We start from the raw sequence: 72,089 nt of genomic DNA, 5'->3' as shown, positions 1-72,089 counted from the left end.
GCACTAACCATGTTGACATATTCAATAACCCGGGAGTCCTTTATAGCATCTGTAGCATTTCTGACTATTGTCTGTAGATTTCAGCAACCATAAGAACACGCTCCAGAAAAAGAAGGATGTAACTAGGTAACTGCTAGAATCAAAACTTACCGTCTTGAAATTTTGCAGCGATACGTAACCGTTTTTGCTAGGAGACAGCATTTGGAATTGCTCTTTCAGATACGTTAGTTGTGGTACTGTTAAGGTCTTTGCAAGAGCCTGTCAATAACAAGTAGAGCCGCTCAATTTACACGTATACAGCTTATGAAAGTTGAGTACATGTCAATCTGGCAAACAACTTAGAGTCTTAGACCATTTCAGGTACGGATTGAGTGAGTTTGGGTCCAGTCATTTTAAGTGTTTTTTGCACTTTGTTTCGAGTTTGGTAATAACAGGTCGAGTCAGAGTCAGAGTCGGATATGCTCATGCTTATTTGAGAATTTGGTCAATGCTTAGGTCATTTCATATGTTGGGTCCTTTCAAGGGTGATTCTGTTTGAGTTTAATAAGATCTCGGGTTAAGTAATTTGGGTCGGGTCAATTTGCCTGGTCAAAATTGCCACAGAAAAGTATTTGCATACCCGCAGAGATGCTTTACGGAGGGATGATGAACAAATGTAAGCTCTTACAAGCCTGTAAACTATCATATCTTGGGGAATCTTGACATCCGGATAACCAGAAAACCACGGATGACCTACATAAAAACCAGGAAATCAAATTCTGCTAGTGGAAACTCAACTAGTTCATACCAGAAGTGTGGACTAAAGCTCGTAGATTTCATCATGTATCAACAGATATAATGCATCACTTACTGAGTGCCTGTGCAGCTGTTAATCTCTTGCGGTAATCCTTGTTCAACAATCTCTTGACAAAGTCTTTTGCTTCCAATGATAATGACGGCCAAGGGGATTCATCGAAACTGGGGTCCGCCTTTAGAACAGCCCGGAATATACCAGATTCTGTGCGGGCCCAGAAGGGTCTACTACCACATAGAAGAATGTAAGCGATTACACCGATACTCCACATGTCTGCCTCAGTTCCATAAGATCTGTGGAGTACTTCAGGGGCCACATAATATGCACTTCCTACAATGTCGTTTAATCTCTCATCTGCAACAACACGCAACCTCTATAAGCTCGTTCAACCCGTAAGAAAGTGAGATTCTGAGAATTATGCATTATGTAGTGAACTCCTTACCTGGCTTTACGTAGTCCGACAATCCAAAGTCGATGGCTTTTAAAGCAGAATTATCGTCTTTGGAAGTAAACAGAAAATTCTGCAGTGAAGCATTCGGGAACCCGGGATTAGGGAAGTAAAACATCTTCATACAAAGAAAGAAAATATATCCATCATAATTGCTTGAAGACTTTGCGTCGATCTAAAGTGCTTGACTAACACCATTAGCATTTCAGGTGGCAAATTCAATAACAGCAAAGAATTATGACCATTGACACCCTAGTAGATGCCGGGTAGCTTTAGCTGGTATATTCATTGAGGGTGCTACTCGTAATCTAGATTCAAATTCCGTTAGTATCAAGATACCCCTTGTGACTCGTTACACCCAAAAAAACATGATATCCAAAAGTCCCATAATTACCATTTAATCCACGAGATTCTTGAGAGTTGCGCACAAGGAATCGTATCAGAATTTTCATAGGGTTCACAAATGGATAACAGTCTTTCAAATAAGAAGTGTCACCGAAATTACATGCATTACACCAAAAAAAATTTCACTTCTAACAAGCTGGAGATTTTAACTTGTAAAAACAGTGAGTCAGTTACCTCTGGTTTGAGATCTCTGTGAACTACACCTTGAAGATGACAGTAGGCTGTAACACTCAAAATCTGGACCATGACGGCCTTTGCATCTTCTTCCGAGTACTTCCCACCTCTGAAGATCAAAAGGCAAAATAAGTTTGCTGTCAATAATGCATATCTCATACCTACTAAAAAGGGTTGATAGATAACTATTGATTAGTACCTTGAAAGGATGCGATCCAACAATTCACCACCTTGACATAGCCTGCGAGAACGAGACAAATAAAATGGTAAGCCTACAAGGCTAAAATAATAATATACACTATACAGTATCAAAATATATCGAGACATTATTTAATGCAAACAAACAACAGTTCAGACGTGACATAACAAACGTAAGAGAACAGGAAAATTAGAAAGGAGACTGTTATGGAAGAGATTTTTGAAACAAAGCTCGTGTCTTTAGAGTTTTATTCACCCACTTTCAGTGACTGCTGCGCGCTACTTGAAGCACAGCGTAATGTCAAACCAGCTAGCACAAGTAACGAGGAATGCGACTAGAAATCCACATTATATGTACCAACACATAGAGGCTGTCTCCGGAAGACAATTATGACCGTGAATTGTATCGCTTGACTCAACCATGTGCAAACAATTTAATGACAACGGGAACAAAATGTAGTTTATTGAGACATAAGGAACATTTCAGCTAATCAAACATAAGACAGTAGCTTACTCCATGACAACATAAACATTTTCGTCATCTTCATACGCCTCATAGAACTGCACCAGATTTTTATGGCCGGTCAGCGCCCGTAATATTTTGACTTCTCTTCTGACGTCCTCAATTGCAATCGCTGTTGTCATCTGTCAAAAGTTGCCATTTATCATAAGACTCAAAGGACAAACCTCACTTATGCCAAAAAAAAAAAAAAAGGTTAATTTTAACAGTCATGATTAACAAGCTGGGAACTAATCTTATAAACAGCAGCAGAGTAATCAAAGTTCTTTACTTTCCCTTTACACTAGTTGCCATCAAAGGGATTCTAAGCAACCAGATAATTATGGCGCCTCATTCTTTTCGATTAGGTAAAGCTCAAACATCTCCAACTCCATACATGCAACTATGGAAGTTTACAAATTCTTGTTTGAGACGGCAATATCCGTCTTAAACTTAAAACGGGGTCAAGTATGGTAGATGAGACTGGGGTAAGAGTCATCAAAAGATGTGTACAAGACTAGGGACATGCCACACATGTACAATTGTACTTGAATAAACAAAACATCAATGACCACAACAGTAGTAAATACCCCTTTATCAGATCATCAACAAACAAAGCATTCAATCTACACTCTGTCCATCACAAATAATTGGTGCTTCAATCAGCAAAGAATAAATGACTGGAACATTAGCTCAACAACAACTATAAGAACAACCATAATTCACTCACCCAACAAACTCCACTCCCCATTTAGGCAATTAGATCACCCATACACACAAATCAATAACTCGAATACACCCTCCTCGAAGAGTTCAAATGTACGCAACCTTACCCTCAAACTAGAAAAATCATAACACAAGCATCAAAGGAACAAGTCAATGGCAATAACAACCACTAATTTGAATACACCCTTCGGGGTTCAGATGTGCGCAACCTTACCCCTACCTCGAAAATCATAACATAAGCATCAAAGGAACAAATCAAATAACAAGAAGCATTAACAACAATCAATTTGAACACACCCTTCGAGGGTTCAGATGTACGCAACCTTACCCCTACCTCGAAAATCATAACATAAGCATCAAAGTAATAAATCAATCAATAAACACATGATCAATGTTAGACAATAACAACAATCAATTTGAACACACCATTTCTTCGAGGTTCAGATGTACGCAACCTTACCCTACCTCGAAAATCATAACATAAACATCAAAACAACAAAATTGAACAAAAAAATCATTCAAGTTAAAACCCACACCTTAGCTTTAGGGATAACTTTGATAGCAACATCAACACCCTTCAAGCTACCTTTCTTTCCTTTACCACAACAAGTATACCCAAAATGCCCTCTTCCAACTTCCTCACCAAGCTCATAACAACTCAAAAATTGCTTAGAATATCCAAAATTCTTATCCAACCCAATATCACATTCACTACCCTCAGGGATTGAGGCCTCATTGGGCTTTACCGACCCGTGTCGTCGGGCCAATAAAGCCCGAATATGTTTAGCCGGTGATGGTGGTGGAAATGGCCGCTTAAAAAACCTTAATGGTGTTGAATTTACACTAGAATTTGATGGTGAATTCTTGAACCAACTTGGTAATGGACTTGGACTATAAAATGGAAATTTTGGTGTTTTCCCACTTTCATTATTATTATTTAATACTAAATTTTGATTATTTTCTACACTAATTACTTGATTATTCGATTGATTTTCTGGGATTTCTATAGGTTTTGCATGACACAAACCCATTATTAAACACTAATTACACCACTAATTTACAAAAATCACAGCTTTTTATGAACTAATAACACACTAATTATAACATGAAAAAGATTTAATTTTTTTAATTGGGTTGCTTAAAAAGGAGGATTACAACACTAATTTATAAAAAAAAAAAATCACAGCTTTCTATGAAATAACAACACCCAAATTATTATAATTGAACAAAGACTGGATTTTTTTTGGTGGGTTGCCTAAAGAGTAACAAAAATTGAAATTGAAGTACCCAAAACATGTAAAAGATGAAAAAAGATGGGAAATTTTGATTAAGATAGTTTGAATTGTAGGAAAGTACGGAAATTTGAGGGTTACATATGGGGAGTTAAGAGCAAAAAGGTGTAATCTTTGTGATCAAAACAAGATAATAGTGATGAGAAAAGAACAAAATGAAGGATAGAATAAGGTAAGCTAAACTAAGTAGTTAAGGGAGAGGTAGGAGAAAATTTGGTAATATCAAAAAAAATGAAAGGAATATATAGTTGTAGTAATTGACAAGAAAAAAAAGGAGGAAAATAAATTGGAAGAGTGAGAATAAAAGTAGTGGAAGAGGTGAAGATGCTAAGTAGAGAGAATGAGGAAGCAAGGAATGGGGACAATGGTGGAGGGAACCACTAAATCTTACGGAGTAGTTAAGAGTGTTTTAAGTTAAGACGGTTTTAGATTTGATTAAGAAAAGGTAAAAAATAAAAGGAGGTTTTAAGAATTCTTTAGGTAAAACTTAAGTGTAAGATGTTCTTAAGCATTAAACAGTTTAAGACCTGTTATTTTTAACTGAAGAGTTGAACTGAATTGAATGATACTGAGCTGAATTGAATAAAGTTGAAGTGAGAGTTAATTAGAAATTTAGATTCGAGATGAGTTTGGCTAAATTGAATGGAATTGAAGTAAACTAAAATGGGTTGAAATGAAGTCAGAAAGAACATGGCCTAATTGGAAAAAAAAGACAATAAGAAATGAGAAAAAATATAGTAAAGGTAGTTTTTTTGAATTATTGCAGTTATTCATTTCATAGTAACTTAAATCTGAAATCTATAATTTATAATCTCGTTAATATTAATAACACCACATTTTATTGATCTAACTAAAATGTTCCCAAACAAATATATTATTTTCCATAATTAAATAAATTTAATCATAATCATCAAGCCGTATTATATACTCCGTACTTATATATTATTGTACAATATCACCCACAAAAGTTAATCCAAATGTGCTATTGAAATCTACATCAAAAGTTGTATTGAGACTTGTTTGCTAAGATACAAAGTGCTTAATGTAAATGATCACCTTGATTGTTTATTAAACTAATAGAGTTGTTATGGATTATAGACTTTAACCGAACTAATTAATTTCTTTTAACACAACAATATCTGTTTTAAGATGTGAACGAGTTTAATATGCTTCTACTTACATGTACTCTGTATATGACAAATCTTTTGGCAGTTTCTATACACTTTTATTTTATCTTATCTACTCGTATTATATTTAACCCATTTTAAAATTAATACGGATACTATCGTCTTAAATAAGAGCAGTAGATTAAAAAGGTGAAGAAGAGGACACTTTGTGTAAAGAGACAAACTAGAAATAACGGGGGTGATGGTGGGACAATGGTTGCTTGGATTCTTCCAGGCTGTCTTTTTGTGGGTTCAAATACTGTAGAATTATTATCATATTATCATTTCAATTGATGTAATTTGCAGGTTAAAGTTGTGATCTTAATACATTTGTCTCTGCTGTCTTTGACTGCCTTATATTTTCATTGGCTTCTCCTCCCTACAAATTCTGTTTGCAGTTTAGAATAACAATGTTATATTGTACGGAGTAGTTCTTCTTGTAGTAAGAAATGCTGACAAAACGTGCTCAATTCTTCGACTTCCTCTATTCCGATGAATAGTTTGCTTTATTTAATTAGGAGAAAATAAAGTAAATGTAAACTATTGACGATATAGAAGGAGTATTTAAGAGTTTAATAAGTTGTATGTAATTAATCTCTCTTAAACTTAAAACGAATAGTGCCCGTTTTAAACGAGAAATTAAAATTGTGTTAAGAGTTAGAGCACATGCTCTCTATTTGCAATTTTGAATGCATATTGGTCTAATTAAAAGGTCGTCTCACAATGTAAAACAATTTTACTTTATACTTCGTATTATGTTTATTTGAAAATAGCACGGATTTATTTATTTATTTATTTTGACAATCGGGTTAACGAGTTCTACAATTTAATAGCACGCTTAGCTAGCCTATGAGCGGCTTTATTACAAATTCTAGGAACATAAGCAAAAGAAACGCAGTGAAAGTTTGCCGCTACTTCAGTGATATCTTCAACGGTATTCCTAATCCAATGTTTGAGTTGAGAAAACTTCAGGACTTGAGCAAGAACCTGTAACAATCAGAGAAAATGGTAACATGAAGGATATTGCGAGAGAGCGCCCACTTCAAGGCCTCCCTAATTGTCAAAGCTTCCGCTTGCTCAGCATTCTCAGCACTTCCTTTGATGCAGAATTCAGACACAACCTCATTATCAAACATGATACACCCACCCAAACCAGTAACAAGCTCTTTAGACCACGCAACATCCACATAAATATGAGACTGAGAGCAATTCAGAGAACCCTGAATCAAAGGAAAGAGAACTCCATTCCTAAGGTTAGTCAAGTCTTCCTTCAAAGGTGTTTGGAAAGGTAAAGACCCCGATTTCCTATCCTCCGCAGAAAGAGTCAATTTAAGAGAATCTTGGTACAATAAGATAACACCAATAGGGGAACACTCTGAATTATCAAAGACCTTTCTGCACCTTACCACCCAGATAGTCCAGATAGTACACAAAAAGGAAAGACACGCCTCTTGTTTATTATCAGCCTTAAATAGAACAGAAAGCCAATTGCACACCCAAGACTGGATGTTCAAATTATCCCCTGATTAAGCCCGAATCCCCAGAACACCTCCAGCCCAAACTCTATTAGCAAAAGAACAATCACGGACGGATTATTAATGATTGCATGGTTATACTTAACAAAAGCTCATAATGTTAAAAAAGTAGTGAGTGGTAGTATTTTTTTTTTTTTTTTCTATTTTGTGTCAATTTAACATTTTATCCCTTCACAATTCACATGAACAGAAACTTATGAAAGTTTGTGTAATCAACCAAATAGCCATTTAGAGGAGCAATGTTAAATTAAATAGTTCTACCTCGAAGTGAAATGTTTTCAATTAAAAGGAAACCATAAGAAGGATTTTTTATGTGGTGTTGATGTCGACAATATCAAACATAGACCATGATACCTTTGCTGATCACTGAATTCCACCCCTTTATTGTAACTTACAACGATTATAACTTATAAGCAAGATTTACTATTATTTAATTTACATAGTTATAACATTCGTTTTCAATAGTTATTTGTATGTATGTGAATTAGAAATTTATGCCCGTATGATTTGCACAAAATGAAGGGAGTAATAAAGCAAATCTATAATTATACAGCTGGTCCCTCTAAATACGGTTATCCGTCTTAAGATTAAAACGACATATAACACCTCTCTTAGATAGATGAGATAAGTCTTTGTCTATTCCCTAAGCATTCTATGTTCTATTTAACCCGTTTTAAGTTAAGGTAAATATGTATGTTTTAAACAAAAACTAGTTTTATACCCGTACAAAAAAAATGCACGGGTCGTAATAACAGGCGCTGTCATTAGATACGAGCAAAGATCCTCTCCATTTCCTTCTCTCCATTTCTTCTCCATTTCCTCTCACATTACAATATAATATTACACCTCTTTTCTATTGCATTTTCCCTTTATTTATTGATTGAAAACATGGACCGTTACATCGCCGTGAGATGAAATCTTGACCCTTGATAGAAAATGGACCCTCCATTGAAATGGAGAGAATCCTAATTGATTAGATACATACGCATATAATTGAGCATGATTAATTAGTGTTCAATACCGTGACAATATAAATAGTCAAATTTGGAGATTCGAATATTTGATAAATATTAGATTTGAATATCAGATAATATACAACCGTATTTTATTAGAATTATTTTAAGTATTTGACATGTTAGACCCGTTGAATGTATGTAAATTGCATCACTTTATGTAAATTGTGACATTTTAACGTATGTTTTAACATAAGTAGTTAAAATAGAAATATGAGATAGAAATATGAGGAATTGGGTTGAGAAGAGAGGATAATTAAATATAATAGAAAACATGGGGGACCCACATGTTGAAATTCAACCACCAATAAAAACTTTTAAAAAACTCAACTTTTATACTCCCTCCCAGTCACTATAATGTTCCCTCTTTCCCGAAATGGATTATTCAACTAATGTTCCTCTTTCTATTTTTAGTAACTTTTACTCTTATTTTATTCATTCCTCTCTCCTATCATCAAACCCCACACAACTCTTTTACTCCTATTTTATTACTTTCCTTTATGTTTTGGCCTCACAATTCTTTATTTAACTACTAATTATTCATCCCTCTCATATCATCAACCTCACACAACTCTTTTACTCCTATTTTAATACTTTTCCTTAAGTATTGTGCTCATATCAAATGAGAACAATATAGTGACTGGGAGGGAGTATTATATAGATTTGCGATAATTAAATACATGCATTGTAAATTATTTGTTGGTTATAGTTAGCTTAAATCATTCAAGGATAATAATAGATGTTGTAATGCAGATTTCCTGGCTTTCCTCAATCATTGAATAGCATCATTGGAGAAAGATAAATAACAACAGTTTATTCGTCCTCACGAACATTTATTCGCCTCAATTGTGTGCTCATTTTTTTGTACAAAGATAAATAACAACAGTTTTAGTTTTAATGGGATTTAAATCCAAGTCGTAATCACTATTACGAGAACATTTTCTAATGTGTGCCTTAAAAATACTAATTTAGAAATCATATGATAAAAGATTATCAAGATTATTATTAATACTATATATTAAATCCAGAAACCAAGGGACTTTAATGTAATTAAAGAAAGTTATACAAATTAATTATACTATATAGTTTTAAATCAATAGCACCGTGTGATGGACCCGATTAAGGGATCTCAATGCAAATACTATATATTTTGGGTTAAAAGTATAATATAAAGATGCCTTGATTAAGAATACTTATGGAAACTAAATTAAATTAAAGTAATTAATTTTAAAAAACACAATAATATAGTAATTTTCCTTAAAATTAACATGCCCCGCTTATGGAATTAATTTGTAACATCATAAAATTATAAATTAAATTAAATGTAGTCAAAGTAATAGTAGCAGCAACGAGATTAATAAAATTTAACAGTATTAATGTGGGAGTAGTGACAGTTATAATAATGACAATGGGAGTAGCGAATGTAACAACGAATGTAGTGAAAGTAACAGTGATAGCAATGAGAAAACGTATGAACAATTAAATAACCAATCGACTCAAGGAAATATTTTATTTATTTAAATATAGGCCGGATAAAATTAACGGGAATAATGAATTTAATAGAAAAAAAATAGAGGAATTAGTAAAAGAAACAACAGTAACAACGGGAGTAGTGGACATAATGATATTAACAAAGAATGTCGTGAAAGTAATAATATTAATAACGGGGCAATGAATGTGTCTCATAATTTGAAAATAAATTTTACATTTCATCATAATTACCAGATATGCTATTGAAAAATATATTATTAATAGTAAACGTGTGAGTTAGACACCTCCAACATAGTTTATTTCATTAAAAATAAAATTTAACGGTAAAAAAAGGTAGCCCGGGCGAAGCCGGGCACCAAACCTAGTTTTATTAAATACTGTATAGTAACAATGAGTCTATCTTTTAATTTTTTTCTCATATGAATTTTTAATGTATACCCTTAAGGTATACCACGTTAGAAAAACCGAGGTTATATACCTAATAAGTAATATCACATTCTTTATAATTGTACTGTAGTAAGGCAAAAACTGAATTAATACGCATTACTCCATGCATGTTTATGGTGCATGCAATGGTTCTCGTACTCTCTCAAATTTAAAGATCAACGGTCGAATTAATTTAAAATTACAATGGATGATAAATACACTCTGTCCCGGTCATTTGTTGTCCTTTTCCATTTTTGGGTGTCTCAGTTATTTGTTGTCCTTTCTATTTTAAGAATGAACTTGATGAGTAATTTGATCATTCTCATTCAATTTGTTCCACATGTCATTTAGTTATTGGTTTATTCCTCTTTCCTTGGTCTTTGTGCCAAAACGAAAGGACAACAATTGACCGGGACGGAGGGAGTATTATTTAAGCAAAGTTGCTCAACTAAAAAGGAAGCAAGAAATTAAAGGTGGGTGACCTACAGATTAATGCTCCAAGTATGTATCTCTTTGAGAAAATAAGTGTAATTTATAAGTGTATTTAATTTAATAATCTATAATAAACTAAGGCTAACTTTTGCAACACATCTACTATATTTTTTTTATGTATATTATTCGATTTAGTCCGGATTTCAGCGGGGTAGGATCGCTAGGGTGATAAAGTTGTAAACACGTAGTTTTAACATTAATGTATTCACAAGATTCAAACACAAAACTTATAATTAAGTTATAACAACCACTTTACCAGTTGGTCTAAATATTCATCGCTACTAAATTACATGAAGTTTTATGTAAAATTTATGAGATCAGGTAGATGTTATCGATAATTAGTTGATCTGTCATTTTTATATTTTGAATTTGGCAAATATTATTACAATGACGTGAGATAGGTGAATTAAAAATTAACATACTTGAAAAGGGAAAATGAGACTTCTACTCATAGGTAAATATTCCCTTTTGCCATGTTTTGAGTGGAGCTTTGTGCAAAAGAAAAGAACCATAAAGAAAAATTCTTATTCTTTGATGCCTCTTCCCCTTATCTTTGCTCAACGGAATAAAGCTACAAAGAGCAAAAAGAATCCTAAAAGAACATCACCAATGTTTGTTTAATACGGTTTTACACAAGTTTACTTAATTACATGCTCTGTATAAGATTATTGTAAAATAGATTTTTTAGTAACTGATGTTAATGTCCGTCCATTAGCTATGCCTTGTACACTTTGAGCTGATAACGTTGCCCGTTATCAAGTACGTAATTGATATTTAACCAGTGTGCACTAAAAATAACGAGAACGGATTGTTTTAGCTTAAGAGTATGTTTATGAAGAATACTAATGTGGAGGCAAATAAGGAAATGATAGGTAGAAAAGGGTAACATGGAGGAACATGGTTGTACAGATGTTTTAAGGGAATGCTTGGAAAATGTTGACAAAAATGAGATTACCAACAATTTGGTGGTCAAACGTTGGTTAGACCCAAATCATTTTCATTATAATATCACGAGAATCCTATGGTTTTATGCCCAAATCACGATGCATGCCCACTTTCTTCCCTTCATTCTCTACCTTTCCCTATTCTTAATCATCAATTTCTGTTTAAGATAATCTTAACTATAAACGGCGTTTATATCCGATTAAAATAGAATTGAAAATAAAGAGAGATTATGAATTTTAAAAAAAAAATCAATTAATTCTTTATTACATGTAATTTCAGTATAAGACAGTTTTACACAAGAATTTGAGTAATCGGGTACAGTTAATAAGTTCTTTATTTCCATTCAAACTCGTTTGGTACGATTTCAACATTTGTTGATATATCAATTTTAAACAATACTTTTGTGAAACATAGTGTTAAGAACGATATAATAGAATGGTTCGGGAGAAGCTTTCGATTGTGTTTTATTCAATATCAAAGTCTTAATATATAGTACAACGTGAATCTCATATTTTCGAAAATACGTCATAATAATATTTTATCCTTAACTATCAATATTACCGTAATATATCGAATATTACTTCCTATTCATAGTTTTACAAAATACCTACTCGTATTATTTACTCCGTATATTGTTACTTGTAAGTCTTTTGTAAAACAGTTCTTACGCATAATATCATTTGTTATTACAATATGAGGTGCATTGTATAAACTACATAATTATAGTAAATTTTATGATAATCTTATTTGAGTAATTTGAGTATTTGTGTTTTCTAACATATTTTGACCTCTCTTTCAATGTCGTAGCTATATATCTTGTGGTGCAACTGTGCAAGTAAGGTAATACTCCGTATATTTTAGAGTACTCTATATTTTATGAATTAACAAAAAATTATCCACTTAAAATACTACCACGATTTATTATTATAATATTATTTAGTTATGCGTGTTCAAATTCAATTGACATTAGTCATTGTCGTATTGTAAATCGGTGATTTTTATAATAAAAAAAGTGCAAATCTATACTCATCTCTTTATAGTAATGTGATTCATGTGAATGCATAAGTGCAAACCAATTTCCCACAAAGCATTCATATTTTAGCGGGAATTTCATTTTCCCGTTAAAAAAATAACGTAGCGATAATGAATAATGTAACACTAATATTAATGATGTATATGACTGTTATATGACACAGAATAACATTTCATTATATTTGCTTGCAATAGCTAAATTAAAACTGTTCCGGGTATAATTCCAGAGCAGTGATTAGTTACCACCCGTGGCTTGTAGAATAATGTCTTGAGCTGAATCCTTCTTGCTCCTATCGTCCCACTCGGCCTCTCCTGCAACAATGAACGAGGCGAGGGCTTGGGTGTGTGCCAGCGTACTCACTCCGACGCTCAAGTCAGTAAACTTAAAGGATTAAGCTGTGTTACTTGGCTACATGCGTATTGTAGAGAGATAAGGGAGATATTACCAGATGAATAGTGTATTTAGGTTATAATTGTGTGATCCTTTCCTCAATGAAGGTTGAGGAGTATTTATAGACTTTCACCTTTTGTCACGTAGTGGCCAAGTGGCCAAGTGGCTAGCGGGTGGAAAGACTGATCTACCCCTCGGCCGAGGGACCTATGGCGGCCGGCGGACAATGTTGACTCGCCCGAGGGGTCTTGGATGTGAGTACGCGGATGTGTGTCCCATTTGGCGAGGTTGTGACGCCGAGACCCAGTGTGGCGAGCCGATGGGATGCATCGGCTAGGCTATCTAAGTCGTTGACTTCTTTGTGGATATCTTTGACCTTGCTCGGTGTGTTGACTTGGTGGCGGTGCGAATATGCCCCATCAATTTGCCCCCGGCGTAGTCTATGCCGTGGTATGGGCTCCGATGTACGTTGAGCATGTATTCTGCACAAGTAATTTTTAGAAATTTTCTCAGATCGGCTTCTTCTTGTGCATCGGCGTGGCTCTTGCTAGGCCGTGCCGTATACCATATCCTAGGCCGTGCCGTATACCATATCCCCCCTCCACATGGATGCGTAAAGGGCACTCGATGTGGAAAAGAATATGACGCTGGCCGTGACCAAGGCCGAGAGTCTTGGGTCGATTTTGATTGCCCCGGCCGGTGCTTCCTAGCTTGGTTGATCGGGTGGCGGCGGAGACCGGATACCTAGGAATTTGTTGAGGAAGATGAATAGTTGAAGGGATGTGAACGGGCGTGTTGAAGACGCCGGTCACCGTTGCATTGATTGACGTTTAAGCGTTGCGACGATTGACATTCCGTGGTTGCATGCTCGACACGTGTTTGCTCGTTGATTGGTTGTTGCTTCATGGGCCGTGCTCGATTGGCCCTTCATTGTGGGCTTTTTTCCTATAAATAGGGCAGTTTTTTCGTGATTTTGGTCACTAATTTCATTTTCTCAAATTTTCTTCAAAATTTCATCTTGCTAAACTCAAGGGCTTCCTCTTTCTTCCAATCTTCAGAATCTTTGATCCGGCTAGCACTTTTTCCTTTTAAGGTAAACAAACGAATTTTTCTTTTCTTTGCTAGTAATTTGTTGTGAACATGTCTTCTCGCCGATCTTTGGACCTAGTGGGCCCGTGTCGGAGGGTCCTAGGTCTCCTTCTCCGGAGGTTGATCCTCGATTACGGAGGAATGGGAGGATGAAGATTCTTGTGGTGATTTTGGTGATGATTTTGGTGAGGAGGAGGAAAGGCCTCGTCCTAATGAGAGGCGACGTCATGGATCACGGTGATGCCTGTAAGGTTCGCCTTGACCGTGTTTGGTCCCATAAGCTTGCCAGTTGTTCTGGTGAGAAACTTTTCGAGGGCCATTTTTTCTTCGGTAGTGGATACGAAATTGTCATCCCTGGGGAGGGTCAGTCCGTCTGTTGTCCTCCGCCAGGCCACACCGGTGTGTACATGCGGCATTTGGAGTATGGTCTCCGGTTTCCTCTGAATGGGTATGTTATGGCCATAATTAAGGCTATGAACGTTGCCGTTGCCCAACTGCACCCGTTGGCCATGAGAACCATAATCGGTTTCGTCTGGCTTTGTCTCTTCAAGGGAGAGGCTCCGACGGTGAATTTATTCCGTCGACTTCATTATCTGAAACCATCAATCTCTGGCCGTGTCGGATGGTACAGCGTGCAAACGGAGCAAGGTTACGTCTCTGTTGACAAGCTCTCTTCTTGCAAGGGCGGGGGTCGGTGGGTGTACGTTAAGGTACCGGACGACTATCCGCTGCCCCGCTCCTTCCAGCACCAGGTTAATTTGCGGTGTGAGACTAGGGCGGACCATGACAGATGGGTCACCCGGAAACATCTGAAAATGGATGCCAGCGGGGTCCATCGAAGGAGGATGAGAGGTTGGCGATGAGGCTCTTCGAGGTGGACAAGAGTGGGGTGCCGAAAAGATGGATTCCCCGACGAGATCATTCTTCGGGATGAGCCGCTTTGCTACGTCGGCCTCATACCGGCCCCGGCGCGGGGGTGAGTGGGGTCGGTGTGAGGCCCGTCACCGCTCTCAATGCTCCTGTTTTCTCGGACTTCGATTTATTTCCTCTTCTTGATTCTTTGTTTCTTTTGCAGACCACTTTGGACCGGACCTATCTGAGGATCTTCTTCGGAGAATGGGGCTGCATAAAGACAAAACCGTTGCTAACTTGCATCCCAAGGCTCGGCCCATGATCGCGGGACGTCGCCGAATGACCTTATGGAACAGCGGCTGAAGGGCTTGAGCAAGGAGGAGCGCGCAGCCGGGTGGTTAGCGGCGTAGTGCGTCGGACGCGGAAAACGGCGTCGAAACCGGTTTCAACTCCCGTCCTCTCCCCTAAGAAGGTGGAGATTGTTGATATTCACGATGAGGGGGACTCGATGCGAGGGATCTCCCCTTATCTGTAGGAGGAAAAGGACGGCTTCGCTGGGCAAGGAAGTGCCTTCTCCGGCCAAGAAGGCCGGACATGGTATCCGTCTATCCCGTGGCTTAAACTTAGCCGTGCCATTAGGTGTTCACGATAAGTCGGTTGATACCGATGCTTTAATTGAATTTTTGCGAGATCGGCCGCGATCGGCCATCGCTCACGTTGGGCGGCGGGCGGTGGGCTCTCTCGCGAGCTCGCGATCGGGCGCCACCGTCAATTCTTCATCCCAGAAGGTTTCCTTCTCCCGGCCCTTGGCTGGTGGCCAAAGTACCACCGCCGTTCCTCCCCCCGAAGGCTTCCGTCTCCCGCTTATAGAGGAAGGCACAAAGGCGATTAGGGAGGCGGCGAGGTGGAACGTGGCTACCGGGGCTCGCCTCATGGAGCGGGGAGAGGGTCATTGCTCGAATTTGTTTCGAGCGTAATGCCACTAAGCGGTGTGGCTGCGTCGGCGAAGCCGAGTCTCCTTAATGAGCGAAGCTCGGGGAGATCCGAGAAGGCGCTCTTGGCCGAGCGAAAGCTCGGAGGACGCGAAAAGGAGGTCCTTCGAGAGAGCTAAGGCCGAGGCGCGGCGACCGAAGGCGCGAAATTTCTTTGGAGGAATGTAGCCTTGCTCGAAGCGTGCGACCTCTGTCTCCAGCGAGAGGGATCAATACGAGGGGCATGTTTAAGGCCCAGTGCCGAGCCGATTCGTGGCAAAGAGGCCATCATCAAGCAAAAGGAGGCGGACGTCGATATGCTCCAAACCGTCATGCTTCCCAAACTGTGCGCCGAGTTCCGGGACTTGGCCGAAGATGCTTGCCGGGGAAGTTATCGGGGAGCTTTTCCCTCTTGATGGCTCCTTCCCGTGGGACGGGTTCGACGTCTTCGCTTGATGACGAGTCGAGGCTAAGGAGAAAACCGCGGTGGAGGCGGCAAAAGAGGCGGCGAAGGCGAAGATGGAGGGGGAGGCGGCCGCGGAGAAAGCGGCTCTTCTTGCCGAGAGGGCTAGAGTGGCTAAGGAAGAGGCCGAAAGGATGAGGGCGGTGAGGATGCCGAGGCCAAGGCCGAGGCCGCTAGAGAAGCCGCTCTTTGGGTTGCCCTCTTCGGGAAGATGCGGCCGCCGATATGCGATGGCGGCGGCGCGGGAGCCTAGGAGAGCAAGTTCTGACAGATCTGTTTGACTCCTCACTAACATGTCTTTGCTTGATGAGAACAAGTTTGGTGATCGATTTCATTTGTCCGTGGGCCAATTACTCAGCTCTTCCTTCCCGCTATCTCTTGGTATAACTGTAGCTTTTGCTTTTTGTACAACTTTTAGTAGGTTGTGTCTCGGATTATCCCCGTCCGTGGGCCGTCGTCTGTATTCTTCTCACTTGTAAATCTTGTAACTTATCTTCTAATAATAATTCGTTTCTTTCGCCTGCGGCCTGGCCGTGGTCTTTATCTCATCTCTGTCAGAGTTGTCTTCCTGTATTCTTAATTGAGCGCCCTTTTTGTTTTCGCCTCGGCTTGGCCGGGGCCGTTTTTGAGTGCGTATCTCAACTGTGTTTCAACGCTTCCAAGACACTTTGAATGTTTTTGCGAGTGTAATGTGCGATGGCTCTTGTTGGATTGACCGGGGAAGCCGGCGTTGGTTCTTAATAGCGTGTTACGTGGCGTCTACCACTTGGAGTGACTGCGACGGCGTCTACCTCTTGGGGTGACTGTCGTGGCGTCTACTACTTGGGGTGACTGCGACGGCGCTGTAGTTCTTCATAACGACCGCCGCTCTTGTCGGTATGATGTGTGTGGCGTACTGTTCTTTGATAGCGTGTTACGTGGCGTCTACCACTTGGAGTGACTGCAACGGCGTCTACCTCTTGGGGTGGCGTCGTGGCGTCTACTACTTGGGGTGGCTGACGGCGCTGTAGTTCTTCATAACGATTGCCGCTCTTGTCGGTATGACAGTGTGAGAGCTTCGGCGTCTGTTCTTTGATAGCGTGTTACGTGGCGTCTACCACTTGGAGTGACTGCGATGGCGTCTACCTCTTGGGGTGACTGTCGTGGCGTCTACTACTTGGGGTGACTGCGACGGCGCCTGTAGTTCTTCATAACGATTGCCGCTCTTGTCGGTATGACGCAGTGTGAGCGGCGTCTGTTCTTTGATAGCGTGTTACGTGGCGTCTACCACTTGGAGTGACTGCGACGGCGTCTACCTCTTGGGGTGACTGTCGTGGCGTCTACTACTTGGGGTGACTGCGCGGCGCTGTTGTAGTTCTTCATAACGACTGCCGCTCTTGTCGGTATGACAGTGTGAGCCGGCGTCTGTTCTTTGATAGCGTGTTACGTGGCGTCTACCACTTGGAGTGACTGCGACGGCGTCTACCTCTTGGGGTGATCTGCTAGTGGCGTCTACTACTTGGGGTGACTGCGACGCGCTGTAGTTCTTCATAACGGCTTGCCGCTCTTGTCGGTATGACGGTGTGAGCCGCGTACGTTCTTTGATAGCGTGTTACGTGGCGTCTACCACTTGGAGTGACTGCGACGGCGTCTACCTCTTGGGGTGACGGCCGTGGCGTCTACTACTTGGGGTGACTGCGACGGCATTGTAGTTCTTCATAACGACTGCCGCTCTTGTCGGTATGACAGTGTGAGCCGGCGTCTGTTCTTTGATAGCGTGTTACGTGGCGTCTACCACTTGGAGTGACTGCGACGGCGTCTACCTCTTGAGGTGACTGCCGTGGCGTCTACTACTTGGGGTGACTGCGACGGCGCTGTAGTTCTTCATAACGACTGCCGCTCTTGTCGGTATGACAGTGTGAGCCGGCGTCTATCTCTTGGTAGATAACTGATGGGAAAATTTTGCTTTGATCGAAGGCTTGATGGTTTCTCATTAGGTGAAAACATGCGTTGGGGTGTCCACAGATATTTTGGACACCTCCGCGGCTACATAAATTCTTACGAGATTACCGATGCCCTATCGGCTCATTACAGGCACACTTCCTCAGTCAGCCCCTAGTTGTATCCATTTGGTCGCCCTCCTGCTGCAAGGACGGGCTCTTCCCTTTTTCGGACTTTCTCGCCTCTTTGAGGGACTGCATGTTGCATCCTCGGGCAGCTATCTGGACGTTGATCACCTCATCCTTCTCGTCTTTGGAGACGAGCTTATGCGCTTCCCCCCGGTCCGAGACGTACATCAGTGTTAGGGCCCGGATGGACATCACTGCGTCGGCCTCGCTTAGGGTGACCCGGCCTATGAGGACGTTGTATGCGGACGAGCCGTCGATGACCACAAACTCGGCTAGGACGTTCTTGGCTGACGTCTTTTCGCCGAATCTCACCGGGAGCCTAATTGACCCCAGTGGTACCAGGCCGGCCCCAGAAAAGCTGTATAGCGGGTTGGTGCAGGGGCTTAAGTCTTTGATCTTCAGGCCGAGGCCGAGGAAGCATTCTCTAAACATGATGTTCGTGTATGCGCCTGTGTCAATCAGGCACCTCTTGACCAGGTGGTTGGATATGTCTAAATTGACTACGAGCGGGTCGCTGTGAGGGGCGATGACCCCTTCGTAGTCCTTTCTTCCAATAGTCATGTCGGGGATGCTTGCAGAGGGGATCCCTGAGTTGGGCACAAAGTTGATGGCCTGATATAGCTCGTTTAGGTGTCGTTTGTGCCCATGAGCGGACCCTCCGTTCTCGTTGCCCCCGATGACAACGTGAATCACTCCTATCCGTTCGAAAACGGACTTTTTATCTGAACTGCCGGCGTCGGTCTTTTGGCCTTTGCGACGTACTTGCCGAGGCTTCCTTCCGGATCGGTTCCTCTATGGCATTCTTCGGATGGCGGCGATCGTTGGTTAAATGGCCGGTGTGGCGTGGTACTCAAGATCTTGGCTCGTGTCACCGTCACTTTTTGGCTTGGGGGTCTCTCCCACTTCTGGCCCTCGTTTTTGCTCAGGGCGAAGACCTCGGCGGGCGATACGACGAGGGGGTTTTTTCACTATACCGCCTCGGTGGTACGTTCCCGAATTCCACCCGGCGCCCACCGAGTCTTGCCTCCGGTCGGATCTGTCCGACCGTGATCTATTATTCTCACGGCGTTTTCCATCGGACCGCGAACCGTTGTTGTCGGGCGTTCTTCGTCTGGTTTGTCTGCCGGTGACTCCTCTTTTCGAGTGCTCGGCTTGGCTGGGATCTACCCAGGTCTTGTGATAGTCTTCTACCTTGATGGCACGGTCGGCCGGCTTCCCGGGCGGCGTCCCGCCTAGGCCTCCGCTTTTGATGAGCTCGTTTTTAAGGCTCCCCTCGGGAGGCCCTTCATCGCGAAGGCCGCCGGCTCGGGATTAATTTCTCGAATCTCTTTGGACCTTTCCATCAAACCTCTTCACGTAGCTTCGGAGAGACTCGCCCCCTCCTGTCGATAGTTAGGAGGTCGGAGGTCTCTACGGCCCTTCTCTTATTGCAGAGTCTTTGGGTTAGGAAAGCGCCCTTCAGGTCGGCGTAGTAGTACACCGAGCCATCGGGAAGCCCTTTGTACCAGCTCTGAGCCATCCCATGTAAAGTTGTTGGGAAAATTCGGCACCAGACCTCGTCGGGCTGCTCCCATACCGACATGTAAGACTCGAAAGCCTCAGCGTGGTCGGCTGGATCGCTATCCCCCTTGTATGATAGGGGTGGCAGTTTTAGCTTGTTTGGCACCGGGACTTCTAGGACGTAGGCGTTGAGGGGTTGCCTGACCACGTGTTGAATGACACGTGGCGATCGGCTCCTCGCATCCCTATCTTGGCTTCTCCCCTCGTAGCGGGAGGGGCTCCTTCTTCGACTATGACTCCTTCTCCAACTCTGCTGAGTCGGACTCCTCTGGCTCCTTTGGGGTGTGCCTCGTTCGTGCGGCGGGGACGCTGTCCTCCCGCGAGTGTGGGAAGGACTTAGGTCTACCGCGCCCACTTTGGGCTCCCCCGGCGTCTTGACTGGGTCAACTTCTCCTAGTGCTCCGTTCAGATTTCTCGGAGTCACGTTTTGGGCCCTGTTATCCTGGACGGTTTCCGCCGCTCTTGTCGGTGTGACAGTGTGAGCGGGCGTGTTGCTGATTAGGTCCAGGAGCATTTTTAGCTTTGCTACGTCAACCACATGCCCCATGATGGTGACCTGGTTGGTTGGCACCGGCGCGTCGGGTATTATTGGCATCCCGAACTCCGGTTGGATTACTCCGCCGGTGGAGGGCTGCATGACTCCGGAGTTGTTGAAAGCGTCATCTTGGTAGAACGCGGTTTCGTCGGTCACGACTGCGTCTTGCTGTTTCGACATTTTCTCGGCTTTTTGGGTGGGTTTCTATTTTGAGTTTTGTTTTTGTTTGGGAATGAATGTGACTAGCTTCTAGTGTCTATCCCCACAGACGGCGCCAATTGTTCCGGGTATAATTCCAGAGCAGTGATTAGTTACCACCCGTGGCTTGTAGAATAATGTCTTGAGCTGAATCCTTCTTGCTCCTATCGTCCCACTCGGCCTCTCCTGCAACAATGAACGAACTGAGGGCTTGGTTGTGTGCCAAGCGTACTCACTCCGACGCTCAAGTCAGTAAACTTAAAGGATTAAGCTGTGTTACTTGGCTAGATGCGTATTGTAGAGAGATAAGGGAGATATTACCAGATGAATAGTGTATTTAGGTTATAATTGTGTGATCCTTTCCTCAATGAAGGTTGAGGAGTATTTATAGACTTTCACCTTTTGTCACGTAGTGGCCAAGTGGCCAAGTGGCTAGCGGGTGGAAAGACTGATCTACCCCTCGGCCGAGGGACCTATGGCAGGCCGGCGGACAATGTTGACTCGCCGCCGAGGGGTCTTGGATGTGAGTACGCGGATGTGTGTCCCGGCTGGCAGGTTGTGACGCCGAGACCCAGGTGGCAGGCCGATGGGATGCATCGGCTAGGCTATCTAAGTCGTTGACTTGCTGTGGATATCTTTGACCTTGCTCAGTGTGTTGACTTGGTCAGCGGTGCAGAATATGCCCCATCAAAAACTTTAAATAAAATTTTGAAATTTTCATTTTTATGTAGGGACGAGCGCTTTGTGCTAGCCCCCCGCTCTGCCATTTGCCACTCGATGTAGTTAATTATCTTCTTTATGCAATCAAAACCTTAGTACATAGTACACTGTTACTTTGCTTATGCGTTAACATAAATATGTCTTAAGTCATTGAGAAACTACTATATATGTATTTTTCAACAACCTTTCTATTAATTATATACTCGTTTCATGTCGTTTAACGTGACAACTTTTATAAGTAAATCATTTCATGTTGTTTAATGTGATAACTTTTATAAGTAAATCATTTTATATCATTAGTACCCATTTGATAATTATATTACTTCTCGTAACATTTTCACCTCGGATTATAAAATAGTCTCACCACAAATTTATTGTAAAACCGAAGCTTACATCACATCCTCAAGTTTACAAAGTTTAAGGTCTACGAGCCAATGACATAAGCGAATCGTAGGAATTTGACATCTTAACCTTACAACATGCATGGTACATTGTAGTATTTCATTTATTATCGGACTGCATGTCTCACATTAAGCTTAATTTAAGTTGTTATCAATTTAATTTTTTAGTTGAGCTGAGGGTAGTTGTTAGATACTCCGTACTTAATTATATATAACTTGGATGTTGTTTAACGTTATGGGCTTAATTAATCACATTGGTGACAAAAGTTATTAATTGAAAACAGCTACTCGTACAGTGAATAATTAATTACGGGGTTGTGTAACTTGTGTTATTGAAAATTCAGACCAAAATAGTCGGCAATAAGTTTAGAAAGTTAATATGATTCGTTAACCCTATAAATATTTAAGGTGCCAAAAAAGGAAGGAAAACCGTAAATCAAACATTAATGACATCAATTTACGCGTAATTGTGTCTTAAATTCCTAATTTAATTCCATTTTGGTAAGTAATTTAGTTCTTAAATACAACTCTAAGGGTTGTATTTATCATTACCGAAATATTAATGGTAGAGGAAAAAAAAAAGTCAACATTTTCGATTATTCTATATTTATTTCTAGTTCCTTATTTCTAAGTACTCCATATTATTTTATGCAAATATATTATTTTCTTAGTGTAAAGGAATTTACAAAGACGATTTTGATTTTGATGTTAATGAAATTTAAATCTAGGTTATGAAAGTATGAAACCAGCACCTATTATGACTTTAAAAACTAAGTTAATTGACATATGCATTTAACGCAAATATTAAAGTCAGGTTTTATATATGGCTTGCATTTGTATGTGTTGGTACGTGGCGTGCCATCAAGGACTGTTAGCAAGAGATCGATTACTTATCTATAATAATACGATGATTGATAATGGAATTTCTTGATGAAAATTTAAAGGTGTATTATGTCATCGTACACTTTATTTAATTAAAATTTTTTATATTATCATGTTCAAGTTATGCTTAATTTTATGACTAATACGGAGTATTATAAATTTCAATTTTCTTATTAAATAGGATGTACGGTGCTGTGATACATCCAATGAACATAATAAGGATTTTTAACCGTAGTGGTAAACATCAAGTGATCAAACTACTTAACCACACGATTAAACTTAGAGGATTATGGGACTCATTTTTATAAGCAGAGGAGTATTATTACTCATTTTTATTTTTATGGGACTCTATATATTTATATTATTATGGCCTCAATTTTTGTTATTATTAGGTATGAATACTCATTATGTATGATTGCAAATAATTACGAAGTATAATGATACACGACTTTGAATCAGCTTTAATTATTAGGACCTTTTTATCATTACTCTAATATATTGGTGTATGTGTATGTATGTGTGTCATAAGCTACTCATGCCATTGCCATTAAGTATTGGGTAATCATCTTAGCAAAGGTCTTTTTGTGGTACCAATACCATCCATGGTTAAAAATCTTATCTTTATTAATTCAGAAGACAATACTCAATCCAGAACGTGCCACCTCATTAATTCAGCCTTTTTAAAAAAAAAATATATTATGGTGGGACCCGTTAGTGTGCAAAGGATTATATTTCTTCAGAATTCCGCCAATACAAATATCCTACAAATTCCGTCGTAGAACAAATACTATGAAATAATTTTATACATTCCGAATAAATTAAATTAATGGCATATAAGTGGTATGATGAATTACAAATCGGAATAAATTAAAATAATACTATGAAATAATTTTACAAATTCCGAATAATTTGATAAAACTATATTTATACATATGCAATAAATTTACTGACAATGAGTCCAAAGCGATAATAGCCCAAGCTTTACACTTTGATTTTATTTGTATACGGATTATTAATTTTATTTTAACAATTCGAAATTTTATGATAAATACGACATCTTTGAATTTGTTAGTTAAAAATAGAAAATATTTAATTATCAAAACAAAATACGAAGTATTATTTATCGATCCATGTACTTCATTGTATATGCGCTTACTAGCACACACTAATTTCACTAATAAATCATATAACCTTTGACATTCTGATGTTACACTAACCTGTGTTAAAGTAGATTATTAAATTTTATTTCTTTATTCGGGGTGTTAAGTTTTTTATGTATGCAAATTTTATTTACAATAGTATATTACATTATTTACTCTTAAACCATTGCATTTGAACACGTATTTGAAACAAGTGTAAACATTAATTATGTAGATTGCTGATTTAGACCAACTAGATAATTACAATAGAAATGCAAAAAAAAAAAAAAAAAAAAATCATCCAAAATCATTAATATTGGCCCAAATACATACCCGTGCAATTTTGCACGGGTTTAAAACTAGTTCTCCTAATTATCACTCTTTTTAAAAAAAGAAAATCTCATATAACACCGTTTTATAAAACAAATCCTATATAAAACTGCTTATTATAAAAACCAAATGATATTGTACCTAAATATGAGTAATCCACTAAAATAACTTCCGCCAACCACTATACTTCGAGAGTTACTCAATGAGTCAAAGATAGTCAAGTCAATTAATTAGTTAGTGATTTTACACTAATACTTATATAAAACCGTCATACGCACGTATTAGTGATAACGAAATGGAATAACAAGTATTTAAACAAGCTTCAAGTTATTACTCCGTACTTATATTTAAGTTTTATGAAGAAAAAAAGGCCTTTTGATAATAACTGATTATAATGAAGAAAAGCGTCACATCATACATTGGTTGAATTCTTATACTATTTCTTCGTACGTAGTTAATATCCATAATGAAAGTCACTTTATAAAAGAAAATAATACGGAATAGATGATAGATGAGTATCGGATTCTATTGTACGTGCAACGATTTAATTCTTGAGTTCATCACCATCTAATTCCTTTTCCATTTTTTTTACAATTTTTTACAAGTCGTTTTCATATAATAGATTTAACTTACTAACTTAGGCAACCCATAAATCATACTTCTTCCATATATAACATTTTATGAGTGCAATTAGTGATAATGTACTCGTAAGTCGTAATTTAAGTTCGCACAAAAAGAGAGCGAAAATTTCAGTTAAAAACTTCGTATTTTCATTTCTCGTTATTTATGATGAATTTCAAAAAAGTAAGTTTCTCATATAATATCTATATTATTGATTTGTCGAGTTCTATAGTTATATGGTGGTGAGGTTATTTTGGGCTGAATAAAGCTAAACTAAACTGAATTGACCTGAACTTAACTGAAATGTTCTAACTTAAAGGTAGTTATTCAAAATAAGAAAAAGAGGTAGCTAGCCTTTGATATGAAACACAAAACGTACGGTTTTAAAAGGAAGATCGATAGAATCTCGATTTTTCTTTTTATGTGTATACTCCGTATATAGAAAGATAAAAAGGATAAAGTTACAAAGAAGTGGCAGAAATGTAAACTCATGGAATAAAATTGATTCGCATTTCGCAAGCGTACTGATCATACTCAAACAAAATAAGTTGGTAAATTTGACGTAATTTACTAGACTGATTCAGACTTGATCTCAAAAATAGTATTGAAAAAAAAGTGCTCATGCCGTAATTACACCAAAAATTACAGTATTTTAACATACGGTTGCAGTAATTTGTATGAAGACTTGATAATTATCGTACAAGACCGTGTAAGGTGCCGAAAATTTGTATGCGAGGGTGCCGAAAATTTGTATGAAGACTTGACAAGCCATATCATCTCAATTCATTTCAACATGAAACTGTCTAATAACCATTCAATAATATTATCGTACAAGACCGTGTAAGGCGTGAGACGGTCCTTATACATATAAAAAAACACAGTTATTGATAGCAAGTAACATATACTCACTCATATAGTAAAATTTTCGTCTCACACTATATAAGAATACGACGGTCTTATTCTATAATTTGTGTTCTAAAACGGATTCCACGAACATGTGTTTTCATATCAAATGTAATACTTGTGACATCATGACTTTCATCCTCTTCAGACGGAGAGAACAAGTCCATTGCAAACCTCTACATAAAACCTACTAACCAAGTCAACAAATATGGGATTTTTAAGGTTCCTCCAAGTCCTTCAATTTTCCGTCATCGACCATCATCTCGATCAAATCGTCCACAAAACTTTTACACGAATCCTCGAGATCATCGGGAGTTATTATCCTTCTTACTCTCGGTCTCGGTACTAGGCCTCACATTAGCCACATAGGCCGGTGTCGTGGGTGACGGTAATGGCTCCTTCCCGGTCCCTCCCTCGGATATGCCTACACATGTAACATCGGCCATATTGACTTGCTCGCTAGTATTCGTGTCCACCTCTTTAGGTAGCTTCCTTAGCGAGAAGAGAACTGTCAACAGCTCTGCAATGAGCCATTTTGATTACTATATATATTACTATATGATTCTATCTGTATACCAACCGGCAACCACCGCATTTTAAAACATCAGCAAACGCCTCCAAGGCAACTCCATGGTTGTCGTCTATAAATCTACGATAGAGTAAGAGGGGTTGGATGGATGCTACTTTAATCACGTACTGAAATAAAAAGAGAGGGTTTTTGGATAACCCAAAATATCTATATACCAACCATCACAATCTTAAACATCGGCAAATGCCTCCAAGGCTGTCGTCTATGAATCTACGATAATGTAAGAGGGGTTGGGCTGGGCGGACAATACTTTAATTACGTACTGAAAATTAAAAGAAGGTTGTTGGATAACCCAAAATAGTAAAATGAACAGATAAATGCATCAGTAAGCTGGTACTCCGCAATATAAAACGCACAAACAAAGAAGGTTCTATTCCATCGAATTTCAAATCCAAAAAAAGCGAGTATTTTTTTCCATAAGAATAAGAATGGTAAATATGTAAATAACCATTCTGCATTTCAAAGCAACGTTTTACAAAATTGCAAGATAAATCTAATTAACGGGGCACCTAAAACTCAAAGTTGACTTCGTCAAAAATTACCTGGGATAATACAGACTGTAAAACTGATGAGCAAGCGCAATAACGCAAACATTATATCCTCATCTCCCTTGAAAAAAAAAAAAAAAATCATATCTTCACGAGAAAAATGGTGTTCGCAAAAGCAGACCATCATGGACAATCCTTACACGCCGACTAAAGCTGTGTGCTCTTACTCATGTTATTGCATGTCATGTTTGACAATAATATATTAACTACTGATGCATCCAAAAAGATAACTTACCAGCCTATAGAAGCAATCGGAGGTAAAAAGATGGTAATGGCCCTACTCAAGCCGATGCAATTTGCACTATGCTCTTGTATATCTGCGACTGGAAGTGGACAAATCTAGTGGGGCTTTGGTTTATAGCCGTCCACAGCAAAATTTCTAGTAGCAACTGGGAGAGCTAAGCGAATTCCATCAATTTCAGGGGTTGCTTCAAATTGGCAACCCAGACGGGACCTACAAATGCAAGGATTTAAGCCTAGTACCCAGGATGAGTGGTGACGGTTTAGTGGAGAAGAAGAAAGTAGAGAAACTTACGTTTCTGTAAGCCCGAAGGCTAGGTCCAACATATCATTTTCTTCATCAGAGGGATCCGGTAGTCTGCTGTAGTACTCCATATCCTAAATAAAAGAACTTGTTTGTTACGTTTTAAAAAAAAAATAGGCACTGGAGTTGTAACAAGTAGCTGAGTACTAGAGACACGACAAAGATAACGACAAGCAATCTGCAATCGTTTGCAGTACTGACATATTGAGCACAGAAACTTATATGAGGAGATCTTACATGTGAGGCCGACCCATTAACCTTATAAAGTTATAATTATATAAGGAGTATATCAATATTTGGGTTGGTCTCACTGTGAGACTGTGTCTCATTCGAGACTCATCCCCTATATACAAAAAGATTAAGAAAAACTCCATTTTTTCCAGCCTAAAACAGATTACCTATTTTGGTATAATACCCTATATAGTATATACTTCCCTATTTTAATATATTTCCCTATCTAATTAAATCTCTTAATTAATTTTGTTACTTCAGTGTTTTTTTTCTCAAATCAATATACAATGATGAGAAACAGCTAAGTTAAATTAATGAATTGTCAATTTACAATCTATAAATAAATGATGCACTAAAAAGTAAAGCTCTAAATATACCGTACATGCAATGCACGGGTCTATACTAGTTGTATATTGAGTGGCTTACCATGACGATAACATGACATGTAGAGCATGCACAAGATCCCTCACATGCTCCTGAAATTGGGGAAAAAGAAACACTTTACTTTGGATGAACTTAGGGAAGTGTTTATAGGTATGCTAATTGATTATAATCAACAAGCCTTAGCCTCATTCCTAAAACGACTTGAGGCAGCTAATATGAACCATTACTAAAGAGAGTTAAGGCCAGAGAAGTGGGAGGACGATGATATTTAAGAAAATGGTTGACAGAGAAAATAGCAGGTAAACTTCCATACTGAAGTGCCTAACCTTTACCAAGAACAATCTCTAAATCGAAAAAACAACCTGCGGGTCAACCATATATTCATGCTAGATGATGTCGCTATCATTCACCAAACTAACTTAGACCTCATTATCCTACCATCCACTTCTAAACTTCAATATATTAAAAAAAAAACAATAAAATGTAGAATGTAACCTATAGGCTATATCGACCATTTACCCAGTGGCGGGAAGCAGAACCAGGGGATGTCATCGCCGCTGGAAAATGAAAATTTGAAATTTTTTATTAAAATTTTCTGATTTTTTCTAGTTTACCTTATTTCATTACTTGTACATCCCCCTAACTAAAAATCCTGGTTCCGCTTGTGCAGCTACACAAACTAAGCTTAAATCGCTCCCATAAACAAAACAAAACTTGATTACCAATTACGGGGAATTACATTACGATAAAGTGAAATGACTATAAATAATCAAGTAATATACTCCCTTCGTCTCAATCATTTGATTAAAATATCTCTCACAAAGAATAAAAAAATCTTAACAAATGATTGGGACGAACAAACAATGGGGATTTGAGCAAACAAAAACTACCTTAGTTAATTTCTTGATTGCCTGAGCTCCAAGACTATAAATTCTTGAAACCCACATAAATAATTTTGGAGAATAGTAAGTGATCCCAACAATCTAGAAACAAAATTAAACAAAAACTAATTGAAAACCTCTAATTCCAATCAATTCAATAGAAAAGATCAACAATTTAAGTGAGTTTTTGGCATAGAACAAAGTAATTGGCAAGAATTCTTAAATGGCAGCTAAAAATACACAAAAAGATTAAATCTTTGGCATAAAATTCAGGGAAAAGTTGCTATAACTTAATCAAAAATCAACAAAATAGAGAAGAGATGAAACGAAGTACCTTTGTAATGGGGTTAATGGGGTTAATGAATTGTTTAATGGAAATGTGGAAACATGTTAATAAATTGTTGAATCTTTGGCATTAAATTCAGGGAAATGATTGAGACGAATGGCATTAAATTGAGAAGAATGGGGTTATAACTTTCCTGAATTTAATTCCTGAATTCTTTGTGAGGGTCTGGGGGATATTTTAATCAAATGTAAACAAATGATTGACACGAATGGGGTATATTACTTGATTATTTATAGTCATTTCACATTATCGTAATGTAATACACGTAATTGGTAATTAAGTTTTGTTTTGTTTACCATGACGATAACATGACAATATGACATGTAGAGCATGCACAAGATCCCTCACATGCTCCTAAAACTGGGGAAAAAAATCACCTTACTTATGGATGAACTTAGGGAAGTGTATAGGTAAGCTAATTGATCACCAACAAGAAGAAGCCTCATTCCTAAAACGGCTTGGGGAAGCTAATATGAACCATTCCTAAAAAGAGTTAAGGCGAGAAAAGGGGGAGGACAATGATATTTAAGAAAATGGTTATCTTAGCAATGTCTTATTTAGATACCAAATAACATAATTCACTGAAAAGGCGAAATTATACTCCATAGAAGATATATGAAGTGCTTATGACATAATCGTCTATAAAAGAACTTTTTGTCCAAGGACAACACATACATCACATACATGAAGTTAAGCATGCCCAATGTATAATACTTGCCTTCAAGCTCAATATCATTTGAATGTGCAGCTTCTAAAATGCTTGTACCAACAGGCACCTTGACATGTTTCTCCGATCCATCTGTTTCGACAAATGTCACATTTATCCTGCAGAAATGCAAGCAGGATTAGAGGTATATTATCAACAAAAAAACATTGCATAATATTACAGCAAGTAGCTTCCTATCAAACAAGGGGAACAATAAGAGAATTTACACTTACGTTTTCTGGTCTTTATTTTCATCCTTGCGTGAATCAGTGGCAATAGCAGTACAAAGATATCGATGCATCTGTAACGAAAAGCACAAAAATACTTTATTAAAAAAACAAAAAAAAGATGAGTCCAAGTGAGTCCAACAACACATGAGCATGAGCACTAAGACGGCGACTAACTTTTTTAATCCACCCCTCAAAACTCAAGCCATAACACTAGCGCATTCCGCGTAGTCACTCACTAAATGCTACGCAGTAAATAGCAGGCCAATGAGTGAGGACTCCATCTCTAGAAATTGTAGTAGACCTTCAATACTAACAAAAACGAAACCAAATTGACCAACCCGCCTATGACCACCCCGAAACTTACCCATCTGACCTGATTGCCACCTTTGACCCTAGTGATACTATTCAAACTAAAGACAAATCAAAGAAGATTATGCAGACCTGTAAAGAGCGTAATGAGGATTGTACTCCCCTGCAAGCACGTGCATGAAAATATGAGTTTCTCGGAGTATATGCTCCTTGCCCTAGGACACCTAGGAGAAGGAAAAATTGGGTAACAAGAGTTCTGTTGATCGAGGTACGTTGATCCATAAAGCATACAATTCATAAAATAAGACTCACTAGTCATTTGAGATAGCATCCAATATTGGCCTAGAAGTTTACATTCGAAATTGCATTTAGCATTTGTAGAGCTTCACCTACTGCACCTAGCAGAATCATAAAAACTCTTGAAAATGAATCTATCACGAGCTAGACTCTAGCATGCATTGCACGAAACAGTAGCTACATTATACTCCTAATGATTAACATGTTCGCCACAAATTTGGCTGACCCATTTACGCAGCTAATTGGCATCTTGTAACACTACAGATTTAATCGTTAAATAGGCAACTACGAAATGAATACCTCCCCGTATAAGCCACAAAAAACATAGACATTTAGTTAACAAACATTTCCAGGGTGCATTCAGGTTCAACAAGTACCTCCTCCCAGACTCCCATTTCCACCTTAGCGAAAGAAACTAAACCGTAAAACGCCCACCAGGCCACCACCAAACTAACTTAAGACTTTATTATCCTACCACCCACTTCTAAACTGAACATTCATCAAGGGCCGCTTTTACTGAAACGGAATGATACACGTGTCAAAGAGCTTTGGCAACAAATTCTTCATATTGTAACTTCAAGATATTATTAAAAAAAATGTAAAATGTATCTACAAAAGGGTAGGCTGCTACCTATATCACTAGTGACAGAAGCGGAACTAGGGGGCTAGCAGGGGCGGTCGCTAAAACTGAAATGAGCATAAATGATTAAATAACGTTAAAAAATGGGGATTTGAGGAAAGAAAAACTAACCTTGAGTTAATTTCTTGATTGCCTGAGCTCCAAAACTAGAAATTCTTGAAACCCACATAATTTCGGAGAGTAACAATTGACCCCAACAATCTAGAAAAGCAAAATTGAACAAATTAATAACAAACCCTAATAAAAAAAACACTAATTTCAATCAAATGTAACAATAAAAGCGAATTCATCAAGTATAAATCAAAAAACAAAAGACAAATAACATTATATACACGAAAAAAGTAAACAATAAAGAGGGTATTTGATGAAGAAAGGATAAATATACCAATCTTAATTGATAAAAGCTTGAAATTTTATGAACAAATGGCGATTGAGTTTGATTTGAGAGAGTGGAAGAAAGAGAGGCAGAGAGAAATAGGGCTTTCTGATTGAAGGCAAATTACGATTTTAGTTTGACAGATTTCTAATTGTAAACTAGTTTTGTGACCCGTGAAATTCACGGGATGTTTTGTTTTGAGTTGATGTTTTTAGTATTTTTATTAATTGAAATTTTATAAAATATCAAAACATATAGTAAGCTCACCTTATGAATAATTCATCATTGGTTGCGTACTAAGATTACGGGCATTTACATGTTAACATAAAGATCAAAGTCGATAAATTAAATAAGTCAAAGTAGGTGAATATTGCTATTTTTTCGAAGGTAAAATGATGGAAAAAAAAAACAAACAAATACCAAAATAAAATATACATTTGAAAAAAAAAAAAAGGAAAAAAAACTATTAGTCATTCACGTTGATGTCGTCAATCTTGTAGTTAGTCTCCAATATATAGTTATTTAAGCTATCCTAGTATTTTACTTCTTCATATAGTCTTCTTTTTATAACGAATCGACCCTATAATAAAAAAAAAAGTAACTCAATAATTAGTCTGAATTAACCAACAAAATAGTGAAATTTGTTTTATACAATATTATCGTTGTTAACTTAAGTTTTTTATTAAATAGTGAAAGAAAAAGGGAATGAGAATGAAATCGTAGAGAAGTAAGTATATTACCTTTGAATAGCTCAACACCACAAATCTTGATATCCCCTAAATGAGAACAAAACAAACACAAACGATGAAATTGAAAATGTGATGAAACATTTCATAACCAATGGAACTTACATAAAATAAAAAGTAAATAAATTAGTTAATAGTTTTAAAACCTTAATACACTTGGCTTAATGTTAATAGAATAATAGGAAAGTTTAATGATACATTTAGTTCTACTGACGATAGAGATAAGAAAAAATTTGGGTTATAAATTTTGTCTTCCATCAAAAAAGATATAAAGAATTGAGGATGCGTTTTATGACTTTTGAGTATCCTTTTTTTCATTATTATCAAAATTAATATAGGTATAAATATCAATCAAGGTTCACGACTTTTGAGCATCATTTTTCATTATTATGAAATTTAATATAAACATTAATAAGGAATAAAGAGAAATGGAATGTATAAGTTTTGCTTGATTATTATTATTGTTATAATTTATTTTTTTACAAGATCCACTTTACATGAGAATTATTTAAGATGTTGTCTTATTATGTAATTAAAATATGACATGTAAATGATGATAGTTAGTTTGCTTGCCTTTTAATTAGATTTATATATTTTATATTTACATTATTGAGTTATAGATTTTTCTCATTATTATGAAATTTAAAATAGACATAAATATGGAGGAAAGGAGAAATGGAATGTAAAAGATTTGCTTTATTTAATATGGATGGATTTAATTTGTAAAGGAAATAAGTGAATTAAATTAATGCAATATAATAATAAATTGATAATCCAAATCATATTATTTTGCCAAGTCACATTGTTATTGCATACGTGGCTTTTTTTCATCCCATGTGGCATTGTCTACGTGGCTTTTTAGGCTAGCCTTTTAATAATGTTATATAGATATAGATAGAAGTAGGAGGAGGGCCAAACACTATCATTTAGGGAGATAAAAAACTAATTTTGAAAAGTTAGAAGTTAACGGGGAAGTGGCAAATAAGCCCCATACGTTTAGTCATATGTGCAAATCACCCCCACAACTTTCAACACGTGCAAATTAACCCCGTGTGTTTAGCATTTGGTGCAAATTACTCTTCATTTAATTAATTTAGTTGATATTCAATATTTTATCCCTTCTCTTATTTATTCCCCAATTAATTTCCTCATTTTTAAAAGAAATTTGGGCAAGGGACCAATCTACCCCTACCCTACAACACTTTGTTTACTGTTAAAAACCCAAATTCATATTCTTCTCATACACTCCGTTTGCTCCACAGCTCTATTACCTCGTGACCTCCTCCCACAGTTCACTGGCGCACCACCCTAACCCGCACTACGCCGACCTAACACACATGTCATCCGACACCGTCGATATTATTCGCTGACAGGGGGAGATTCGCGGTTAGATTAAGTTGATTCAAGGGTGAGGGGTGGTGTTTTGTGTGGTTGGGGTCGGTTTTGACGAGAATGGGATAGTGTCGTAGTGGTGAGGCGATCGGACATAGAGTATATGTGAAAACTTGCTTGGTGGTTGAAGGTGATTTTGAGCTAAACTTAGGTTTTTAGGTGGTCGGCAGGAGAAGAGGGGGTGTTGTGGTGATAAGAAAAGGGTAAATTTGGATTTTCACAAATTAGTAATATTATATGTGAAAATTTAATATTAATTAATCATGTTAATTCAATTTTTATGTTTTAAATTATAAAGGTTTAGTAATAGTATTGAATTGCACCAAAACATAAAGTTATGGGGTTAATTTGCACGTATTGAAAGTTTTGGGGGTGATTTGCACATAGTAGTAAACGTATGGGGTTTATTTGCTACTTCCCCGGTTAATAAAAAGCTACTAGAAACAAAGCACCAAATTGATGCTTCTGTTTTTATTTCTCCCAAAAACTCTTTGGATCATGGAAATTAAAAAAAAAACTAAAAACCAGTAGTAGGCCAAACACATCAATTTGTTAAAAAACTACTTTTACAAAAGTTAGGCCAAACAACCACAACTTTTTCAAAAAGTAGTTTATGAAAAAACTCATTCTAAAAAGTAAAAGTTATTTCACATAAACAAGGTCAAACAGCACCTTAGTCTTGCTTGTGACTCAGTTGTGACACAAGTCCTTCCCACCTGTTTTCCCATTTACCTTTCCACTTGTATTTTGTGAGAGATTATAAGCTTGTGACGAAAAAATAACTGTCATAAATGAGAATTTGTAAATACACATATCCACTAACTTTTATTATTTTTATATTACTCAGACTCACTTCAGATTCCATACACTATCAGTCAGACTCAGTTCAGACTATATTTTCCCATTTCACATCTTTTTTTTACAAACTTAAAAAATAAAATAAAAAAAATATATACATGAGATCCATTCATTGGATAATTGCCTTTGAATGTGGAGTCAAGACTCACCCAAAGTCTTAAGTCGAGTCTTGGAAATACTAAACTTTATTAAGATTTTGGAAGATTATTGGTAGTCTTGAGTAAGTCTTGTCAAGACTACTAATAATTTTACTCTTAACCTATCAACTTACAAAAATTAGTAACCAAACTGTTCAAGTGTTGTGTCGGGTCCGTATTTATTTTTGTATAATTAGACCTGAAAGCGATCTGAACCAAAATAATTTTTTTTACCATAAATGTCCCGAGAACAAGAAACTGACTCGATCCGACCCGACCCACTCCAAAATGTATGACGGATCCACTGACCTTACCACCACTAGGTTGAATCTGTCCAGCATTGTATTTGTGTAGTGATATTGGTGTGCTGGGTTTTAAGTAAGGCCCGCTATAACATAAGTATTAGGTTACAGAATAAAATTTGGGCCCAAAACGTAGGTGTGGTGTTGAAAATAATGGATTGCTAAGACTTAACTTATATACTTGGGCTCAAATTCATCTGTGGCCCAAAGGTTATCACCGCTCTCTAATTCAAATGTGTGTTTTTTTTTTCACATCCGCATTTTATTTTTTTCACATATATTTTTTACGATTTTACCCTCATCATTTTTTTTAATTCCTCGTTCAATTGATTCTAAGTGATTTTGCCACCCTTTCTCTCCGCCTCTCTTCACCATCGGCAGTCATCCATCCGTCAAAACTATCCTTCTTCGGCGAAGCTAACCTCAGACCGACCATGCTCTGACCGACCTCACTGATAATCTGATATTCATACAAGTATTTAAAAAAAAAAACAAAAAAATATTTAAATAACCAAATGAATTTCATATAAAAAAACCAAAAAAAAAAACCAGAAAACCACTCCAGCCACCACCACCTTCCTCAGCCGCCCACCCTCACCAAATCCCCAGCCAACCCCGTCGTACATCACCACCACCAACTGCACAACACTCATATAACCCTTCCTCACAATCCCTCGCACAACCATATCCCAGCCACCACCAACAGTGCCACCATGAGTCGTGCACCTACCTCACACCCTCGCACCAACAACCGTGCATCACCCAAACCACCAACCGCACACAACCCTATTGCAGCACCCTCACCAAGTGCACCACCCTCACCATCGCGCCCACTCTCACCGTCGTCCGTCTGACACCACCATGCACCAGGCACACCACCACGCCTTCCGCCAACCACAAAACCAAATTTCGGTCCGGGATGAATGGTCTGTCCACACTTTTTGAAGTTTTTGTAACACCCCAATATATTGAGAGGGAAGTTGTCCCACATCGGGAAATTGAGTGGCTTATAAGAAATTTATAAGGGCTTCCACCCGCCACTTAGTAACAAAGCCTTGTGCTTTTGGACTTAAGTGAGGACAAACAATGGGCCCAAAGGTTGACATCTCATCTTATTGAGGTTGTGTTACGACGGTGGCGGGTCGGGTTGTTATAAATCGTATCAGAGCAACCATGCGACCGTGAGGTGAGCCTGTAGTCAGGAGTACTGGGGTCACACACCTAACGGGGGAGGATTCTGGGCTTGGCTGCGGCCAGCCTCCAGGCACAACAAGGACGTTGTATTATTTAAGTGGGGGAGTTTGTAACACCCCAAGAGATGATTGAGAGTAAGTTGTCCCACATCAGGAATATATGGTGTAATACCCGCCCTTTTAGAGACCCTTTGACCAGCGTTGACTGACCTTGGGAGCGGGAATAGTCTTAGAAGTGCGTGCCAAAACTATCTTGGGTTACGTGTTAAGAGTGGTACTCGATAGAGTAGAGGCTACTCGATCGAGTAGCTAGGTTACTCGATCGAGTAGGGGGCCACTCGATCGAGTATGTTGGGTACTCGATCGAGTATCGAGTTTTCAGCGAGGGTTTTAAATCGCGTTTTGTTAAATCCGCAAATCATTTCCGCCTCTTTCCTCCTATCCTTCAGTCGCCTCTTTCCCTTCCCTTCACCATAAAACCTCCATGGAAGCCTTTTGAAGATCCTTGTGCTTTAGGAGAGTGTCACTTTAGTCGGGTAGCGGTCTTTTGCCGGGTTTCTCCTTATAGGTATGTCATAATCATCATCCGTATCCTCGTCTTTGCAGTTAGGGTTTGCTTGATAGTAATAGATGATTGTATGGTGGTTATAGGCATTGCTTGATTGCTGAATATGTTGTATGTCAGCATGGATTGGTTGCAGTTGCTTAAAGGTAGGTTCGCCTACTCAGTTTCTGTAGATAGTCTAGTGTGTCGGTTGTTGTGGTTGTATTGTGATTGCTTAATATCGTAGTTGTATTGTGACGGTTGTGATTGTGGCTGTTGTCTTTGGTTCTCGAGATGCATTCTCGGCTGAGTGGAGTCACTTGCGGGAGTGGCTTCACGCCCTAGTTTCGCCTCCAGTGGAACCCGCCACAGGAGGGATGTGCACATTAATGGACAGAGTTATCGCTCGATATGATGAGCGGGGCTTAGGTGGGAACGGCTGCGGTCCCCCACTGGCAGGGTTGGTCCAGTGGACAGTCAGTGACAGATGTTGCTTGGATTATTGTGATTGTGTGTGACATTGATAGCGTCGTGTCGTGTTGATAGCTATGTTGTTGTTGTCGTATCTCATCTCAGTAGTGACCTTGTGTGGTTGTTTTGTTTGTTATGTGTCTGCCGTGATCCCTTATGGTGAGCAGTCGGTTTTAGCAGGCGTTGATGTTGTTGATAGCTGGAGTCCGGGCAGGGATGAGTCTTCACGAGATTTGTTAGCATTAGAGTGTAGCTTTGAGTTGTATCTTTATATCGTTTGTTGGTTTAAATCACTTGTAATATAACATAATAGTTCTCCCATCGACATTTGATTATTACTATCCTCGGGCAACCGAGATGGTAACGCCCTTATATGCTAAGGAAGGCCTAGTTAAGGCTCCTCTGAATATGGGGGTGTTACATATGGAGCTTGTGATATGTTGATAAAGGATTTCACCTACCACTTAATAACAAGGCCTATGCTTTTGGGCTTAAGTGAGGACAAACAATGGGCCCAAAGGTTGACATCTCATCTTATTGGGATTGTGTTACGACGCTGGCGGGTCGGGTTGTTATAAATTGTATCAGAGCAACCCTGCGACCGTGTGGTGAGCCTGTGGTCAGGAGTACCCGGGTCACCCACCTAGCGGGGAGGATTCTGGGCTTGGCTGCGGTCAGCCTCTGGGCACAACGGGGACGTTGTGTTATTTAAGAGGGGGAGTTTGTAACACCCCAAGATATTGAGAGGGAAGTTGTCCCACATCGGAAAATTGAGTGGCTTATGAGATATTTATAAGGGCTTCCACCCACCACTTAGTAACAAAGCCTTGTGCTTTTAGGCTTAAGTGAAGACAAACAATGGGCCCAAAGGTTGACATCTCATCTTATTGGGATTGTGTTATGACAGTGGCGGGTCGGGTTGTTATTTTTTCGGTTGTCGGTTCGGTCCGCTCCAAGACCGGTTAATTATTTCGGTCCGGACCGAATGGACCGAAATTTAGGTGTTTTACGATTAATTTCCCAAATTTATAAAGTAATCAAATATTTTATAGTCAAAACGATATTATAACCTTAATATTTGTGGTTATTTATGGTAAAGATACTTTAATCAACTAGTTTGTTTAAGTTAATGAGATTAATTTTAATTATCATATACTTCAAAATAAAAAGTCATGAATTCGGTCCACTTCGATCCAAGACCGGACCAGACCGAAATATACGGTTTCGGTCCGGTCCAAGACCGAATATTTTAGGTCCGGTTTTAGACCGATGCTCACACCTAATACTATTAATAAATGAGTATTATATAGGTCCATCCCATCCTCGCCTGCTAAATAAACGGGTATGGACAAGACATTTTCAAAGATCTCGCCTACTAACGTCCAAAAATTGAAGGTGAGTTTCGTCCATAGTTGTTAAGCTCGCATTTGAGCATCTCTATATGACTACGACTTTTTGGATTAGACAAAATGGTGGTCAAAGAGAAGAAGAAAGTCGGGGAAAGTAGGAGAAGGGGGAATAATGATTAGCGTGGGAAACAAGTAGGGCTGCAAACCGCACGCTATGAAGAAGATGGGGGACGAAGTAGAGGGGACACAAAAAGAGTAGTACTACTAGACTGGCCACCCTTCCCCCTTACTTTAATGGAGTGAACCTTAGACTTCTTATAAACTCTTGTCAGTTTATGTTCTCCCTTCAATCTTAAGCCATTCCCCCCACACCCTTCCCACACGTGTGTTTTTTTCTTTTCAAAGATTAGGGATAGTATAACTTTGACCATTCCCATCTTATTAGGAACATTTTTTTTTTTTTTTTTTGATAAGGTAAGAAAACTAGGTTGATCCTCTAGGGTAGGACCAACCTATCTCATCCTTTCGAATGAGAGAGGTAAGTTGAAGCCACCGGCTTTCAAACCACCTCGAAAGAGTTGGACAAGAATGTCCAACAGAAGCCATGAAGTCAGCAACCTTGTTGGCTTCACGAAAGCAATGTTTAATTATCACTTCATCGAACAGATGAAGGTCTAATTTCACATCTAATGATCTTAAATTGAACATATGCGTCTTAGATTTTGCTCTTTTGGATTGGAAAAAATTAAACTAAATAGAGTTAAGTTGAGTTGTATTGGACAGAATTAAACTAAGCAGAACCGAATGGAATTAAAATAAGAATTAATTTGAACAGAGCTGAGTAGAATTAGGCTAAGCTGAACTGAATGGAGTTGATCCGAATTGAACTGAATGAAACCGAGCTAAATTGAAATTAAGTCAGAAAGAATAGAGCTTTAAACTTAATTTTGGTTAAATTGTAATCCACTTAAATAGATGTAGTGACGGATTTAGGGAGTTGGGGCGCTCGACACCGCTCGGAAATGAAAATCTCGCAAGTTTTAGTTAAAAATTTCCGACTTTTTTCTAATTTATCGTATAGCATTACTTGTTCGCTCGCACTAATCTCAAATCCGGACTCCGTCACTGAATAGATGAGACAATTTTTTTTGCTAGTCACTAGACGTTTTGATTTTATTTCCATCTATCTATTTAACTCCTTTAAATTTAAGACTGATTTTCACATCTGAATGTGTAACTAATTTAGACTTTTATCCAATTTCTCAAGCTAGCCTTGTTTTTATTACTCAATAAGAGTATATAAGGTGTGAAAAGAAGAATGAAGTGGCTATAATATGAGACAAAAGTTCACAAAACATTTCTTACACTCTTTAACGACACACTCTTTAACCTAATATAGAGAAATTCGCAAAAATGGATATGTAACTACATAATACTCTTTCCGGAATTCAACTAAACAACATCCTTCCTCAGTTCCTCACCTATAACTCTATAAGTATGAAGCGATTGCATTGTATCTGTATATATTGATAACCAGGGGTATTTCTAGGTTCTTAGGGATGCACAAATACTATCCTACAACCAGTTGTATAATAGTAGCATTGTATAACCGTCTCAAAGTTGTTGAACTCTTACACAAAGTTGTTGAGCTATTTTACAAAGTTATTGAGCTCAACAATTATTCTGTTAAGCTCAATAACTTTGTATCATAACTCGATAATTTTGTTAGTAGAACTCGATAACTTTATAACAAAGCTCAACTACATTGAAAAAGTTGTATATACAACCAGTTGTATAATACATTAACTGTTAGGGATGGGGGTTCAACAAAAAAAATATTAAGAAAGCTAGAAGAAAATTTGAGAAAATAAAAGCAAAAATAGACAATGGACTAAAAAAGTGCAGTCCGTCTTGCTTCAGACCGCTTTATTTCAGACTGTAATAAGACCTCTCATAAGTGAGAAGCACATGGGTGGTGGGACACCCCCATGTGCTTTCCCACTTACACCCTAAATGAGTTTTTTGTGAGAGAAAATGGTATCCGTCTGACAATTTCAGACGGATATGACGGTCTGAAATAAGAATTTGTGAAAAAAGTGATGGTATGGAGGTTTGAATCCCAATCTCCAAGTTCCACATACACCTTTCCCGGTTTCCCATTCTTACCACTAAATCAGGGCTTATTTACTAATGCTAAAAATCCCTACAAATCCATACTCAAAATGGTCTATAGAGTAATTTACAAGTCTTAGACACCTAATCGTCACTTCGACACCTTATACTAAAGTACTAATCCCAAATAGAAACATTAGAAAAAAAAATACTTTGTTAAATTCAATTCACGAAACCATTTCTTATAATAGTCAACTTTTTATTATAAAATGATTATTTTTTCCTCTATCTCATTATACATACCAGGTCGAAACTATGATTTGAGAATCTTTAAAATGAATAAAAATATACTTCGTAAACACTAAGTCTCGCTTAAGACGATACTATCCGTTTCAAAACTAGTTAAATACATACTATTTGTATATATAAAAATGCATAAAAAATTTATCTTATATACATAAATAATATATCGTAATATTTAATCTGTTTGAACTTTAAGATGGACATTACCACAAATAATATACGTAATATTTAAGCGAAAATTTGTGAAACATAAAAGGGGCAAAGTCCTCGTAGAAGTCAGCTACTATTCATCCTATATTCCTATGTCAGCTGCAATCCGTACTGTAGATTCCAAGGTACATCAGAAATCCACCTCGATATCTGCAAGAATGTTGTTATCTCAATTTAGTCGAAGATCTTCTCTATTACTTTCTCGCAATTTTCTCTCTAATACACTCTATTTTAATATATTTTCTTTTTTCATTTATTAAAATTTTATTTTTATGAAAGAATTATAACCATTGGATCATCACAAACTTTAATCCCCACCGTTTATAAAAAATAGAAAACCATTTTTTTTAGGAAATTGAGAGAATAAGAACCGAATTTACTTTGTTTTGCTTGCCTTGTTCGTTCATTCAGTCTCTTACTACTTTATTCCACAATTAATGAGTTGCGTCAATTTGGCAGAACATACCTAGATCATCTACGTTTTCCAATGTACAACACAATCTCGCAACTTCTGAAGTTCTGATTACATTTCTTACCTTGTTTCCTCTTGCATGCATGGAAAACTTGTGTGAGAATTTAAAGCGATTTTTCTAATATGTATCTATTATCCAGCAATTGTACAGATACTATCCAGTAAATATACATTAGCGATCTAAAAATACATATTTTAAAAGAGATTCTCTCATATGCAATTGTAAGTCGTTTGATATTCCAATTTAATTGTTATGTTCGAATTGGATATTATCCGATCCATGCGCAACCCTAGTCTAGTTCAACGAATTACAAATTTGTTAAAATTGTATTTTTACAAAAAAAAAAATTCAATTAAAACACAAATCCAAGGTGCATTGAAGATTCATGAATTAAAAAAACACGAAGCCTTTAGAACAGAAACACAATTAGAGTAACACAACAACATATTACAAGAAATATTAATTAAAACCCGTATACCATAACCCAAACCGCAACGTAATTAATTACCATACAAAATCGGTAAATTACGTCGTTAATTACTCGCAAACCAAACCAAATAAAAATCAAACCAAAACCAACCCAATAGACCCATACACTTAGACATACATATACATAACATATAACTAGCCACAATAACAGTAGCACCATATTTCATCAACAATCAGACTCAAACGCCCTACGACGTCGTTTAAGCCGTTCTTCGGATCCGGACCGTTGTACAATCCCCTTCAACGCATCCCTTAAAAACACGGCACACTCATCGCTTCCACCATTGTTATTATCCGCGCTAACAATAAGCACACTTTGAACTCGTCCACCTAGAGATGATATCTCAGCTCGAATCGTCTTCAAGTTTAAAGAATCAAGTACTCCATTTAGGTCGGAAAATAAATCCGGCCTATCCTCACAACATAATGAGGCCTTCAAAATAATCTTATTATTATCATTATCATTATCAGTATCGTTATTATTATTATTATCATCGTAATTAGTGTCATTATTATTATTAAGTAATTCCTGATGATCTTCATTAATATTATTATTATTGTGAATAAAGACAGCAAACTCGTCGTTTTCAGAAGGGATCATCAAGTTGTCTAGTTGATGGAGCTCCGAGGTTTGCCGTTTTAGTTCCAACACTCTCTGCACTACCTTGGAAAGGAGCGTTGCTTTGTCTGTCTGCCAATTACAACAATATCAATTGATGTTAGGGGTATATACTCTGAAAAGTGATTCTCAAAACCCAATTTAATTTCATTTAATTTTTATTTTATTTTCATGTAGTCGCGCGATAATATTAGTTCAGACGGTTTTGAACTCTGGTTATCTAATAATCGCATGATTATAGGTATATCATTTACTTTTATTTGATATAACTAGAGTTCAAAATCGTCTGAAGTAACAATATGATCACGCGGCTATCTCAATTAGATAATCTTGCATAAGATGATTTTATGCATATAACCTTTATATGACACTAATAAATGGCATGGTTATATACTTATATGCACACGAACATCTCATTTATAATTTGTACGACTCAATAACGTTTTTAACATTAACACATCCTATTATTCACATAACTTCTATGGAGTAAAACTTAAGACATGCAATATAACAATTTAACATAAGCTAAGAAAATATTTCTTAATTGCATTTTTTTCATTAATATGTTGAAAACATGGAAATGTACTCAGGAGTCAGAACAGTCTGATAACAAGTTCAAAAGTTTCTCAAAACTCGGATTTCAAACTTTTTAAAGTCTGATTTGCTAACTAAATTCCACGTTCAAGCTCAATCTACTACAAAAAGTAACCTCTCAAATTTATTTAACAACCTTAAGCATTCGACGGTATTCACTAATAAAACACAAACATATTGTAAAACAAATCCTTTTAATAACCATTTTTGACATCTATGAGTCATTATTTGCTGGGATCCGTTTTATATAACATTAATGTAAAACCGTCTTACAAGTACTACTCACTCGATAAGCATAATTTCCAACAATTAAACAAGCAAAATTACAAAGAACAGAAAAAAGGTGAAGTACTTTACAAAAATACAGTAACAATAAGATGGTAAAAGTGTAAAGTCGTCTGAACCCTAATCCATAGTAAGCGTGGTGGTGTATGGTTGAAAATGTAGAAAAAAGCAAAAACATTACATTATATTTTTTGACCGTCTAATCTCAAGTTCTCACTTCCTTTTTCTCTTCACGCCGTAATGATGTTGTTGGTACTAACTTTTTGAATTTTTTTTACAATTTTTACATTATAAAATCAATGTTAATTATTATTGTATAGATTATTGTATTTGAAAAGTGAAACATTTTTTTAATCGAAAAAGTAGCATACTGAGATGATCAGAAAGAGAAGCATCTCTGCAAAAATGTTGTGTACTAGTATACTTCATTCTCCAAGTAGTAACAAAAGTTTAATTGAAGTTTACATAAAAAGGATAAATTCAAAAGAATAGATCAAGGAAATAACTAGATCATTCAATGTGTAATACTTTGACATTACACAAATGTAGATGGATAGGTAGTGTCCGGTGAATAATGGAATAATGTTCTGTTTGGTGTAAAGGGCGATTTTAATGTTAACCGAGTTTGAACATAGGTTATTATGACACTACATTTTATGTATGATATGACTATACCAATTAAACTAATTGAAAAATCTTGTTTAAATATGTAATCCCATGTACCTAGGTGTCAACATGTACATTGTTAAAACGGAGACGTGAAGAAATAACTAAAACACCTGAATAAGATAAACATAAAGAGTTTATCGGGACGAAAGAAATATCATTTATGAAGTTTTATAAATTCTTTTTAAATTAATATCAAGAAAAAATCTTTTACTTAGTCACAATTTTACTCTTACTCCGTAGTAGTTGTTTTTTCGGTGTAAAGGGAGTTATAAAAGACGATTTCAATATTGACGGAATTTAAACTCAGGTCACAAATACCACATGTCATGACTATTACTATGCTATCGAGTTAGTTATGAAAGGCTCCTATATTAACTTTTGTAAGACCATTTACAAGAATATTGATTGTGAAAGTATATGTGCCACCTTATATGACTATATTATGTTCTTTGGAGTTAAATAACTCATGTACGAAAGTTTCCACAAACTATATCCTTATTCTTGCGTACAAGATGGATATATAGGAAATAAAATAACACATTTCTTTTGACTCATAAAAAAGTTCTACATGCTTGGATCAATTATCAGTCTCCTACCCTCCTTTGCCTATTTAATATTTTCTTTTAGAACCGTAATATTATCAAACAATCTACTCCGTCTATTCCATATATTAAATTATTTTTATTTTTATTATACTCCGTAATCATTTAATATAAATATATAATTTATAACATATACGTAAGTGAAAAATATGAAACTTTTGTCATTAGATTTGTAACAAAACAAACTTCAATTTCACAACAATATGCATTTCATAATATATTCTTTTATATTTTGAGATATATGAATCTATATATATGACGAAACTTTATTGACAACCATTTTATAAAACTGTACACTAGATGTTTAAATAAGTGTTGCTTAGCACATGGTGTAAACAACAAACAAACAAAACAACAAAACCTAATTTCTTAAATTATAAATTATCCCTTCTTTTCCTCACGATCAACAATAATATTATACAATAAATATACATTATAGCTATAACATATATAGTCCGACGGCTGGTCATATATACCTCAGAGATATAACTTCTTTACCAATACAACCTTGACAATACTTCCTCCATAGCGTTATTTATTTACTTATTCTATTTCTGAATGTCTCTTTACTCATTTATTATTAGCCATTCTAAATAACTTATTAACATTTTTTATAGTGTTAAATAAGCCATAAGGATACAATCTAGAAAGGCGAATCGAACATGAAACTCAGTATCCACAATACCTCTATTTTAACCATTAACCCAACATTTTCAGAATAAAAAGATGGTTCCTTGTTTGCATTTTCACTAGATGTAGATGGAATGCTCAAGATCTTATACTAAAAGATAGAGAAACATATTCTTTGACTCACCCAAAATATTGACCGAATATAAGTATTTCTTTTGACTTAGGTCCACAAAATTATATGGCCACCAAACCCATGACTCATAATAATAACAATTACTAATAACAATAGTGTAATAACTATAATAATTTCAATTAAATAAACTTAATGTAAAAACAAACTACAACAAGCTAAACCCTAACTTACCATCATATCAATCCAAGCAAAAGAGATCATACAACATTTTCACCTACTATCTTATGTCACATATTGTTAATTTTAAATTTATTAAGATTGATTTTAGGTATTGAAAATGAAAAAAATGTAATAAGGTGACAGATTAAGTTATAATCATCATCTAATAATAATTAGCATGGATAACTAATTTGTTTCTTTGTGTTTTTATTCATTTGTAAGAAATATTTTAATCAGATGTAAATAATCAGTTCAAATAGAGAGAATATATGAAATATACTCGATTAAAAAATAAAGATAAACAATTAATTAGAGCGAAAACAAAAAGCAAAAAATAAATAAAAAGGTAAAGTAGAGAAAAACCTTAGTAGTACAAGGAAGAAGAGAACGAAGACGATCAAGATGAGAATTAATCCTTTCCCTTCTCCTTTTCTCAGCTTCCTTATGATGAATCCTCGAAGCCGCCACCGCCTTAGCCTCGGCCGTTTCATCATTCATCATCCCCATGGCAGCCGCCGCGTAAAAATCACTTCCACCACCACTTCCGCCACCACCGTAACTATAACCCATTGGCCCCACATGGGGCCACCTCACTCCCCCATGTGGAGCCATGTAACGGTACATGTCCATCTCAGCTGAATTATTCTCCATGTAATGTTGCATATTCGATATCAGGATATAAAACCGTCTTATACAAGAATTAGCGTTTTTTTTATTGAAAGAGGTAGTAGTTGTTGTGTTGTGTAGTGTATGTGTGTGTATATATATATAGGTGGAAAATTAATTAGGGTTTTAATTTGGGTGAGGGTTTCTTTTTGTACTTATGATGATAAATGATGATGATAGATCCACTAAATATTCTATTTTATAGTATTTTATTGTATCAAAATCCATGGTTCTAATTAGATGATTTTATTCTATAAGGTGGGACCAATATTCCACTTAGTTGAAGTAATTTTGTCCATTTTATGCAACTTTTTATTTTAATGAAAATGTTGGGGTGTAGTACTAGCTAGAACTTTTTGGTTTTAATACGTGAGCTTGGCGTAGTGGCATCGTCATGCATGAGAATATGGTGAAGGGGGGTGAATTTGGCTTATTCTACTCCTTTTGGTAATTAAAGTTTATTGGTTCGAGTCGGGAATGAGATCAGTGAAAGATTTTAGTTATGTCGAGAAAAGCTCTCAGTTTTAAATATTTGAATTGTGAATCAGTCCATTATTTTTTTTTTTTATTTTAAGATCCGCTAGAAAATGAATCAATGAATTGGTTGAAGAAAATTTATTTATGTAATCTAAGCTAATGAGTTATGTTTAGTGGACTTAAATGGAAACATTGAGACAAAATTTATGGAAATACTACTATTTAAATTTCCAATGAAATGTTAAAACTGTCAAACTTTCTATTTAGGATACAAGTTGTCTTTTTGATAAGAGAGTCATTTGTGAGTTAATGATACTCCCTCCTATTTCCTTATATCTTCCCCTTTCTTTTGGGTACAAAAATTAAGAAAGTGGAAGAAAAAAGGAATAACGTAGAATAAAGTATTGTACGTTGTGAAATTTATAGGTGAGAGAAAATAATAAAGAATGAATGATGAATAAAAAATAGATAAAGTAATGAAATTTGTTAATTTTTTAGGAGAGAGAAATTAATAAAAAATGAATGAAACTTACCAAAAAAGGGAAAAGGGAAGATAATCAAACTTGTGTGAAAAAAGGAAGAGGAAAGATAATAGGAAATTGGAGGGAGTATTAATTACATGTGAAATAATCTACCTGTGATAGGTTATACGAGTATTTTATATGTAAACTCTAAGGCTCTGTTTGACAAAACGATTTGAAAAGGTAGCTGAAACCTGAAAAGGTACCTGGAAACTGAAAAGCTACCTGAAACCTGAAAAGGTAGCTGATAAGGTAACTGAAAATTAGGAGTTGATAAGCTAACTGATTATATAAAAAATCGTTTGCCAAACTAACTGGAAAGGTAAAATGACGTAAAAGAATATAATAATTATTTAATATATTATAAATTGAAAGGGTAAAAAAGTAATTATTTCAGCTACTTGCCAAACACTTCCAGAAAAATAAGCTATCTGAAATTTTTCTCAAAAAAGCTACTTTAGTCAAAACAGGTACCTAAAATGTCTTGTCAAACGGAGCCTAAGCAGGTGTCATGTTTAAGTAAGCCACCATGGGCACCGTACACTTAGGAAGTTAGGAATTACTCCGTAGGATAGAAGTCAAATGTAAACTTCTTTATTTTATTTTTATTTTTTTTTATGACGAGGGGGTTAAATTTCCCAGATCCATGCATTCCCGCACCATCACATGGATCATGTGAGGCACCCTTTTGGGGGTTGCAGTGACCAAGTGATCATCGCTCCAGTTGCGAGTCGAACCCGAGACCTCTCAACTCCTGCATTTCTGCAAGTTTCAAGGTTTAACCCGACTACTACTGGACTAACACCACTTAATAGTATATAAACACGAGTATAGTTTTCGATCAATAAGAGACTTCAATATGGGACGTTAAGAGAAGAGTTGTTCCGCCTTCCGTAAGTCTAAGGAACCAATTCAGTTCAACCAAAAGTTTGAGCTAATGCATGACTATACATGTTTTACTTAGAAAAAAATATTTACAAAATAATATCAACTAGTTTTCTTGCCCGTGCGTTGCACGGATATTAAAATAATATGTGATAATTTTCACAATAAAATGGAATATAGACATATAGTACATCGTTCATGTCTAAGATTTTATGTATTCCGCATGACCAACAAATAATTCCCGTTAACATAATATTGACATAAGAATAAAAGAGTGTTTGATTAATAATTTTTTTTTTAGGAAAATAAAACTAATATGAAGTTTATATATATGATACTTGGACTGATAGTTTTCAAAATTTGTTCATTAATACCTGTTTGTTTTTCAATTGGTCAAGGAAAACAATAATATCTACTCTGCATAATCAACTCAATGATGCAACAAATCTCCTTCTTTCGAATAACAGCCATAATTTAATCATTGCTGGATCAAATTGTAATTATGTAAAAACAATTAGAGGTAGTTAGAATGTTATATCTCCCGGTCAAACTATAGAAGTACGTTTGAATGTGAACCGAATTCCGACGCAATACTACATGTATAGGGCTGGTTATGACCCCACACTCTATAGCAATAGTCTTGGCCCCCATCTTCTCATTTGAAACAAAATATTTCACGCAGACCCCTATTTTTCTTCTCTATTCACACACATGATCTAAAACAATCTCGTCCCTTAAAAGATCGATCATTGTCTCTGAAACTTATCTCATATTTATCCAATCAAGTGAAAAACTAAACCCCTACTTCTAGAAAAATCCACCATCCAATAGAAACTAACCCTTTCTCTCGACAATGTTTTTTTTAGGAAAATAAAACCAATATGAAGTTTATATATATATGATACTTGGGACTGAGAGTTTTTAGATTTTGTTCATTAATACTTGTTTGTTTTTCACTTGGTCAAGGAAAACAATAATATCTACTTTGCATAATCAACTCAATGATACAACAAATCTCCTTCTTTAGAATAACAATCATAATTTAATCATTGTTGGGTCAAATGCTAGTTACGTAAAAACATTTACATGTAGTTAAATATTATATCTCCCGGTCAAACTATAGACGTACCTTTGAATGTGAACCAAATTCCAACGCAATACTACATGGCTGGGGCTGCTTATGACACCCCCATATAACAATAGTCTTGCCCCCATCTTCTCATTTGAAACAAAAGCCTTCACGCAGACCCCTATTTTTCTTCCCTATTCACACACATGATCTAAAACAATCTGATCTCATCCCTTGAAAGATCGATCCCTATCTTCGAAACTTCTCTCAAATTTATCCAACCAAGTGAAAAACTAAATCTCTACTTCTAGAAAAAATCCACAATCCAATAGAAACTAACCCTTACTCTAGACAATGTTGTTAGAATTAAGATTTTACTTTAATTTGGATTGATGGGTCAAGATTAAGTTTATCAGTATGATCTTTTCAGGTTTCTTGTTATTATTCATGTTACCTATATGTTTTAATGCAAGTGATATTTTGCTGATAAATAACCTTATTTATTATCAATATCCTCGTTAAACTCATCACCCTCCACAAATGCACCATCCCTCCACCCCACTAATTTACCCGCAAAATAAAACATCACCCACTGTGATTAGTTCTTACTACTTGAAACAACCTTCAATCCACTACCACTATCACTACCTTTCTGCCACGTTTTACATCTAAGAAGTCATAAATCACATTCACCTCCATAAAAATATAGATCGTCGTCTCCCTTATCGAAGACAATTAATTTCTCCTTCAACAAAGAAAAGTATAAGAAGCAATCTTCCCTCTTATCTCTCTCCTTTTCCCTTCCTAGTCGTTTTCTTGTCCCCTCCCCTACCTCCATTCAGATACTCAAACAAAGTGTTTAGGTATTATGTTTGTAAACGGAATAAGTTTGAATATTATATATGTACACGAACTTTGTTATTTATTTCATTTTGCATAAATAAATCTTACTACCTCCATCTCATTTTTATTGTCCTTTTTTCTTCAAATTTTATTATCTCATAATTATTATCCCCTTTCTAGATCTAGTAAGGAAAAACTTTAGTCAATCAACTCGTCGCAATGAATCTCATTCTCACTTGAAACAACCTTTAGCCCACTACTTAATCCCTTCGGTTCACACATAAAACGGTCTAAAATGCCAAGCTTTCATCTCTCTCTTGAAAAGTCCATCTAATTAATAAAAACCTAACAGCTACATTCTGAACTTCATCATTTTTACATCCCGTAAAGATTAAGTCGAACATGACAAAAAAAAAATGCAGAAACTTAGGTTTTGTTTTATAACGACAGATTGAACATTTTTTTTAGCATTTTGAGAGTTTTTGAACTATTTAAATAACAAATGTGCTGTTTTGAGTGTTGATCATCGACATACTGAAATAGTAGATTGTGGTGTAATTTCCTGTTTTACATTATGATCTTTAATTAGTACGAAGTATATTATAAGAAAATAAAAATTGAGTTTTTTTATCTCTGAGGAAATTAAAGATCAAACTTTATCTTTATCATATTTATAATTAATATTCTTCACTTAAAATATATAAATTTAATCAAGTTCAAATAAGTTAGCTAAAAGTTATAAATCACACATTATACGAAGCTGTATAATTATTTTTTTTATTAATATGAAATAAATGTCATAAACTTTATGAGAATATTAATGCGGTAGAGAACTATAGAAGAGTTGGCAAGTACGTGACCCCCTTTTAGGTTTAAATTATTTCATATATTTTTATATTTTTGCGTAAAGGTGGTTAAAGCATTGTATTATGCATGACAAATATGTCTCACCCTTCCCCAATTTTTATCTCTCCCTAAATTATACTGATGATGTGCTCAATTTATACAAAAAAATAAATATAGCATCAACAATAATTAGTTTGCTCCATATAATTGAATAATACCGTTTTTTATGCATGTAAATTTGTCAGAAGAAAACCTTGAGAGAAACGGTCTTCACTATGTTAGGGAACGACTACTCTTACCCTTTTATGTGTTTTTCATGACTTTTTTTAATGTATCTAATAATTTGAATCTTAACCTTATACATATTTCTATAATAAGTGTATATAATTTACCTTCAAGCCTCTTTCAAATCTATTTTATTACTCGTGGTACCATTTTTACTTTAAATTATAAAACAATCGCACAATAAAGTTTTTCAAAACATTTACTCATTTGTCATAATATGATATTTTGATTCGCAAATTAGCAGCAACTTTCTTTATCTTTTAATACTCCTTGAAAAATAGATATCAAACTTTTTACTTATCAATAATTTGTGAATATCTTATTTAAATTTTGATTAATATACTTTTATATAATGACAAATGAATGTAAATAATATAATAAAAAATTATCAATAGAAGTTAAAGTTTATTGTGAGGGAAATATCTTTAAAATTAGTAGGAGAAATACATATGATATTTGAAAAATAAATTTCGTATTATGTATAATTAAATATGACATTAGCAATAACAAAAGACGTAAGGGCATATTTCAGTGTTCATTTTACTCTTTACATGAGTAAATTCCATGTAGTACGTATTATGCATGCACATTTGTCACAACCCAGTTCGGCCTAGGGCCTTTTAGCCTCATAATACCTCATTTTTTTAATCGGAAGTTGTTATAAAATTGGATATTATAAATATATCAAAGGTTTTTTGGCCTTCTAATTTAATAAAAAGTGAACAAATACTAATGAATAATTTTTTAATATTAATAAATTATAGATAATTAATTTATTTCCTGTTTCATAATAAAATTGTAAAATAATAATTAATTCTCATTTTTAATAGGAAAATTATATTCCTAACTATAATAGAAAAATTGTAAATAATTAATTATCTCCTAATTCTAATGCTAAAAATAGATATCAAACTTTTTACTTATCAATAATTTGTGAATATCTTATTTAAATTTTGATTAATATACTTTTATATAATGACAAATGAATGTAAATAATATAATAAAAAATTATCAATAGAAGTTGAAGTTTATTGTGAGGGAAACAACTTTAAAATTAGTAGGAGAAATACATATGATATTTGAAAAATAAACTTTGTATTATGTATAATTAAATATGACATTAGCAATAACAAAAGACGTTAGGGCATATTTCAGCGTTCATTTTAGTCTTTACATGAGTAAATTCCATGTAGTACGTATTATGCATGCACATTTGTCACAACCCAGTTCGGCCTAGGGCCTTTTAGCCTCACAATACCTCATTTTTTTAATCGGAAGTTGTTATAAAATTGGATATTATAAATATATCAAAGGTTTTTTGGCCTTCTAATTTAATAAAAAGTGAACAAATACTAATGAATAATTTTTTAATATTAATAAATTGTAGATAATTAATTTATTTCCTGTTTCTAATAATAAAATTGTAAAATAATTAATTAATTCTCATTTCTAATAGAAAAATTATATTCCTAATTATAATAGAAAAATTGTAATTAATTATCTCCTAATTCTAATGCTAATAGTATTATTAGAAAAAAAGCCTCCTTTAGTTTTATATATATTGATAGTTAGCTTAGAGTGGAAGTATGTGTGAACGAGATATTCTCAACACTAACAAGGAGACTCATAAATGGTTTTATACCTGATGGGGCATATTCTGCACCCGCTGATCGAGTCAACATATTGAGCAAGGTCAAAGATATCCACAGCAAGTCAACACCTTGGACAACCTAACCGACGTAGCCTGTCGGCCTGTCACTTGGGTCTCGGCTAGGCAACTAGCCAGCCGGGATACACATCCGCGTACTCACATCCAAGACCCCTCGGCATGAAGTCAACAGGGCCCGCCGGCCTGCCATGAGTCCCTCGGCCGAGGGTAGAAATCTTTCCACCGCTTCGCCACTTGGCTACTACGTGACAAAAGGTGAAAGTCTATAAATACTCCTCAACCCTCATTGAGGAAAGGATCCGAAAATAATCAGTTAAACACACTAATCTGGTATAAACTCCCTTATCTCTCTACAATATACTTTGTGTCAAGTAACACACAACTTAATCCTTTTTAAGTTTACTGACTTGAGCGTCGGAATGAGTTCGCTCGTTACCAAGCCGATCCCTCAGTTTGTTCATTATTTCAGGAGAGGCCGAAAGGAAAAGTCAAGCAAAGTCATCATTCTACAAGCTTACGTGGTCATAACACTGCTCCGTAATCACACCCGAAACAATACCCTAACAAATTTAACTTACTCATTAGGTTAAAACCTCTACGAGTATAGGTATGAACGGAACAAGAACAAGTTCTCATAAAAATGAGCAATTTAGGGGGTGCTCTTTTCAAATAATAAAAAATAATTAAGAAAGTTGTTGATTGGATTTACATTATTTATAGTGATTAAAAAGACGGCTAATCGGATTGATGATGGATTGATGGCATTTGCTATAAAGAATGGGTACAAAGGTCAAGATTAAGTGTATAAGTAGTTCAGTCGTTACCTTACATAATAATGGTAATTAGTCGGCGCCTTGTGGCTAGCTTGGTCCATTCTCACTAGTGGCCTCGTGACTCTATTATTACCCTTGGCAAACTAAGACATTATTATATAGTATGTAGGTTAGATGAAATAGCCATAAAATATGAAAAAAATAGCATCCTACTTGTAATAAGAAAGACATTGAAGCAATGAAGCTTATTATTAGGCGTTTTCTCCATCTTAATCATTTATTTACCTTTGATTTTGGCACAAAAATCAAGGAGAGAGGAAGGGACCAGTGAGTATCATCATTGAGTGATCACAACAGACAATAAACTGTGTCTGATCAAATTATCTTTTAAAACTATATATAGAAAGAGAAACAAATGTCAAAATACTCATAAATAAAATAGGTTCAACGAAAATATATTTACGAAAAAGTCAAGTACAATATTGAAACTCTTAAACTAGAGATGCTACGTTTAGTTTGTGTACTATTATACTCCAAAATTGATCAAGCTTTTAACCGGATTCGTCGTGTTCTGTTCTTTTAAAATTTTTTTTTTGGGTGTTTTCATATTCCGAAATTGAAGAACTTTCCACATAGCATCCACCGGCTTAGCTCCACATCTTTGACAACAATTTTGGATATTCTAAACTTTTGGTGTTTTGTTACATCGTGGTATGAGCCATCAACAAGGTAGAGACTAGAGAGTGTTCCAACCTTTTAACAAGTGTGGATTGAGAACCGGACCTAAATGAATCTGGTTCGGGTTCGGTCCAAACCCAAAGGCCTAGTCCGTTCACCATTTTTCCGGTGCGGACTAAATTTGTTCGGCCCTACTTCAATCCCAAAATAATTTGAAGTGTGCCGACGTAACATAATCACCATTTTATATTCTTTATAAAACATATTTTAATCGAAAGTAAATAAATGATTGAGATTTGAGACATTCCGCCACTAACGTGATTAAACTAGAAATGCTACGTTAGTCTGTGTACTATTATACTCCAACCTTTTAACAAGGTAGAGTAATAAACACGAGATGGGTCTGGCCTTACCCGCGGTGGAGGAGAGAAGTCTAACTCACAAGCCGAAGAATGCTCTTATCTCCCAAAACCAATTGGCCATGGGAGAAACACCCCTAGGCCTTATAAGATAGACAATCTCTCTTTTTTTCACCGATGTGGGACTCACAAGTGGATTTATACTCCAACATAGAGACTAGAGAGTGTTCCAACCTTTTAATACGGAGTATTACCGGAGATTTCATCCTCAAACGAATTTATAGGTATTAAAGATAAGGAACTTAAAATACAACAATAGTAGCTCTTTTGCAAATACTCAATTGCATTAGCAGCGCGTCTTGCTTCAGACGACGGTTTCCCGTCTGAAATAAGACGGGTAATATGTTGTCATTTTACAATAAAATGTTGTTATTTTCTGATAACATGTTACCATTATTTTTCAAATTATTTTCAGGGTAAAAAATGACACCTTTAATCATAACATTTTGAGGATTAAGTGGTTACATTTTTTTTAAAAAATGACATTTTATCCGTTTTATTTCAAACGAGAAAACAGTCCGTCTGAAATAAGAATTTGCGTTGCATTAGAGGTTTTGTTGTACAACCGTGCAAGTGTTGTTTTTCACCAAAGTAGTAATTTGTTCAACTTCAATCTTATACATTTAATTAAAATATATTTCGATATTCTTAATATCATATATTCCTAATTGCATATGTTATCTACCATTCAGAATTAAAGTGAACGGAAAGAGTATTGTTTTTCCATATCTATTTGTTTTCTCTTTTAGGTGTCTTTTTTATTTGTTTATATTTTTATTTTCAAAACGACTTTAACTAATTTGATTATCGACTTATTTTTAGTTTATTTTGTAATACGGTAATAATAGATAAAAAATTTGTTGTGGTTTCTTGATTTTGTGGCAATATAATATACAATGACCTCTATCATGAGGGCACGATAAAACTCTCTAATAAAACTAGATTAACTCACAAAGCTCAAATAAAATGTAGAAAATATGCTCACAAAGGTGAAATTTAGTGGCTAAAACTTAGATAAAACTCCTAAGAGACTATATCTTAAAGATTTCAAAATTGTCATTCTCGGGTGGCAGAGATTTACCTAGTGTGCATCAAAAATAGTGACTGTGGTTTACCTCGTCACCTAAAAAAAAAATAAAGAAAATAAATATAGAATTATGGCATATGAAAATGTTTTTAGTTGATTTGATTTAAATGAATTAAATCCGGTAAGATTTTTCTAAAAGGAAAAACACAATTTCTCATTTAAGACGGGAAAGTTTTATACCACTAGTTGTATATAAGATAAATGATTTTTCTAAAATGTGCCCAATAGTCACATGATAAGGTGATAAAAAACGAAATATTTACATCAATTTATTCTCTTAAGTATGGTAATAATGAGTTTGGATTCAATTTCTCATGATATATTGATGTAAATTTTTCCTTTTCTACCATCTTATCATATGCCTATTGGGCACATTTTAGAAAAACCCATACTAAGATAAATATATTGTTTTTTTTTCTATGTATTCTTATATACACAAGTGATATACCAATATGTACTTAATCCATCTTAGACTTAAACGAATAGTGTCGTTTTAGGAGAGATTTGCCAAAATAAAAATAGAGTGAATTTGGGTAGTTTTTATAGTAGTAAGGTTCGTGGGCCCGTGATGTAGGGAATGGAGATCGACAAAATTGTCCAGCCCATAACATTTCAGATCATTGGATATGCTTAAATAACTAAGCCCATTAGTGCTCTTGCACAATGATAGTAGCGTGTGATTCATAGGATTATTGTAAAACCGTTTTATTTAAACAAGTGTCTGAAAATTATTTTGTTCACGATTTATGTTCTTATTTATGCAGAGTAATTAGTGAAAAAATAAGAGTTTATAAAAATGATTGGGTTCATGAACTAAGTAGTGACCTTTTTTACGTGTCTTGTGATTTTATAGAATTATAGTAAGATATTGTAAAGCAGAAAGACTTTAAGAATAAACTAACTAAAGTAAAAGGGTTTTTCATTAGGAGGATTTTGCAGCTTGGGTAGATCACTTAATCCATGAATTGAATTAGAAATTGAAATGGCGGCAGTAGCGTAGTCGAACGGATCGAATTTTTTTTTTTTTTTTTTTTGGTGTTGATCAGGAGTATCCCCTACCGACAGCTGGGGCAATCTCCTTCGGGGTAATGGGTTGACCCCTCCCAAGTTTGGCTTTTTCATTCGCAAGAGTCAGGAATTGAACCCTGACCATTTGTTTAAGAGATGAGAGTCCTTACCACTCACACCAGCCAACTTTGGTGAACGGATCGAAATATGAGAGTAAGCATTTATGAGGGTTGTTTTCTTAATATGAGGTACGGTATATACCTTGAGCTTATTGTTTGATTTTTTTCTCCAATGCCGTATTACATGTTTCGTTAATTCTCATTTCTTGATTAAAGCATACATAGTAATTCCCTATTGTCTACTCCATATTTGATCATACGAGATATGCGTTTTGAGTTCTTGAGTAGAGTAGGCAATGGGCCGTGCCGGGCCGGCCTGCGTGCTGGGCCGTCGTGCCTTCCCTCAAAATTGGCCCGCCCCAGGCACGGATATGGGGCTCCTCAGGCCGTGCCAGTCCCACTGATCCAAACCTACGCCGTGGCCCACTCAAGGCACAACCATTTTCGTGCTTAGGCCGTGCCTGGCCCATGAGCTTTTCATGCCTTGTCCGTGGGCCGGTCCATGTGCTTCTTCAATTTTCTCGCCGTGCCGTGCAGTGGGCCGTGCCGCCCACTGGCCCGCGGCCCTTTATGCCAACTTTGACTTCACCCTCTATTACAACCAAATTTCTAGGGTTTGCAATATGAGCAAATTGGGTTCCAAATTGATTCAAACTCAAATTCAGTTTATCAGGTTTGTTTTCTCTCTTCTATCTCTTCTTGTGCGATTTTTTTTATACTAGAACTCGAGCTCTATTGAATTTGAATATGGTAGTTCGATCGAATTACATCTATAGTTCGATTGAATTATGGTATTGTTGCTGGTAGTGTAAAACTTCCAGTTGATTATTATGTTGGAATTTTAAGACGGTTGTATGCTGGTATTGAATTTGAATATTATGTGAGACGGTTTTACGTATTTTTTTAGTAACCATTTTTAGATGCTGATATGGTTGTGTTCGGATCCGTTGTACAACTTATACAAGACTAATTTTCTTCAATAAATGTATCTTTTAATTTTAAAAAGCAGTTTGTCGTGTAATACGTCCGACATATTAGTTCATTGAGGTCAGAAAAGGAAACCAATTATACAATGTCCGGATTTTTGTTTCACGTAATGAGATACAGTAAATTATTAAACTTTTCTTAGTACATACACTATAGAATTCTTACGAACTTTTTATTACGGAGTATTATATAGAACTATCATTAAACATGAATTATTATTGAAAAGGATGAGCCGCTTTCTATAAGTATAAGTTATTTAACGTCTAAAATAACTTATAGAAAGCAGCTTATAATTTTCTTGGAATTATTATACATGATGATCTCATATTATCGTTTTAGGAAATAGGGAAGAATATGGTGAATTGGAGGGAGTATCTTTTAATTTTAAAAAAAAGCTGTTTGTCGTGTAATACGTCCGACATATTTGTTCATTGAGGTCAGAAAAGGAAACCAATTATACAATGTCCGGATTTTTGTTTTTCACGTAATGAGATAATTTATTAAACTTTTCTTAGTACATACACTATAGAATTCTTTGAATTTTTTATTACGGAGTATTATACTTCCTCCCCTCCAGACCAAAGGTTACAGTTGCTTTTTGACACTATTCATAGTCGTCATGCTATAAGAATATCAAATTTTTATAATTATTAATAATGTGTAACTAAAGATATGCACGTTACAAAACGTGTCTGTGATAAAGCAACGATAATCTTTGGTTTGGATGAGAGGAGTATAGAACTATCATTAAACATGAACTATTATTGAAAAGGTTGAGCCGCTTTCTATAAGTATTAAGTTATTTAACGTCTAAAATAACTTATAGAAAGCAGCTTACATGATGATCTCATATTATCACGTCATAATGAATATGTGATTCATTCTGTTGGCCTAATTTGCTTATCTAATAAAAAATAAAAATTGTATGTCTTGCCAAGTACTATTTCTGATCATGTATTCATGTTGTCAATTATCCAAATCCATAACAATCATGATAAATTAATTACAATACAATTTTTTGACATTTATTTTATTTACAGACAAGGAAGATGTCTTCCAGGTGGTTTCCGTCTCCTACTGGCATTATGTCGTCATTAGTAGACTCAAAGAAGCGAGAGGTGAGATTCAAAGTGGAATCTTCAGACGACGAATCTTTTTCAGATTTCGTATTATCACCCCTCTCTTGCCCGGTATCTGATTCTGAATCTGAATCTTCATGTGTATCTTCTGAGGTATTTCCAAAATCTTTGTCAATCCAAACTTCAACAACAAGAGATATTGAAGAATTAGACGAACCCCCATCAGTTGGAAAACTGAAAGGCAAGTATTTGGATGTCGTACCCTTTTTGTCAAATAATGGTAAAACGACTCACTTGGTACGCTCTAATGGCCAAGCTGTTCCAATTGACGACCATCTGTATGAAAAACACCTACTAATCTGCTGTGTTAAACTTCCTGTCAAACTTGCTACTCGTGATTATGACATTTGCCGTTCCCTGATAGATGCTTACTCTGAGTTACATCAAAATTCATTTGAGATTGTTTTAGTGGCTAGTATGGAAGGTCGTTTCTCTTCTCGGGTGGATGTTTTTGACGCTCTCTTTTCTGCATTCCAATGCCTTGCTGTACCCTTCTCTGACTATGACACCCGCAGTACTATATGCTCCTTTATCAACCCCAACCCTGCTTGTATTGACACCATTTTGGTTGATCGCACGAGACATGTCCTGCATCATCATATGGCTTCTGATTATTTTCTTACCTTTGGGTCTGAATGGTATCCCTTTACTGACGAACGTGTGGAGTACCTTAAGATAAAAGACGATGTCTTGAGAATGAGGTTGGATCCTTGTTATCAGAAGAGGGAAACATTTTCAGTGTCTCCTCAAGCTGCTGCTGCTCTAGTGGACTCGGATCAACGTCCTCTATCCCTCGTCACTGATGTTTTTCTCTGCGACCCTTCTCTCGTTCTCCACAGAATCGATCCTGCTGCCGGTCAACCCATGAAATTGTCACAGCTCTGCAACAAGCACGTTGGGTTGTACCTATGCTATGACGGGGATTTCATGTTCACACTGAACAAGGTCCATAAGAAATGCATAGCAATGAAGCAGAAGCTGGAGATAGTGCTCGTAGGCCTACCTCTTTCCGATGACCCTATGGTGTACCATGAAAGCCTCCTTGAAGCTCTGAAGCTTTCCAATATTACGTCGTGGTTTCTTTTTCCCTTCAAAGACAACAGGAAGGTCTGCCGCAGACTGTGGCGAGTATTTGGCAATGGATGTCAATCTGATAGGCTAGTTATTTTTCCACCTCATAATAGCGGACAGCCTGGTGAGCTCGAGGCAAGAGCTCTGATAACCCGTTTGGGAATGAAAATATATCCCTACACCGCAAGCAAAATCATTGACCAAACGTACAACGAACTCAAGTCACTCAACCCAGTTTCTTGGTTTATGGATAGTAAGAAAAAGAAGCGCACCTGTTTGATCCGCAATGACGACAGTGAATCTTATGTGCACAGGTCTGCGCTTGTTGGCAAGAAGTTGCTCCTATACCTCGACTCGCTTCGATTACCTGACCATGGTAAGTTTTGCTATCTGCTCATTGCAGCAGGAGCTACTGACCAGGACACTCCACAAATGCAAGCAGGCCAAAACAGCACCACAACCACTTCAGGAAGCAACCAGAGTGGGCTAGGTTTAGTGGCTAATAAGTACGAGTACAAGCCCAACCACCAGCTGCCACCATGGCCAGCTGGTTGGCCATTAAACTAAGCTCAGAAAAGTCCTAGGGGTCCAAGGAAGAATCACAATGCAAGTCATAGAAAACTAAGTGGAACAGGCAAAGATTTGACAAATAACAAAAGCAATCTTTCCATTTCGGCTAAACCATGAGGAAAAAGCATGCAAGGAACTTTTGGCTTGTCTTCCCATATACCAGATACAACCTAGAGCCAATTTTAATGCCAAGGACTCAATCATTTCGTCCTCAAGTGCCTACATTCAACAGAAAAGCCAGCAATGCAAAGAAAGGACCACAACATGTCACTTGTCACCGCATTTCTCTTTTGTTTTCATTCCGTTTACAATTAAGAGCTTTTAAACCGTTGTAATATTGTACTTGGACTCTTATCAGCATGTGAGGAGAGATCCTGACCCTTGGATGTAGTTTTTCTTTCAAGATTGTAACCTAAAAAGGCCTATATAAGGACCTTAGCTCGATTGTTGTAACACGGTGATTTATGAATGAAACCCGAGATTTCTCTCAAATTTAAACCTCTTAATCTTGTGCTTAGTCTGTAGATTAGAGTCGGGCTTGATAATAACCTGTGCTTAGACTGTGGTTATTGATTAAGTACCTGTTAGTAGAGCATAAACCTTCCTGTCCGAGACTGTGGATAGTTTAGCTTTTTTTGTTTGTTTGATTGAGATTTTCTGTGTTAATCTGTGGAATTTCTTAACTCTAACACCCCAAATTATTAGCTTAATTCCCTGTGAGTATTCTGTGGGTTTTCCAGTTGATAATTATATCCAAGTTCCCTCCTTTCAAGCTTTGTCTCGTAACCTGTCTCAATTACGAGTCCTTTGTGTCTGTCGAGTCGGTTGATTGAGTCTTAAAAAAATACCTTGAGTCCTCTAAAAATCCTGGTCTTTTGCTCAGAAGTAGTTCTTATATCAAAGTAATTTACTGCCAAGTTTCATGATTTTAGGAGGTCAATTCATAATTTTATTAATTAGCACAAGTTTATAGCATTCGAGAACTTTTTTTTTCTTTGGTTTGATTGTTGTTTTTGTCTAAACCCTTGGACATTACACTCCAAATTGGTATATCAGAGCAAGGTTTTAACACGATTCTATCTTGTGTTAGTCTTGGGAAGGAAAGTGAGTTCATTTTTACCCTAACTACAACAAAACTACAAAAAATAACCCATGAGTGAAGAGAGATTTACTGGTATTGAATCCAGGGTGGATCAGATAGCGGGAAGAATCAATGAACTGGTGAATATTGTCAACACTCTTGCAGAAGGAGTTCCTAACAGTGCCACCCTACGAGAGGCAGAGGCGGGGGTAGAGGCTTTCTTTGGAGCAGGAAGAGGACAACCATACCACCAGGAACATGGAGAAGACTTGTCGAGATCTTGATGAATCTATGGCAGAGGGCATCTACATGGAAAGAGACAAAGATATAAAGGTGGAAATTCCTGATTTCCATGGTAGTTTAAACTCGAAGATTTGTTAGACTAGATTAGAACTGTTGAGAGAGTCTTTGAATTTAAGGGATATACTGACAGAAAAGCTTTCAAAGTTTCTATCCTTAAATTTAAAGGTTATGCCTCACTGTGGTATGAAACCCTGAAAAGCCAGAGAATGAGAGAAGGCAAGGAACCCATTAAATCTTGGCTAAAACTTAAGAAGAAATTGAAGGATAAGTTTATAGCTAAAGATTACACACAGGATATGTTTATCAAGTTAACCCAGTGAAAACAAGACCAACGATCTGTTGAGTCTTATCTTAGGAGCTTTGAACAACTTACCCTGCAATGTGAGATCACTGAGAAGCCTGAACAGAAAATTGCTAGGTTTGTTGAAGGCTTAGATCCTAAGATTGCTATGAGAGTTAGAATGCAACAAGTTTGGTCCTTTGATGAGGCAGTCAACCTGGCATTGAGGATTGAAAAGATGGGAAAAGCCAAGGTCACTGCTTCCAAACCCCTTACCAAACCCACTTTCAAACCTTTTTTCGGGGTTAGGATTGGAGAAGTCCCAAAAGCGCAACCCAACCAACACCAGACAAGGGGAAGAGTCATGTGAACCCTAGAACCAACACAATCAGAATCGATGGGAGAGTTAAATGCTTCCAGTGCCAAGGGTATGGCCATTTTAGGAAGGACTGTCCTTCTAAGAGAACCTTGACAAAGAATGGAAGTAGAACAATGGGAGAGGGAAGGGTTGGTTCAGTATGAAGAAGATGAGACCCTGATAATGGAGGAAGTAGAGCGAAGGAGAACCAGAACAAGATGCGTTGTGGCCCCCCCGATACAGGTCACGGCTTAGTCTTGTGGAGGGTCATGCATTCCCAACACTCACCTCTCGGAAGCGATCAAAGATCCCCGATATTCAGAACCGGATGCACAGTCCAGGGGAGGGTTTGTAACCTAATCATAGATGGGGGAAGTTGTACAAATGTGGCATCAAATGCCATGGTCGATAAACTCAACCTCGACAACTCAAGAGCACCCAAACCCTTACAAGTTGAGATGGTTGAGCAAGGGAGCAGAAGTAAGGGTGGACAAGCAATGCTTGGTTCCATTTTCTATTGGGAAGGTGTACAAAGATGAAGTCTTGTGTGATATTGTCCCAATGGATGCCTGCCACCTACTCTTAGGAAGACCATGGGAATATGACAGGAATACCACTCACCATGGGAAAGATAACATCTATAGCTTCAAGCATGAAGGCAAGAAGGTCACCCTGACCCCATTGCCACCCAACCAGAAAAACTATGGAAGTCCCAACATGCCAGAAGAGAGCAATGGTGTGCTATTTCTTTTCTGAAGCAGACCATGATCAAAGAGATAAAGCAGGAACAACCTATCTGGATGTTACTATCCAAAGAAGTGAGCAAAGAGGGGAGCCCCGAGATGCCTGCTTTGAAGTTAGGCCATTAATTCAGAGGTATAAGGAGGTGTTTCCAAAAGAGCTGCCTAGTGGGTTGCCACCATTGAGGGGCATTGAGCATCACATAGACCTTGTTCCAGGCTCAGTGCTTCCTAACAGGCCAGCTTATAGAAGTGATCCAGCTGCCACCAAAGAATTGCAAAGCCAGATTGAGGAGCTTATGAGCAAAGGATTTGTCAGGGAATCTCTCAGTCCTTGTGCAGTCCCTGCTCTACTTGTTCCAAAGAAAGATGGAACATGGAGGATGTGTCTTGACAAAGCAGGGGCCATTAACAACATCACTGTCAAGTACAGGTTCCCAATACCAAGGCTGGATGACATGTTAGATGAGCTCGGTGGTGCCATGATATTTTCTAAAATTGATCTCAGGCAAGGATACCATCAAGTCAGGATAAGGGAAGGAGATGAGTGGAAGGCGCCTTCAAAACTAAACATGGATGTATGAGTGGCTTGTGATGCCATTTGGTCTTTCTAATGCACCAAGCACCTTTATGAGACGATGACCGAGGTGTTAAGGCCATGTTTAGGCAAATTTGCAAAGTGGTCTACTTTGATGATATCTTGGTTTATAAAAGCAGTGAAAGAGAACACTGAAACATCTTGAAGCCGTGTTCAGGATTCTCAAGGAACAAAAGCTATTTGGTAAACTGGAAAAATGCACTTTTATGGTTGAAGAAGTGGCATTCCTTGGGTACATTGTCTCTGGGAGAGGGATTACAGTTGATCAGGACAAAGTTGCAGCCATTCAATCCTGGCCAACTCCCAAAACAATCACTGAGGTGAGAGGGTTCCATGGATTGGCCTCATTTTATAGGAGATTTATCAAGAACTTCAGTTCAGTTGTTGCTCCAATTACTGAGTGCATGAAGAAAGGAGAGTTCCACTGGACTGAGAATGCTCAACAGTCCTTTGAGAAAATTAAGAAGTTGATGTGTGAAACTCCTATTCGAAATTGCCGGACTTTGATCAACTCTTTGAAGTAGAGTGTGATGCCAGTGGGGTAGGCATTGGTGCAGTCCTAATCCAAGCTCAGAAACCTGTAGCTTATTTCAGTGAAAAATTGAATGGAGCTAAGTTGAAGTATTCTACCTATGACAAGGAATTTTATGCAATTATCAGGGCAATCATGCATTGGAGTCACTATTTGAAGCCAAAGCCATTTGTGTTACACTCTGATCATGAAGCTTTGAAATATATCAATGGTCAACACAAATTGAGCCACAGACATGCTAAATGGGTGGAGTACTTGCAATCATTCACCTTTTCCAGCAAGTATAAAGAAGGAAAACAAAATGTAGTGGCAGATGCACTATCAAGGAGGCACTCCTTACTGTCAACTATGGGAACCAGGGTCCTTGGTTTTGAGTTCATAAAAGAGATGTACAAGGAAGACCCTGACTTCTCTGAGGAGTGGATCACACAGTTTGAAGGACATAGGGTTCCAGGGAATAAATACTTGCTGCAAGATGGGTTTCTATTCCAAGGGAACAAGCTCTGTGTTCCAAGGGGTTCCTACAGGGACCTCCTAATCAGGGAAGTCCATTCAGGAGGCTTAGGAGGGCATTTTGGTGTTCAAAAGACACTGGACATACTACAAGAACAGTTCTATTGGCCAAAGATGATGGGGGATGTCCAAAATATTCTCAGGAGATGTTCAGTGTGTCAAATGGCTAAGAGTTCCTTCCAAACTGGTCCATATATCCCATTACCAGTACCAAGTAAGCCATGGGAGGATGTGAGCATGGATTTTATTGTTGCATTGCCAAGGACACAGAGAGGAAAGGATTCAATCATGGTTGTTGTTGACAGGTTCAGTAAAATGGCCCATTTCATAGCTTGCAAGAAGACAGAGGATGCTGCTAGTGTTTTGAGCTATACCCGAAAGAAGTTGTAAGGCTTCATGGGATTCCAAAGACAATTGTATCAGATAGGGATACAAAATTCATGAGTTACTTTTGGAAAACTTTATGGAAGCTACTCAAGACCAAATGTTGTTCAAGACATCTCACCACCCCCAAACAGATGGCCAAACCGAGGTCACCAACAAAACCTTGGGTAGGATTCTGAGATGTATTGTAAGCAAGAGTCTAAAAGATTGGGATATCAAGTTAGCAGCAGCAGAATTTGCCTTCAACAGATCACCATCAATCAACTCATGGTCATAGTCCTTTTGAGGTTGTCTATGGGATTAACCCCCTAATGCCTATAGACTTGTCATCTGTACCAAGAAATGAGATGAATCATGATGCTAAGGCCAGGGCGAACAAATTGTTGAAACTCCATGAAACCGTGAAAAGAGAGATTGAGAAGACCAATGAGAAGTACAGAAAACAGTCCAAGGTACCTCAGAAAAAGAAAGAATTTGTTCCAGGGGATTTAGTCTGGGTTCATTTAAGGAAAGAGAGGTTTCCATCAAGAAGAAAGAACAAGTTAATGCCAAGAGCTGATGGCCCCTTTGAAATTATTGAGAGGATTGGTCCAAATGCCTACAAGGTGGATCTACCAGGAGAGTATGAGGTGCATGGCACTTTCAATGTAGGTGACCTAAGTCCATATTACGAGGATCTTTGAGGGGAGGAGTCACCAGGCTTGAGGACAAGCCCTGTTCAACCGGGGAGGTTGCGCAGCAGAGCTACCGACCAGGACACTCCACAAATGCAAGCGGGCCAAAACAAAGACCACAACCACTTCGGGAAGCAACCAGAGTGGGCTAGGTTTAGTGGCTAATAAGTACGAGTACAAGCCCAACCACACCGCCACCATGGCCAGCTGGTTGGCCATTAAACTAAGCTCGAGAAAAGTCCTAGGGGTCCAAGGAAGAATCACAATGCAAGTCATAGAAAACTAAGTGGAACAGAATGCAAAGATTTGACAAATAACAAAAGCAATCTTTCCATTTCGGCTAAACCATGAGGAAAAAGCATGCAAGGAACTTTTGGCTTGTCTTCCCATATACCAGATACAACCTAGAGCCAATTTTAATGCCAAGGACTCAATCATTTCGTCCTCAAGTGCCTACATTCAACAGAAAAGCCAGCAATGCAAAGAAAGGACCACAACATGTCATCACACCTGCATTTCTCTTTTGTTTTCATTCCAGTTTACAATTAAGAGCTTTTAAACCGTTGTAATATTGTACTTGGACTCTTATCAGCATGTGAGGAGAGATCCTGACCCTTGGATGTAGTTTTTCTTTCAAGATTGTAACCTAAAAAGGCCTATATAAGGACCTTAGCTCGATGTTGTAACACACGGTGATTTATGAATGAAACCCGAGATTTCTCTCAAATTTAAACCTCTTAATCTTGTGCTTAGTCTGTAGATTAGAGTCGGGCTTGATAATAATAACCGTGCTTAGACTCGTGGTTATTGATTAAGTACACTGTTAGTAGAGCATAAACCTTCTGTCGAGACTGTGGATAGTTTAGCTTTGTTTGTTTGATTGAGATTTTCTGTGTTAATCTGTGGAATTTCTTAACTCTAACACCCCAAATTATTAGCTTAATTCCCTGTGAGTATTCTGTGGGTTTTCCAGTTGATAATTATATCCAAGTTCCCTCCTTTCAAGCTTTGTCTCGTAACTGTCTCATTACACGGTCCTTTGTGTCACATCGTCGATTGATTGAGTCTTAAAAAAATACCTTGAGTCCTCTAAAAATCCTGGTCTTTTGCTCAGAAGTAGTTCTTATATCAAAGTAATTTACTGCCAAGTTTCATGATTTTAGGAGGTCAATTCATAATTTTATTAATTAGCACAAGTTTATAGCATTCCTGAGAACTTGTTTTATTTCTGCTGGTTTGATTGTTGTTTTTGTCTAAACCCTTGGACATTACACTCCACTCATGGAGCACTACGATGAGATTAAGGCCAGTGGGTGTGAAGTTGTGTTTGTTCCGTTAGACGAGAAAGATGTTTATTTACATGAGCAGTCTGCTGTTGTTGATGAGATGCCATGGCCGATTATGCCCGTCCAAGCTGCTGTTGATGCTTCTGTGATTTCGCAACTGTATGCCGGAGGACGTGATTACTGGTCAAACCGTCTACTCATTGCGGTTGGGGAAGATGGCAAAATTCTTTCAAAACAGGCTCACTGCAAGCTAAAGAATCTAAAGAAGCGAGGCCGGGTCATTAAATCTCTATTTGCTGATACTCTCTACGAAGAAGTAGCTCGGGGCGTAATTGAACTTACAGTCTGATGTCAATATGAAAATAATTAGAACGGATCGTAAATTCGTTTTTTTTTTTTTTTTTTTTTTTTCTGATTGCAATATTGCATAATGGCAACATGAGTTGTACACAAGCTACATACTATGAAGACATCTAATTTGCGGTCGGCTAACGTGAATATTGATCACATGTATTACTCTATTTGAGGTAGGAAAACCGTCATACATAGTAGATTGATTAAATTACATGCATCGTCTATAAGGAAGAAAAAATAGGGATGCCGGGTAATGTCAGCCCGGCATCAACAATGAAAATATTTCCAGTAACATAAGAAGACGAATCATGAATCAAGTATCGAACTAGAGACGTCAGGGCGGGATCAGTTGTACCATATGTCCTCAGAGGGACCGTTTTCATGGCTACATTTTTCAGCCATTCCTTCTTCAGTAGAGTCTCTGTTATTTCCGACTTGAATATTCCCGGACATATTGAATTCACCCTCATGCTGTACTTACCTAGTTCCAGGGCCATCACCTGCGCTTCTTTTACGTTACTCGTACGTATTTTATAAAAAAAAAAAAAAATAGATCGTTTTTCTAACAAAAAAAATAAAGCTTATCAATAAACGTCTAAACGATACCTCAGTTAATGTGTTAACAGCAGCCTTGGAAGTACTATAAGCCGAAGAGCCAGGGATATGGCCTCTAACAGCAGCGACAGACGATATGTTTATGATTGATCCTCCTATTTTCGCGTCATGCATTCTTAGACTTACTGATTTTGATACCAACCATAGTCCTCGTAAATTCGTGTTCATTGTCGTGTCCCATTCCTCTTCTTTTGTATCCAATGCGGATCTCACATTACCTGTTTTAAACAACAAAAGAACTTCAAGCTCTATCTAATTCTAAAAAACTCGATTAAAGATTGACTGACCATATATTTATGAACGTGAGCCTAATCTTCGGTGTCTACATTATTTATTATATATCCAAACCAAAATGAACTTATAAGGACTCTGAATGACTTTTTAAGGACTTCTTATGACATTATAATAACCATTAAAATCCAATCATCCTATGTTTTATCGAGGATTCAAGTTTGATCTCCCGTATTATTATAAATCGACTCACCGACAAGGAAAAAAAATCCACCAAATTAATTTATTGGTTAATTTATAAATATGAAACAACCAATACAAAAATGGGATTAAAATTGACATTTATTCAATCCTAAACAATCAAAAATAAATTTAAAAAAATAATAATTCAAAAGCAGACAAATTAAGAGTTCGTTACAAATAACATAACCTCGCAAGCCAGCATTATTAACAAGAGCATCAACGCGCCCAAACGCATCCCAACCCTTTTGCACAGACACATCGATACTCCGCCCATCCGCCATCACGTCCAGCTCAATTGCCACGGCGCGTACACCACACGCGCCACTGTCCTCCGGAGTGTGGGCATTTATTTGATCACATAGCGATTTCAGGCGGTCAGTCCTCCGGGCGGCGGCAATAATCCGGCAGCCGGATTCCGCCAAGTCGAGGCAGAAGTCATGGCCTATCCCTGATGACGCTCCCGTTATCATTATAACTTTGTTGTTTAGTTTCGAGAATGTCCTCATTTTCTGGTTCATTACTGGGCTGGTGGCGGTGGCGGTGTTGGTTTTGGGTTGTTTTTTATTGCTTTCTTTCATTATGGAGTGTTTTTTTTTTAAAAAAAAAAAAATTTAAAGTTTTGTTATTAAGTTATGTGATGGTATGGAGGAGTTTTTATAGAAGGGATAGTGGTTGTCTGGTGTGAAAATGAATGTTAGTGGCAATGGCGGTGGCAGTGGTGGTGACGATGTTGGTTTTGGGTTGTTTTTTATTGCTTTCTTCTATTATGGAGGATTTTTTTTTTTTTTTTTTAAAATAAATTTTTATTATTATGTAATGTTATGGTATGGAGGAGTTTTTATAGAGGGGATGGTGCATGGTTGTTTGGTTGTTTGGTGTGGAAATGAATGCTTGTTAGTTGTGAGTAGACATGTTAAATGGGTCAATTGGGTCGGATTAGTTTAGGACTTTGGGTTGGGTCAATTTTGGGCTTGCTGGTTTCGGGTCATCCATCGGGTTGAGTCAATAATGGGTCACTGGGGGGGGGTCGGGTCGGTTCAGGGCAAGTTCGGGTTGGAAATAACAAGGCTAGTATTGATTATTGGGTTAATCTCGCGTCGGGGGTCGGTTCACCCAATTTTCGGGTTTTATTGGACAGGTTTCGGGCATGATGGTCAGGGTTCTCGGTTCGGGTCAGCTTTTGACAGGTCTACTTTAAAGTGGGTCAAGCCTCGTATACTGTTGTGTAGGGAAATGAAGCTCGACAAAACTGTCCAGCCCATAACATTTCAGATTCTTGGATATGATTATTTCCGATTCTCCGCCCAAGCATGTGTTCTTAAACCATTCCTCAGCACAAAAGGATAAGCCCATGTATTGCCTTTACAAAATGAGACTAGAGATTTTGTAAAACCGTTTTAAACAAGCCTTTGTGAAAACGCAACGCGTTCACGATTTATGTCGTCCCTTAATATGTAAGTGTAACTAACTAGTGATCATCTAAGTATTATGAGTTATGCGTACATTCTTGGGTAATTAATAATTACTCGTATCAACTTTTGATTGTTGCGACCATTTTATCAGTACCAATAATCTCTTTGGTATTAATTGGGATCGAATTTTCTATGTAGGTTCCTCTTTTAATCTCTACGTGGCTCGTGATTTTACAATAAGATATTGTAAAGCCGTTATAAGGAAGACTTTTTCATAATAAACTAGCTAAAGTAGAAGGGTTTTTCATGAGGCGGATTTTGGAAGTGGGTAAATGTTCTAAATGATTTCGTGAGTTGATTTAATTAATTTTGACTACTTTAATAAATAAATTGAGGGTTCAAGAGAATAGTAATATAATCAAAACTTCTTCGGGCATATCTTACATAGAACGGAGTAGTATCCTACTATGAAGTATGAAGACGTCAAATTTGGGGTTGGCTGACGTGAATATCACATGTAATCGTTAATTTGAGGTAGGAAAAACGTCATACACTCACACATACGGAGTAGTACATTACAGTATTACACACATCACCTATAGGGAAGAAAAAATAGGGATGCCGGGTAATGTGACCCCGGCATCAACAATGAACATATTTCCAGTAACATAAGATGTCGAGTCATGAATCAAGTATCGAACTAGAGACGTTAGGGCGGGATCAGTTGTACCAAATGTCCCTAGAGGGACCGTTCTCTTGGTTACATTGTTCAACCAATCTTTCTCCATTAGTGTCTCTGTGATTTCCGACCTGAATAATCCCGGCGATATTGAATTCGCCCTAATGTTGTACTCACCTAGTTCCAGGGCCATCATCTGCAAAGCCGAAATTACAAGTTTTTGTAATTATAAATTGTTTTTCTAAACATATTTGGAAAAATTTTAAATAATGATTTGGGTCGACACACAAGCTTATCATATGACGATAATCAATAAACGTGTAAACGAGATACCTTAGTTAATGTGCTAACAGCGGCCTTGGAAGTACTATAGGCCGAAGAGCCAGGGAGATGGCCTCTGTTAAGCCCAGCAATTGAAGCTATGTTTATGATGGATCCGCCGATTTTAGCATCACGCATTCTTATACTTACGGATTTTGATACCA

The 72,089-nt window shown here is 37.0% G+C and overlaps 5 protein-coding genes across 7 annotated transcripts in view; all 5 read right to left on the bottom strand.

Annotated features, from left to right (window-relative positions):
- LOC141642012 (CDPK-related kinase 7-like) overlaps nt 1-4,892 on the bottom strand; it is a 5,849-nt gene extending 957 nt beyond the window's left edge. The window contains exons 1-9 of the mRNA XM_074450668.1: nt 3,780-4,892; nt 2,533-2,663; nt 2,020-2,061; nt 1,821-1,929; nt 1,236-1,314; nt 851-1,147; nt 620-732; nt 151-258; nt 9-71 (exon numbers count right to left, since the gene is read on the bottom strand). Coding sequence (XP_074306769.1) covers nt 9-71; nt 151-258; nt 620-732; nt 851-1,147; nt 1,236-1,314; nt 1,821-1,929; nt 2,020-2,061; nt 2,533-2,663; nt 3,780-4,274 — 1,437 coding nt within the window. The 5' untranslated portion in view covers nt 4,275-4,892. The remainder of the gene's footprint in view (nt 1-8; nt 72-150; nt 259-619; nt 733-850; nt 1,148-1,235; nt 1,315-1,820; nt 1,930-2,019; nt 2,062-2,532; nt 2,664-3,779) is intronic.
- Nucleotides 4,893-25,684: 20,792 nt separating this feature from the next.
- On the bottom strand, nt 25,685-32,019 carry LOC141642011 (uncharacterized). Of its 3 annotated transcripts, XR_012543152.1 has the most exons (9): nt 31,889-32,017; nt 31,615-31,704; nt 30,699-30,790; nt 30,261-30,328; nt 30,040-30,146; nt 28,137-28,186; nt 27,471-27,553; nt 27,171-27,389; nt 25,685-26,318 (listed from the first exon to the last, which is right to left on the bottom strand). XR_012543152.1 is itself a non-coding variant. In XM_074450666.1 (8 exons), exons 2-8 carry the CDS (start codon nt 31,670-31,672, stop codon nt 27,275-27,277), a joined length of 573 nt encoding a protein of 190 aa, XP_074306767.1. In that variant the 5' UTR covers nt 31,673-31,704; nt 31,889-32,019; the 3' UTR covers nt 26,893-27,274. The 3 variants fall into 3 exon arrangements, 2 of the variants coding, with proteins under 2 accessions (XP_074306767.1, XP_074306768.1); XM_074450666.1 differs by lacking the exon at nt 25,685-26,318 and having other exon boundaries at nt 26,893-27,389; nt 31,889-32,019; XM_074450667.1 differs by lacking the exons at nt 25,685-26,318; nt 31,615-31,704; nt 31,889-32,017 and adding an exon at nt 30,879-30,888 and having other exon boundaries at nt 26,893-27,389.
- Nucleotides 32,020-42,340: 10,321 nt separating this feature from the next.
- On the bottom strand, nt 42,341-46,966 carry LOC141642007 (putative transcription factor bHLH107). Its single transcript, XM_074450661.1, has 2 exons — nt 46,573-46,966; nt 42,341-43,149 (listed from the first exon to the last, which is right to left on the bottom strand). The coding sequence occupies exons 1-2, from the start codon at nt 46,870-46,872 to the stop codon at nt 42,625-42,627; spliced, it is 825 nt and encodes a 274-aa protein (XP_074306762.1). The 5' UTR covers nt 46,873-46,966; the 3' UTR covers nt 42,341-42,624.
- A 21,604-nt stretch (nt 46,967-68,570) lies between these two features.
- LOC141627854 (uncharacterized) lies at nt 68,571-70,350 on the bottom strand. Its single transcript, XM_074441063.1, has 3 exons — nt 69,701-70,350; nt 69,031-69,257; nt 68,571-68,924 (listed from the first exon to the last, which is right to left on the bottom strand). Exons 1-3 carry the CDS (start codon nt 70,089-70,091, stop codon nt 68,646-68,648), a joined length of 897 nt encoding a protein of 298 aa, XP_074297164.1. The 5' UTR covers nt 70,092-70,350; the 3' UTR covers nt 68,571-68,645.
- A 1,066-nt stretch (nt 70,351-71,416) lies between these two features.
- The window catches only part of LOC141642010 (uncharacterized), a 1,905-nt gene continuing 1,232 nt past the window's right edge, over nt 71,417-72,089 (bottom strand). Inside the window, exons 2-3 of the mRNA XM_074450665.1 lie at nt 71,938-72,089; nt 71,417-71,800 (exon numbers count right to left, since the gene is read on the bottom strand). The exon at nt 71,938-72,089 is cut by the window's right edge and continues 78 nt beyond it. Of these exons, the coding sequence (XP_074306766.1) occupies nt 71,522-71,800; nt 71,938-72,089 (431 nt within the window). The 3' untranslated portion in view covers nt 71,417-71,521. The remainder of the gene's footprint in view (nt 71,801-71,937) is intronic.

This window comes from Silene latifolia, chromosome 2, assembly GCF_048544455.1.
Source record: "Silene latifolia isolate original U9 population chromosome 2, ASM4854445v1, whole genome shotgun sequence".
NCBI classification, from domain to species: domain Eukaryota; kingdom Viridiplantae; phylum Streptophyta; class Magnoliopsida; order Caryophyllales; family Caryophyllaceae; genus Silene; species Silene latifolia.
This window is presented reverse-complemented; position numbering and strand designations above follow the sequence as displayed.

Coding starts and splice junctions, on each gene's coding strand:
- LOC141642011 (XM_074450666.1), bottom strand. CDS start 31,672: ATGTGGGTTTCAAGAATTTCTAGTTTTGGAGCTCAGGCAATCAAGAAA. Junction 30,791..31,614: donor AATCAAGAAATTAACTCAAG/GTTAGTTTTTCT, acceptor TCCTTCTCCTAG/GTGTCCTAGGGCAAGGAGCA. Junction 30,147..30,260: donor GAAAATAAAGACCAGAAAAC/GTAAGTGTAAAT, acceptor GCATTTCTGCAG/GATAAATGTGACATTTGTCG.
- LOC141642007 (XM_074450661.1), bottom strand. CDS start 46,872: ATGCAACATTACATGGAGAATAATTCAGCTGAGATGGACATGTACCGT. Junction 43,150..46,572: donor TTCTTCCTTGTACTACTAAG/GTTTTTCTCTAC, acceptor TGTAATTGGCAG/ACAGACAAAGCAACGCTCCT.
- LOC141627854 (XM_074441063.1), bottom strand. CDS start 70,091: ATGAAAGAAAGCAATAAAAAACAACCCAAAACCAACACCGCCACCGCC. Junction 69,258..69,700: donor TAATAATGCTGGCTTGCGAG/GTTATGTTATTT, acceptor TGTTTAAAACAG/GTAATGTGAGATCCGCATTG. Junction 68,925..69,030: donor CTGTTAACACATTAACTGAG/GTATCGTTTAGA, acceptor AAAGAAGCGCAG/GTGATGGCCCTGGAACTAGG.